Raw genomic sequence first — 71,188 nt, 5'->3', positions numbered from 1 at the left:
GCCTAGGATGGACATTACAAGGCCCCCTCGCTAAATCTCTTAACCGAACAGCAGCCACTAGGTGCCTCCACTCCAGAGTGACAGAAGAAGACACCACTCTCCTGCAGCATGTCGAGAGGTTATGGACACTAGAGACAATGCCCTTTAAGAACGAAAAGAAAGACATTCGTTCTAAAGAAGACATTTACGCCATAAACCTCCTCGAGCAGGGGACAAAGAGAGTCACAGCCAGCGGAGTGATGAGATACGCAACTCCACTCCTGAGGCGGGAGGGAATGCCCACCTTTCACGCAAAGAAAGACGCCACGGAGCGGTATCTATTGAACACAGAGCGGCGCCTAGCCAAAGACCCCGCTCAAGAGAGTGTGTACCGCGCTGAGATTGAGAAGCTAATCACAGCGGGACACGTGACAAAGATTGACATTAAAGAGGCCGATCAGACGACCGAATCATGGTACGTGCCGCACCACAAGGTCCACCACAACGGCAAGGATCGCATTGTGTTTAACTGCAGCTACCAGATCGGATCCCAAAATCTGAATAAAGAGCTCTTGCCCGGCCCCACACTCGGCCCCTCTCTACTAGGCGTGCTACTACGCTTCCGCCAGGACAAGGTGGCTATCAGCGGGGATATCAAAGGGATGTTCCTGCAGGTGAGACTAGTGGAGGAGGACAAGCCCCTGCTGCGGTTCCTATGGAGAGAGAGGATCGGAGATGAGCACCCCGCCATCTATCAATGGGAAGTCCTCCCTTTCGGAACTACATGCAGCCCGTGCTGTGCTACATTTGCACTACAGAAACACGTCGCAGAGGACCCAGCAGCAGATGAAGAGGTCCGACACAGTGTGAAGAACAGTTTCTACGTGGACAACTGTTTACAAAGCGTTTCGACTCAAGAAGAAGCCGAGGCTCTCCTACTCAAGCTACGCGCCTCTCTGATCAAAGGCGGCTTTGATCTCAGGCAGTGGGCCAGCAGCGACCCGCACGTATTGCGCAGCCTCTCCCCCGCGGACAAGGCTGCCAGCAGCGAGACCTGGATGGCGACAATCCCAGGAGAAGCCCAAGAAATGACACTAGGACTAGTCTGGCGCTTCAAAACAGACTCGCTCCACTATAGACACAAACCCCTGACCACGGAGCAGGGAAGGTCGACGGCGATACCGACCACCAGACGGAGTGTGTACAGAACACTCGCCAGACAATATGACCCGTTGGGATGTATTCTACCTTACACCACCAGGGCAAAGATGATTGTACGAGCACTATGGGACAAGGACCAGGGCTGGGACGACCCAATACCCGCACCCCTTGCCTCCACATGGAGAGAGTGGGAGATGGAACTCCGCTCACTCCCAGGCATCAATATACGCCGCAGCTACTTCCCACCCACAGTGAGGCCAGAGACATGCAAGATGGATCTACACGTCTTCAGCGACGCCTCCGAAGTAGCCTATGGATCAGTGGCCTACTTGCGTGCCCAAGAGAAGGGAGGAGAGATACACACCGCCTTCATCCTGGCTCGCTCAAGAATAGCCCCACGAAAGCAACAATCTATCCCGCGTCTAGAGCTCTGCGCAGCCCTAGCAGGAGCGCATCTAGCCACGTTAATCCAACGTGAACTCACCATTCCGGTGCACAGAACAATCTTGTGGTCAGATTCCACGACAGTACTCACATGGATCAAGTCTGATTCATGCAGATACAAGGTCTTCGTGGGAGTCAGAGTCACAGAGATTCAAGAGTTAACAGAAGCAGCGAGCTGGCGGTATGTGGACACCAAACACAACCCAGCTGACGTCATCACCCGGGGAATGTCCCTAGATGACCTCACCCGTCACAACATCTACAGTGACGGACCAGAGTTCCTCAAGCTCCCGGAAGGAGAGTGGCCTATGCCCACCCCACGGGAGGCGAGTAAAGAGGAGGCTGAGAACAAGAAACCTATGTTCTGTGGACTGAGCACAGTCACCTCCACAGACCCCAACATAGATGATTGCCTCACCCTACAGAGTGCGCAACTAAAGACATTTCTGTGGCACCACGCAGAGATTCAGCCCACTGCCGACATTTCAGCAGCTGACTACGAAGAAGCAGAACTTCTTCTACTACAACGAGCCCAGAGAGACTCGTTCCCCGACGAGCTAGACTGTCTACAGGGAGGAAAGCCCGTCCCATCAGACAGCAGATTGCTCCACCTGGCACCCGAGAGCGACGCCCATAATCTCATCAGAGTGGGTGGTCGTCTGCGGAGGGCCCCCAATCTACCGGATGACGTTAAGTACCCGATAGTCTTGAACAGCCGACACAAGGTCACAGAGCTGATCATAAAGAAATACGACGAGGATGTACACCACGCAGGAGCAGAGAGAGTCTTCGCGGAGATCAGACGTCGCTATTGGATACTTCAAGGAAGAGAAGCAGTGCGACGCTTCCAGCGAACCTGTCTAGACTGCCGAAAGTGGCGCGCGCAGCCCAGCATACCCCGGATGGCTGACCTACCTCCCTGTCGCCTCCGACTCGGCGACAAGCCATTCCACTCCACAGGCATGGACTGTTTTGGCCCGTTGTATATAAAGAAAGGAAGAGGAACCGAGAAGCGGTGGGGTATTGTATTCAAATGCATGACCACCAGAGCGATACATATCGAACTCCTTCCAACCATGAGCACAGACTCATTCCTTATGGCCTTCCGAAGATTCACATCACGGAAAGGAAAACCGTCTACATTGTTGTCTGATCACGGGACAAACTTCAAAGGCGGAGAAAGAGAGCTGAGAGAGAGCTTCCAAGCTATGGGCCCAGAACTTAAGACCCACCTCGCTCCATCCCAGATTGACTTCCAGTTTAATCCCCCGAACGCACCCCACTTCGGTGGAACCTGGGAACGAGAAGTATGTTCTATAAAGACAGCCCTGTACGCCGTGCTTGGGGCCCAGACTGTAGCGGAAGAAGTCCTAATGACAGTCCTCACGGAGATCGAGGGAGTATTGAACTCCAAGCCCCTCGGCTACGTCTCCAGTGATATAGCAGATGTCGACCCAGTCACCCCCAACACACTCTTGATGGGGCGGCTGGACCCCGCGCTACCCCAGACAATGTACAGGCCTGAAGAAGCGAACGGCCGAAGAATGTGGAGGTACAGTCAAGTACTAGCTGACAAGTTTTGGAACAGCTTTCTACTCCACTACCTACCGTCTCCACAGACCCGCCAGAAGTGGGTAAAAGAGAGAGACAATTTGACAGAAGGAACAGTCGTCATGATTATCGACCAGTCACTACCCAGAGCTATGTGGCCGGCTGGCCGCGTAAGCAAAGTGATCACCGGTGCCGATGGCAAGGTCCGAGCAGCTGAGGTGCTCGTCCAAGGGCGAACTTACACACGACCCGTGGCGAGGCTAATAGAACTGCCCAGACTCCCAGACACTATCGATGACGACCATGACCCCACGACTTTGTGAGTTGACTGACCCTTACAGCGGACCTTGAGTGGTAGACAGTGCGGTTAATCTGTCTCTGCTTAGCTAATTAGGTGGGACTAATTAGGGGGCGGCTGTTGTGAAGGATCAGATTAAACCGAATATATATATTTATTTATGGATATATATTTAATAGTATTTGTATATCGTTTGATATCCCTTGTATATTCCTTGTACATATACACTGAATATCCCTTTAGTCTACTAACAGCCCATAATAGTTTCATTCTCTCATTGGACAAGAACTTGGCGCCAGCAGCCAAGCCCCTTGGTTCAAGTTTAATCGTGCCGACGAACATGTCGTTACTAGCCCGGTTCCGCGTAGGAATACGTCTGGCGAAATACGAATGGTACTATTTGTTCACAGCGCATATATATATGGCGCAAGTAAAGTAGAACTTTCTTTTTAGTCCCTTAGCCCTTAGTTCTTTACCCTCCAACCTAGTGGCAAGACGTTAAGCCTCACCCACGATACACGTGTGGTGCAGTATGGTCAACTTGGCCTCAGAATGGCATTGAGACATCGTGTGGATTAATAGTTGAATTGTCATAGTTTGGCACTATACCGTCGAGTGGGACGTATTTCTATTAAGTTAATAATAGTCTATTATGTATGGTGCATCGTTCGGTTAGAGTTATACAGTGAGTAGTACCCCCATCGTTTCCTCGCGTTATCTAGAGTCTTAACCAGGCTGGGCAGACCACGTGTGGTGCTTTCATCCGAGGAGTTCTGGGCTAGGACGAGTGGACCTGCACATTGGATTACCTTACCCGGACGACGGCGAGCCCTACACGGCTTGGATTATCTACTTGCTTTGGGTGCTTTGATTTATGCCATGGATAACAGCCAACACTGGTGAGTGTTGGAACTACCCCCCAAGAGGAGTCCAGGTGAGACGGCGCTCTACCCCGAGTGAGGTCGCCTCACGTCTCTTCGTTGTGGACCGGCAGCTACCGTCTACAAGAGGGCCCAACTGTATTCATCTGTGGACCAAGGTTCTGTGGGCACCGTGTTCAGCACTCTGAATTCTCCCAAGAAATCGTTGGCCAGATGGGATATCGCCGGCGGCTCTCCTAACCCCCCCCCCCCTACTGACTTACAACCAGCAGGACCCCCCTTTAGTATATCCAGCTATAATCATTAAGTACCATCGCTATAGTTCCCTAAAGAACCAGGTTGTATACTTGCTTCCTGCGTAACCAGAGATTGGACATTCAATGTTGATTTGCCTACGAATACTCATTTGCCTTACAAGTGCATTCAAATCATAAATGTCATTAAGTGAACGTTGTATATACCCTTTGCTATATATTAAATATTCGACTTATACATTTGTGTGGACTTGGTTTCATGGTGGGAAAGTGTTCATCATATCTATATCATGTACTGTGTGGCCAGTAGTTAAAGTACATAAAGCGGTAGTGGTTTAATGATACCATACTTATCAATACAGTCAGGGAATTGTACCCCTCAGTTACACTTTGCAACTTCAAAGAAAGCTTGCTGTATTACCTACCTCACAGGCTCACACACAGCAGTAGGATGCAGGGTTACAGCTCAGACTGCATTAAGCCCTCTGGCATCTGAACATTCAAGAGGGGATGTGTCTAAAACTGAACATTTAAATGGATGGAATATTGTAGTGACGGGGCTGCTCAGAGTTGTAACTAACACTTTTGTGTGACATTATTTAACCGTCTGGGTCAAGTTTAGACCATTGGAAGGGCACCAATGGGCACGTCCTCTCATTTTTGCCACTCAAAATGCCATTTTAGCGTGATGTTTTCAGCAGTGGGGGCACATAGTCAAGTTTAACCATTGGAAGGGCACCAATGGGCACATCCTCTCGCTTTTGCTACTCAAAAGGGCACTTTAGGTTTAGCGCGATGTTTTCAACTGTGGGGGCACATGGTCAAGTTTAGACCATTGGAAGGGCACCAATCGGCACGTCCTCTAGTTTTCGCCACTCAAAAGGGCACTTTAGCGCAATGTTTTTAACTGTGGGTGGGGGCACATGGTCACGTTTAACCATTAGAGGGGCACCAATAGGGCACATCCTCTAATTATTTCCACTCAAAAGGGCACTTTTGCATGACATTATTTAACCGTGGGGCACAAAAGCACTCAAAAGGGCACTTTTGCGTGATGTTTTTCAACTGTGGGGGCACATGGTCAAGTTTAGACCATTGGAAGAGCACCAATAGGGCACACCCTCAAATTTTTCGCCACTCAAAAGGGCACTTTAGCCCAAATTTTCAATCGCGGGGGCACCAGGGGGGGCCGCCAGTGTTCACAATATAAGATTTTCACGATACTCAGGCCAATCTGGTTGTCCAAGCAACTCTCCAACAACACCAAGCTATGGATCTTCGTTCTTCAATACCAATGTGAAGACTGTCCTGCTCTATGGCTCTGAAACGTGGAAGACTACCGAGGGCCTCACAAGCAAGATCCAGGTGTTTGTCAACAAATGTCTGCGCTACATCCTCAAGCTGTGGTGGCCCATCAAAACCACAAATGAAGAGCTGTGGAGGATAACCAACCAGGACAGCATAGCTACCACCATCAAAAGGAGAAGGTGGAACTGGATAGGGAATCCCCTTAGGAAGGACTAAAAAAACATCACTAGACAGGCCTTGGACTACAACGCGCAGTGGAAGAGGAAAGCCGGTAGGCCGAGAAACACCTGGAGATGTTCCACACTCCAAGACTTAAAGAACATCGGAGTGAGCTGGCAAGAAGCAAAGGCCCTGGCCCAGAAGAGAGTGAGATGGAGAGCTCTGGTGTTTACCCCCCAATGTGGTAAAGAGGATTAAGTCAAGTAAGTCAAGTGTTCACAATTTTAACCAAGGTTTTTGAGAACGTAAAGAAACCTGGTGTCATGGTTTTTGCTTTATTTCACCTTTCTGTGAGGGACAGCTGTCTATTTCGTCTCCTGTGAGGGATAGCTGTCAATCATTGGTCTCTGTGGTTAATAGACCTATCTCAAACCCTGCCCTCTTTTCTTGATCCTCCAAAGTTTGTCCGAGGCAAGCGACAGTTGTGATTGGAGGATCAAGAAAAGAGGGCAGGGTTTGAGATAGGTCCATTGCCTCATGGGTCGGCAGGTTTGTGGGCTTGATTGCACCTGATTCAGTGCAGCTGTGCCTATGGTAATGCTGAGTCTATTTAAGTTTGAATCTCGCAGTGTTAGCTGATTTTTCATTTCCTAGTGTTGGCTATCCTTCTGGCACATAAACTCCCGTAGTGGAGGTTTATTGTTTCATGTTTTCAATATAAACTCTGTTATTAGGAGGTGCCTTTGTGGCTTATTTCTTTTTCTACTATACCTCTTTTATTGAGTATTGAGTGTTGTCCTGTTTTTTGGACTTGATTTATTGTCTTAAATACTCACGTTGAGGCTTCCACCTGTAAAGGTTGTTTTTCTGTTGTTTATTTCCCCCCTTCTCCTTAATGTCTGCGTAAGCAGTTTTGTGGTTATTTGTTACACAGATAACTTAAAGAGTCCCTATTATTTGCTCGTGACCCACACACACACGCAGCCCTCACATAATGAAAAAGCCATGACTGGGTCAGCAGATAATACAGGTCTCGAACAGGCACTTGCTGCACAGCATCAAGGATTACTTTCACATGAGGAAGCTATTGTACAATTGCATCAGCAAAAAGCCCTCATGGTGCAACAGCATGGGGAGATGTATGAAGGATTGCGCAAGATGGATAGTTCCATGCGTGATTTGGCTGACAGCATGGCCAATGCACAATTATCTCTCCCTCCCCAGAGCCCACCTAATGTCCCTCAAGCACTACACACAGGACCCCGGTCATTACCTTGTGAGGCTAAAGTCCAGCTCCCCTCACGCTTTAATGGGGAGTTAGGTCAATGCTGTGGTTTTCTGGCACAATGCCAAATAGAGCCCAGCCTTCTCGTTTTCAGTCTGAGGATTCACGTGTTGTCCTAATCCTATTCCTGTTGGAGGGACCTGCCCTCGATTGGGCTGTTCCACTCATACGGGCTCAGGCTCCAGTGTTAAATGACTCACAGAGACTCATGAATGAGATGGAGATCGTTTTTGATCATGAACTCTAAGATAAAGAGGTCACAATGAAGCTGACGCACATGCGCCAGGGCACCAGTAGTGTAGCTGAGTTTTCCATTGCTTTCAGAACACTGGCTGGGGCTACAGGCTGGCCTGAGGGACCACTCATCACTTTGTTCACCAACGCGTTATCTAATCAGGTTAAAGATGCTTTGGCGGTTGTGGGATCTCCAGACAATTTTGACACACTGGTCACTACCGCCATACACGCTGATAACCGGATCAGAGACCGTGAGCGTGAGAGGCGGGGCCAACATTCTCGTGCTCCGCTGGATGAAGTGTTGTCCTTTCCTCCGCAACCTTCAGTGGTCAGTTCGTCTGAACCTATGCAGGTGGACAGCACTTCTGTGCGTGACTCCAGGCAGACTGGTTCTCATGTGGACTGGTGCCGGTACTGCAGGAGAGAAGGTCACACGAGGGTGGAGTGTCCGAAACTGAAGGGAAGCGGTCAGTCTCACTAGTGGGCCGAGAGACACTAGTGAGACATCACATCACTCCCTTTCGAACCTTTCTGCCTGTGGTTTTAGGCTGGAATAGGCAGTCTGTTAAGGTTAACGCCTTTTTAGACTCAGGGGCAGTGGACAGTTTCATCGATTCCAGATGGGCTGAGGATTCTAAAATACCTGTACATTTCCTCCATAAGCCCTGTAGTGTCACAGCGCTTGATGGACGGCCATTGGGTACAGGCAGTATCACCAAAATAACCAATTATTTATCTATGCGGGTTGCTTATGGGAACCATTCTGAGTGCATTCGATTCTTTTTGGTTGATTCCCCCACGTATCCCATTTTGCTGGGCCATTCTTGGCTTAGTAAACACAAGCCACAGATAAATTGGGGTGAGGAGAGGGACACTGTCATGCAGTGGGGCTCCCAATGTTGTCACCATTGTATCCAAATTCCTCCGTTACCCACGAATTATGAGCAGTTTAGTGAGAACGGTTGTGATCCTGTTGAAACAGTGGGCGGTCTTGGTTTCCAGAACCCACCCTCTCAACCATTGCACTCCCAGCCATCTATCGATCAGGATGGGAGTTTGGAATGGGATCCACAGTTTGATTGGGACTCCCTTGGTGAGGAGGTTCCGGCGGAGGACAGTTTAGACAGTTTAGACTCTCTGTGTGAGGACTTCTTCTCGCTTACTTGTACAGCTGACCCCCTCATGGAGAGCACTAACATCATGAGCGTGGAGTCACATCCGTTACCAGAGGGAGTTCCCACTATCTATGCTGACCTCGGTGAGGTGTTTAGCAAACAAAGGGTCACCATCCTGCCACCGCACCGACCTTATGATTGCGCCATCGAATTGCAGCCAGGCTCTATTCCTCCTCGTGGTTCCTTGTACTCGTTGTCGGTTCCCAAAAGCGCAGCTATGAACACTTACACCAAGGAGGCCCTGGCTACCGGTTTTATTAGACCTTCCACTTCACCTGCTGGATTCTTCTTTGTGGGGAAAAAGGATGGATGACTGAGACCCTGCATCGACTACAGAGGTCTGAACAGCATTACAGTAAAAAATCGGTACCCCCTTCCCCTGATGAACTCGGCGTTCGAACGCCTCCAGGGGGCATCCATTTTTACCAAACTCGATCTCCGTAATGCCTACAATCTGGTGCGCATACGACAAGGGGATGAGTGGAAGACCGCATTCAACACTCATAATGGTCACTACGAATACCTGGTGATGCCATTTGGTCTTACTAATGCCCCTTCAGTTTTTCAGGCATTAATTAATGACATGCTCAGGGAGAGGTTTGTTTTCGTCTACTTAGATGACATTCTGATATTCTCCAAGTCCCTTTCTGACCATGTCAAACATGTCAGGCAGGTCTTGAAGTGCCTTTTGGATGCACGGTTGTTTGTGAAGGCTGAGAAGTGTGCCTTCCACGTCCGCTCTGTGTCCTTTCTGGGATTCATTGTATCTGAGGGGAGGATTCAAATGGATCCCAAGAAGGTGTCAGCAGTGACAGACTGGCCTACACCCGTCTCGGTCAAGCAGGTGCAACGATTCCTGGGATTTGCAAACTTCTACCGCCGTTTTATTCATAATTTTAGTTCAGTGGTAGCACCTATCACCGCACTCACCAGGAAGACAGCACCTTCCCATTTCCAGTGGACTCCCAAGGCTGAGGCGGCGTTCGTTGAGCTTAGGAGAAGGTTCAGTTCTGAGCCTATCCTCATTACTCCGAGTCCTAACCCATCCCTGCCATTTATCGTGGAGGTGAATGCTTCTGAGCTTGGAGTCGGAGCTATACTGTCCCAATGTTCATCGTCCAATGGTAAGGTACACCCATGTGCGTACTATTCACGTGGGCTCTCGCTGGCTGAAAGAAACTATGACGTTGGGGACAGAGAGCTGTTGGCGGTCAAGTTGGCATTGGAGGAGTGGCGCCATTGGCTAGAGGGAGCTGAACACCCTTTCACGGTCTGGACAGACCATACAAATTTGGAATATATCCAGGGTGCTCAGAGGAGAAACTTGCGACAGGCTTGCTGATCACTGTTTTTCTCTCAGTTTAATTTCCTCCTGACGTACCGTCCCGGGTCTAAAAATATCAAGCCGGATGCTCTTTCCCGGTTATATGATGGGTCAGAAGAGGACCATCCTCCTGAGTCCATTGTTCAGGCAGGACAGATCCTAGCTCCTGTGACATGGAGCATTGAATCTGCTGTGCGGAGGGCACAACTTTTGGAACCAGATCCGGGTGGGGTGCCCCCGGGCCGGTTATTTGTGCCAAACAGCATTCGTTCCCAAGTGTTGAAGTGGGGCCACTCCTCTCGGCTGACAGGACATCCCGGAGTGCATAGAACTTGTGACTTCTTGGCCAAGGTTCTGGTGGCCTGGTATGATGAAGGACGTTCTGGAATTTGTGGCAGCCTGCCCTGTTTGTGCACAGAACAAAGTGTCTCAACAGTCACCACCAGGGCTGCTTCATCCTTTTCCCATCCCTAGTCGTCCGTGGAGCCACATCGCCATGGATTTTGTGACTGGTCTGCCTCCTTCTGATGGTCACAGTGTCATCATGGTAGTGGTAGGTTCTCCAAAGCAGCTCACTTCATTCCGCTGGTCAAGCTGCCATCTGCTAAGGAGACCGTCCAACTGGTAGTTGACCATGTCTTCCGAATTCATGGCATCTGCCAGGATGTGGTGTCGGACCGTGGACCCGTTTACTGCATGGTTTTGGAAGACATTCTGTGCTATCCTGGGTGCGACAGTTAGCCTGTCATCAGGGTTCCACCGGAGAGCAATGGGCAAATGCAACCAGCGCACCAACCAGTCTATGGAGAGTACGCTTCGCTGCTTGGCCTCCTCCAATCCGACCACTTGGAGTCACCAACTGGCATGGGCAGAATATGCACATAATTCATTGTGCAATGCATCCACTGGTATCTCCCCATTTGAGGTTCAGCCTCCACTGTTTCCTGAACAGGAGAGGGATGTGGGGGTGCCATCTGCCGAGGTGTTTATCCGTCGGTCTCGGGCAACATGGAAGAGGGTGCGTTCGGCCAGGGACGTGCACAGGACTTTAGAGGGACAGGTGCTCAAAGCTGAAAAGGGCACTATACCTGTGTGTGTAATGATCGAGCATGTGAAGCACGCAAGCCCGATTTTTGGGGGCCCTTTTTTGGCGGGGGGGGGCCCCCTTTTTATGCTTTTTGGGGGTTTTTGGTGATCAAATATTGAATATTGAACTATAATAATCAGTGCAGGAGCTCACTTATCCATTAAATGACGCTTTTATCACTGACTTAAAAGGCCCATACATCTCCATAAATGTTTAGGGGGGAGGGAATAAGTGCACGTGCACGTGCCTGCGTTCGGCTCTTGTGCATGCTGCGGCCCGTCACAAGTGGTTGGCGGATGTACACCGTCGCCCTGCGCCTTCTTACCGTTGTTTTTTTGTTGTTTATTTTACCCCTTCTCCTTAATGTCTGCGTAAGCAGTTTTGTGGTTATTCGTTACACGGATAACTTAAAGAGTCCCTATTATCTGCTCATGACCCACAAACACACGCAGCCCTCACACCTGGACTTATAATGATGAGTATATTTTAAAGTTATAGTCTGTGTCGACTGATGACGACATAATACAGTATATATATATATTCAACAATATACAAGAAATAAAAAACAGGGTAGTATATAATGGAACTAAATGAACGACAGGATAATCAATCAAAACAAACAAAATCAAGTAACTTCAAACTAAAGGGTTTTATGACCATCTAATGGGGACGACTCAGGTTTTAAACTGTGAGTCGTATGTTGTATTTGACCTGCATTGCTTTTACCCTTTTTCTTATTCTCTACATTGCTTTTATTCTATCTATCTATGTTATGCTCATTTTATGTCTATGTTACTAAGTGAAGCACTTTGGGCTGCAATTCTTGTATGAAAGGTGCTATACAAATAAAGTGTATTATTATTTGTATTATTAATTCCAAAACAACTGATGTTGCTGCTGGTGACATAAAACACATCACTTCCTGTGTGCCGGATGATTTCCCCAGGAATGTCCTACCAGATACCAATGTTTAGAACAGCAAATGTAAAAGCATTCATGGATCACTATTGCATTATATCAATTGGCTATAGAGTGACAAAAATACATTTATTTATATGAAAATGTTAGAGATGATTACTTTTGGTATTGTTAGCTGGCCCTCCTGTGAGCATGATGTGAGGGGCGCAATAAATACATGTATCATTCATATCATATCATTATGTAAACACATTTGTGGGAACATTTAGAGAGAAATAAGCTCCTCGTATAGAAAAATATGTTATTTCAACTTGTGAAAAATGGGAGCAAAAAGTGTTGCTCGTGTTTTTATTCAGTGTGTGTTTGACACGAAATTATATCACTGCTTTTTAAAATGCAGTGATGAGTCGGTCAGCCAGCAGAGACAACTGCACAGGGCCGACAAACGACTGGCAGCCAATAAGAAGCTTCTATAAGTGAGCCTCCTCTCGAGACTAAAATTGCAAACATATGCCGTTACTGTAAGAGGAAAGGGGGAGCAAAGTAGGCGCCTGCAGCTGCAATTCAAATGCTGTCGTGGTTTAACAATTTCAACAGTTCCGTTCACATTGTAACTTGTGTCCTAGTGAGCTAATGTTTATCTAAGGACTTGGGACTTTTCCCCCCTCAATTGTTAATTGTGATAAAAAAAATATATATATATATTTCTTTTTACAATTAAGGCCTAGGCTACATACAGATCTATCGAAAACATGATCAACATCTTTTTGCATGTTTGTCAATCAAGACTAAGCATTGTGTAGGCTAATATCTATGTATGAGCATCAATACTGGATACTCCTCTTCTTGCCTCCTCCTCCTCCTCCTCCTCCTCCACTACCACCTCCCCCTCATCACACACCGGTGGGCGTGGACTTGTGAATTTCACTTAAATTCTGGACTTCTTTGAACACACAACTCAAACAGTGTTACTGTAAGTCAACAGGAACAAGATGGTGAGTACAAATACATTCTTAAATGGTTTTCTATTACATGGGAAATAAATGACCACATATATTATACTGTTATGTGTCTAAATTATTATTCCATCATTTATACGCAATTCTTGTTTTGACATTGATTTATAATGTAACACTGATATTGTGTACAATGACATGGCTATGTGCTACATTTTCCTCTAGACAACATACACTGATAAAGGTGAAAAGGTAGGCTATCTGATTATCAAGTTATATGGGGCAAGAAAAACTGAAATGGGTATATCAGTGAGTCCAAATCTTATAGTTACCAAACTGTTCTCTTTTCTTCACATCTTTGTAGCATGAGCAGGGCAAGTTCATCTGCTTCGATCACATAACATTCTGGGTTGGAAATGCCAAACAGGTAGGATCACTGTTCTCCTTGTTCATGTCTTTTTAGCACAAGCAGGGCAGGTTAATTTGCTTTGTCACATAACATTGAAACAGTTGTGAATTATTTTTTTATATAATAATAACCTTACTGTCATGCACTTGTCTGAATATACTAACCTACATTGTAGCACTCAACACTTTGATGAACATTGTTACTCAGCTGATAGAGTTGTACCCGTCCTGCCGACTTGTTGTACAAAACGTTTGGATAAAAGTGTCAGCTAAATGACAATGTAAACAGGTAGCATCATTTACAACTACCCGTACTTTGCCATTCTAACTTTCTAATTTGAACAAACTTTTGGGTACATCTGTGTTTCTTTCCTGAACTTCCTCAGAGATAGAGGAGCTGGCACTTTACTCTGAGGATGGCTATTGGTTGTCTAAAGGGGTGGGGGAAATGAGCATGAAACCTCAGACCACATCATTCTCCTTGTAATATGAATCTGAGTTCAGTACTAAGTCGACTCCAGCCTTACAACTGATCGCCAAGAGGTGGCACTGTCAGACAGTTGAAGCTAATGTTATGCAATGTTGTCCACTTTCATAGCAAATGTATTGCACTTCATTATGCAGTTGGAGGGAGCAGTTGTTTGTGATTAACTACCTAAATGACCCAATGTAGTTAAGTACTGATTTATAAGATGTTGGATGAGTGCAAAACTGTTTTTCTTTATTGTTTCAACAGGCTGCATCGTATTATTGTACTAAACTGGGATTTGAACCTTTGGCATACAAGGGTTTAGAGACGGGTAACCGTGATGTCGTGTCCCATGTGGTGAAACAAGGAAAGGTAATGAACCAACAGTGCCTTGATCACTGCTGTATGCATCATTCCTATGAGCAGAAGAGAGCTGAAATTAATGCTCATAACTATAGGGTCCACCAGGAAAGCCAAACAGGAGATGTGTTGGTGCATTTAAAGGTGCACTGTGTAGTTTTGTAAGAGTCAGAGAAGTGAATGATTTCTAAGGTATATTTTCACAACCGAATAAACAAACTGTTCTCCGGGGACAATTAGAGCTCCTGGAACACTGTTTGAGGCTAGAAAGCTTCCTGAGTTTACTATTTGACTGCTGTCGTCTGCTATGGACAGAAATTATTTTGTTATCAGCACCCGAATACTCATATGATTGTGCATAAATAATAGTGAGTTACATACCTGGCAATGAGTGCCATTAATTAATGATTACATCAAACACAACTTAACTAAGGCAATTAATGGTGGTGTAAATTGCAACATGTTAATCTGCTTGCCATTGTCATTCACAGATCATTTATGTGTTCTCATCGGCCCTCAACCCTGGAAATAAAGGTATGGCACAGTGGAAACTGATAATGCACATATATACATTATCAAATCATACATATACATGATTTGTCAGCAGGAAAACGAAGAATGAATTGCTTACAAGGTTACAGATGCTTTGGGAACCAAGCTTCCTCATCTTCTATGTATGTAATTAATTGTACCCTCATAACCTATACTCTGTAAAAATATGTGAGTAAAATGAAGTATGTACACAGAAATGGGAGAACATTTGGTCAAGCATGGGGATGGAGCCAAAGACATCGCTTTCACGGTGGAGAATTGTGACTTTCTGGTGGAGGTAACAATGCCAAATACTATATATATATTTTTAAGGTTATCCTTAAATGCTGACAGTGTTGGGGAAACGACTATAAAACTGTAATTTACCAAACTACTTGCTACTTCACAATGAAAATAAGTTAAACTAAATCACTTTCAATTGGCCAGCAGTGATGTGAGTGGGGACATTGAATCCTAGTGTTGTGTTCATTACAGCTCAATGAAATGATAGGTAGCAGTCCCTATAAGACAAGGTATTGTTATTTCTTAATAATTTCATGGTGCTGTAACACGTGAAAAAAGTAGTAGAACGTGCTCACCTCACTTGACTTGACTGTAACCTCTGATACTATATATAAAAAATAGGGAAACAAGTCCAGGCACGCACTCCAGGTTTTTCAAATGTATTGGCAGCTCTTTTTCAGGCTGCCAATAAAGCTGTAATTAACACAACACAAGGATTCAATGTCCCCAATGACATTACTGATGGCCATATTCAAACTCATTTACTCTCAATAACTGTCAAACTAAACGAATGTGTGCAAAACTGTTTAGACCCTTTGGATGTGTGTGAGCAAAATAAATCAGCATTGTTTTTTGGTGAAGTGCCCCTTTAACTACTGAAGAAGCTACAGAGATTTGAATGTAGTTAAACTAGTAATTGAACTACATGTAGTAAACTACTCCCCAACACTGCATGCTGACAATGGATGCCTTGGCTTATACCCTTTAATACACTGACATTTCCCTATTCTACAGAAAGCTTGTGAGCGAGGTGCTACCATCGTGAAGGAGCCCCACATACTGGAGGACAAATATGGCAGAGTAAAGCTGGCTGTGCTTCAAACGGTAAGTTTGAAGCACGCAAGCATTTCACTCACAATTTTAATGTAGCTCATAAGTTTTAACACAGGAATGTAGCAGGATGTCTGTGTATAAATGTAAGGACGGTAAACACACTTTTTTTTTCTACTTCAGTATGGGGACACCACACACACATTTGTGGAGAGGACGGCATACAATGGACTGTTTCTCCCAGGATTCCATCCTCCTCTGCACCGGGACCCTCTATTGTCCAAATTGTGAGTATGAAGAATTTACCCTAGTGGTGTTGTTGGTACTCTTGAAGAGAGGATTAGGAATTTATATTAGAAGCCTTGCACCGAAGACCCATAAAACCTTTCGGACAGCCCATGTATTTAGTGGTAAAGTCAATAAAAATCACTTGGAGTGTGAATGTGATTTATACCCCAAGAAGTTACTCAACCGCTATTGTGTTTAACCCTTTCACTACCACACTACCAAAGGGTTAACCCTTTCACTACCACACTACAGAAGGTTAACCCATTCACTACCACACTACAGACGGTTAACTATGAATGAACACGACACTCTAACTTACCATCTTTAGAAAATAAGGTTTGAAAACATTGTTCTCCATTGTAGAGTTATATTGTTCTATGCCTGGAAAACGGTGTAGTGGTTAAAGGGCAAGTTCACAATTTTGGATCCCTAGCCCTATTTCCAACCTACCAATGATCTTGTTGATAGGTAGAGTACTTTCTCAGCACCATGCTGGTCTTCATCTACGAACCCATAGCTCCAGCAAGTTAGCCACAAAGCTAACGCAGTCAAAGGGCCACCAGACCACACATCAGTCTGTACAAGTCCTGAGAGAAACGCTGAAGCCTACTTTGGGTGCTGTAGGTTCCAGTGTTTATTTCACTGATATTCTGTCTTCTCACATCCACTTCTCTTTGCAGGCCAAGTGGCAAACTGAACTTCATTGACCATGTTGTCGGAAACCAACCAGATGATGAGATGGGGTCTGTTGTGGATTGGTAATATGCATTTCTGTATAAACACGTCATGTGTGGGTATACCATTGGCATCCCTTATGCAATGTTCTTATAGGGGCAGGTCACCCAGAATAAAAAAAACAACATAATTTTGCCCTTACCCATACCACTATCTATCCATCCAGATAGTTTTGGTGTGATTTGCCTTGAAAATATCTGCCGTAGAGATGTCTGCCATCACTCCAATACAACGAAGCTGAACGGCACTTTGTTTGTGCTGCTCAAAGTGCCAAAAGAATACATCTGAAAAACTCAAAAGTAATGTCTCTTTCCAGAAATGCTGGATTCGCGTGTTCGAATCCAGCTCCCAGCGTTGTCACCAGCTTGGCTGGCCGTTCACACTAATACAATTGGCAGTATTAGAGGGTGGGAAAGCTGGCGGGTGGGTCCTGGGCGTTGTGGACAGCGACCCCTACAGTTCGGTCGGGGCGCCTGCTCAGCGAGGGTAGGATCTGGAGAGAGGTAGTGCGGCCTCCCACACGTTACACTCTCTCCCAGTGAGAATCTGCGCGGCCAGGCTGGCCTGCCGGCTGGCTGCACATGCGTCGGAGGAAAGCATGTGACAGTCTCCGGTCTCTCGGACCAACAGTAGGGGAAAGTGCGCAACAACCAGGAAGGGTGGGATGGGAGAAAAATCGGAAAAAAGAAGGAGGGGAAAAAATATAATAAAATAAAATAAAATAAATATATTCCACAGACCTTCAAGTTTCATGAAGGAACTATTTTCTACCGAACTACACCCCTATTCCTTATTACAGGGGTGTCGTTTGGTTGAAAATAGTTCCTACATGAAACTGCTGGGTATGTGGAATATCTTGAGTAACTGGGCCATGATTTCTGGAAAGAGACATTGCCTTTGAGTTTTTCAGATGTATTTTTTGGCACTTTGAGCAGCACAAACCAAGTGCTGTTCAGCTATGTAGTATTGGAGTGATGGCAGACATTTCTACAGCAGATATCTCCAAAACTAGGCAAATCACACCAAACGATCTGGATGGATATAAGTGTTATGGGGGGGGGGGGGGGGGGGGTATAAAATGTGTTTTTATTTTGGGTGAACTGCCCCTTTAAACTCTAGAGTTAAATGATGTACAATTGTAGCATGGACAATAACAACATGGTTCACATCTCTCCATTTTGGGGTTGGATGTGGGAGGTTGTTGAGTATTATGTCTTTTGGCATCAGTTAGGCACCACCATGACTTTGCATTTTCTCTGGAAGGGTCTGCGAGGCCCTCCACATCTGGATTATCTTTGTGCCTCACAGAACAGCAAGGACCAAAGGGAGGGGAGAGGGATTGAAGCAAGATCATTGGACGATCCTGGGAAGAGGGGTGTTGCAGAGAATGCGGTCTTTGACCCAAGTCAAAATAAAATTGTTTAGATTATTAGTGTGAGGGCTGCGGGTGTTTGGGTCACGAGCAGATAATAGGGACTTTTTAAGTTATTTGTGTAACGAATAACCACTAAACTGCTAAGCAGATGAAAAGTAAACAACAAAAAACAACCTTTACAGGTGGTAGCATCAACATGAGTATTTTAAGAAAATAAATCAAGTCCAAAGAACAGGACAACACTCAATAAAGAGGTATTATAGAAATAACTGAAATAAGCCACAAAGGCACCTCCTAATAACAGAGTTCATTGATTGATTGATTGAAAAGTTTATTAACAGATTGCAGAATGGGTACAGTACAGTACAGTACAGCTCAATATACAATTGTTAAGGGGATGCAGACCAGAGAAAGATTTTTGTCTTGTTTACATCAGGGTCCCCCATTTTTTATTCATCATATGACACACACGACATACAGATACAGTACTGCTACATCTATACATTTATGACATACCAGATTTGCAAATACAGTACTGTTTGTGATACAAAAAGTGTCCAGAAAAAAAGTGTATATACATTTGACGTAGAAACTGTACATTGGAGGAGGTTGGGTAGGTGGGGTGGGGGGGGGCTGTACATTGGAGGTGGGGGGGGGGGGGGGGGGGGGGGGCACTGTACACTGTACATTGGAATACTGACAAAGCCATACTTGGTCATTTACTGTACAACTGGGTTAGGACATTTGTAGGGGCCAGTTTCGAATTGCAGTCTCCCGTAGGTGCTCTTTGAGAGTGGTTTTGAAAGTGGGTAGTGATTCACATTCCTTTACAGCTTTGGGTAGGGCGTTCCACATTGATGTGGCATAATTGCGAAACGTGTTTAGTCCCTTGTTTGAGCCGAATCTGGGTTTAACATGATTTGTGGAGCTCCCTCTGGTGTTGTGGTCGTGGTATTCACTGACCTTTGGGAAGTATTTTGACATGTACATGGGTACCTTGGTCATGTAGTGTATCTTGTAGACCAGGCCCATTGCAAGTTGCTGTACTCTGTCGTCTACTCTAAGCCATCCTAGGTTATCAAAGTGGGCAGGGGTGAGGTGGGTTCTAGGAGTAAGGTCAAGTAGTAGTCTGACTAGTTTGTTTTGAGATGTTTGTAATTTGGTTTTTAGTGCCTTTGAGGTGCTTTGGTACCATGAGGTGCAAGCATAGTCGTAGTACCCATACAAATAACCTAGATAACAATAAACCTCCACTAAGGGAGTTTATGTGTAGTAGTGGTGTAAGAATCTCGTTGTTGGTGGTGTGGACCCAGGCGCAATACAGGAATGAGAGAGAGGCAGGACACAAGCGGGGTGTAGTTGAGAAGAGGCTTTACTTCGCTCTTTACAGTACAACTACAAAACAAAGACGAGTACCACAGCCTAAGCTGGCAGATAATGATTATATCACAAAGGGTTTAAAGGTGAAGAGCACGGAAGGGTGCTGCTTGAAATCACAACCACAATGGTATAATGATAATAATAATGTTCTGACAACAACGGACGACACAAGATACGTTTACAAACCGACAGGGAAGTACCAGGACAGCACAGAATATATAGGAGGACTAATCACACTGATTACTAAACAGGAACAGCTGGGGAAGAGAGGAACATGAATATGGATACACACAGGAACATGAATACACAGAGGGGACAAGACTAGACACTAACAATAACAGGGATAATAGGGACACACATAATAATAGGCAGCCGGCCCTATTCCCCGTACCTGGTTCAACTAAGTCGATCAAGAGTCCCATTATCCAGCTTCAGTTAACCCGATGTTTGAAGCCGGGATTTTCATGTTCCTCGAAGGTGGATTCAGTCTCGTTAACTCAAACCAGACTTGAGCCCCAGGATAAGTGCGCGCGGCCGCTTCAGTTGAAAAGCCATCACGTATCGATAGCAGAGATCCTGATTTTCTAACGGCATTGATTGATTAATTGATTTAGAACTTTATTAACAGATTGCATTACGGCTCAATCGCCTCGCCGACAAGTTAAATGCGTTATCTATAGGCTAATTTTAAGTCCCTCATTACCCCAATCAATCAGATTATATTTCTTTAAATTTGCCTGCTGGCAGTAGGTTTATGGAATGGATAATCAAATGAGATCTTGCTAGCGAAAATAATTAGTTAAACTGTTATACGGAATAAGGACACGGCTCTCTTACCCATTGATTGATGTATGGTGGATCTTTTACTTATCTACACTGTGGTGTAACAGTGTCTGCTTTTGACTTTCACACAGGCGGCCCGGGTTCGAATCCCACTTCTCCTAGTCTTTTCCTTCTTTTTGCAATGTAGGAATAATTCAATTTGGTGCACGTTGAGAGCTATATAAAGAATGACATCCTCAATGCATGTAGATTTATAATATTTTAACTTAAAACTAGGCTACTTTTGCGTATAATCATTAATATTATATTCCAAAAGAATTATATTGGAAAAGCGGGGTTTCGAACACCGGTCACCCGGTTGCCAAGATTCAGCACTAGCCGCTGCGCCACTGTGCCACATGGGATATACTCATTGTTTATGCATTAATGGACGAGAGACCCGTGTTTAGAATATTTTTCTTACCAAAAAGTGAAGTTTTATCTCTTTATTCTCAAATGCATTAATGTGACGTCAACGGCTCATTCAATTTCTCAAATCCGTCAAACAGCGCATCTCATCAGACATTTTAATCCCAGTTACAATATCACACAAAAACCACAATCCCCGCATAGACACTTCAATTTTATGCTTGAATGAAACACAATCCGGCGCTCCGTTAAGCAAATCTACAGCGGAGATTAATATATGAAACTAATCAGAGCCAAACGGCCGATAGGTTTCATTCATTAAAAATATCCCCGCGGGATTCACATTTGCAATGAGCCGTTATTAAAATAACCACATGCAGCGTGTATCGCGACTCCGAGCGCCGTATATGACGTGCATTATTTTATTTATGACAAAGTAAATCTATAGGCTCAATATGATTTATTATCAGAGTTTAGTTCTATTATTATACATTTCAAAAGCCCCCTCTAGGAAAACGAAGCACAGAAACGTAACTAGACTGTGAGAATCATTTCAGGAAACGAGCTGTCACTTCTTTGCGGGGGCGTGCCCATGGTTCATCCGGCTAACTTGAACTTAACCCTGCTCTCGACCAGGCTCAAACTTTTTGATCTGTTGTCATGGTGATTTAGACAATCCAGCTTCGGGGAATGGGAAGGTCCGGCTTAAGTCAGACTTGACCGAAAGTTATCCGGCTAACTCAGTTATCCAGGTACGGGGAACGGGGGGTCTTGAGCCAGGCAGGGATTAAACATGTAAACATAACAACACGGGGAACAAGAACATGGGCAATGCATTAGTGATAACTAATAATAGGCAGCCAGGTCTTGAGCCAGGTAGGGATTCAACATTGTGACAGAATGAGAATACATGAGGACAACAACAGATTTGACAATATATGTACGTAACGGTCCATATGAAGGGTGGCAATGGTGAGGGCCCGTAGCACCGCAAACAGACCGCCCGGGGGCGCCAGAGGACTGTCCAGAAAGTTCAGATCATGACAAGTGGACTAATGACAGTTCAAAAGGAGACAAAAGAAAACTGTCATAAAAAGAAACACACTACAATAAAAGGCTCAGCTACTATAAAATAAAGTACTAAAATAAGCCAGTAGCCTAAAACCAGAATGGCTACAGAAAAAGGCTAAATGCTGAATATGGCAGAGATCAGCACTACACTTTAATATAAGATAAGATAAGATAAGATATTCCTTTATTGATCCCCTTGGGGAAATTCAGGCATCATAGCAGCATGGGGGGGGGGGGGGGGTACAGGTAGTAAAACAACACAGTATACAGGTAGTAAAAAACAACACAGGCAGTGTAAACAATTTGATCAATATGGTCAATATAATTTACTATCTGACTAGCTGAGGAATATTCACATTATTCACAGTGTCACATAAGGTGCAGTATGCATGAGGTAGTGTTATAATTTACTATCTACTGAGTATACATTATTCACAGTATCACGGTATCCACTGAAATATACATTATTCACAGTATCACAGTATCACAGTATCCACATAGGGTGCAGTAAGCCTAAGGTAGTGTAGGTTGTCCTCCTTGGGTTCCTATAAGTCCCAGGTCAATGTCTGGTAGCAGTCGCTGTCGCTGCCCCCTGTTGTGGAGCCTGGAGGCTGCTAGTCGCTGCCCACTGTTGTGGAGCCTGATGGCCGCTGGTATGAAGGACTGTCCGAGGCGGTTAGTTGAGTGTCGGGGGGGGATGAGTCTGTGGCTGAACGAGCTTCTCATCTTGACTAGCTCGTCGTAGAGGGGGTGGTAGGGGTAGGGGGTAGATAGAAAAGCCTGGCCGGAAGGGTAGCCAACACGAAAGGAAATGAGACAGCAGCTAACTCTGCGAGACTCAAACTTAAATAGACTCAGCTACCATAGGCACAGCTCCACTGAATCAGGCAATAGCATAAAACTGCAGTGCCGCAGCCCCATACATAGGAGGGGCCTGTACTGTGCGTTGGGCTACTGCGCATGCGAGAAACAAAGTAAAGTTATTCTAATCTAGTCTAAGAGACAAGTTTAGGCATATATGTCATGATGTCATGTATGTTGTGTATGTCATAAATGTCACTATGAATTGAAAATGGGGGACCCCGATGTAAACAAGACAAACGTCTTTCTCTGGTCTGCATCCCCTTAACACTTTGGGTGCCGGGAGCCGTCTTTAGACGTCTTTGCTGGCCATGCTAAAGTTGCCGGGGGACGCTGTACGTCGTCTTTATATCAATATTTCAAAAATCTGCGATCGGATTCATAATGTCCCTCCGCTGGCCTGAGATCCACCAGCAGGACCCACTGAGCTCTCTGGCGGTTCAGGAGCGCCATCTGGTGGCCGATCGGCGCAAGCGCTTAACAGGAAGCGCACTAGAGGTTTTGCTAGACGTCCGTATTGCTTCCGGCCACTCGGTACATGTCCCGTGACTCTAGCTCGTCACTCTACATAGCGATCGATTGCCAATAACTCGATAAACAACATGATTTGGACGTATATACCATTATACAAGCTGGAGATGGACCGGGTAATAATATATCCCATAATGATACAATTTCTACTCGACGATGATCGCCCAACGGCGCGCGGAGACTGGGGTGAGTTTCAGCGTGTAACGTTACCGTCTTCGATAATAACTGATATTATCAACATTTGACCCACATTAGATGATTGGTATAACGCTGCCCACGGAATTATAAACGCCCCCTCGCCCATCCGGTCAACATCAGATGACGTGTAGTAACTTCTAGAAGTACGTCTAGTTGGAATTTTTTATATCGCGCTGATTGCCATCAAACTGTATTTCATCATCAATATAATGCATTTGGGGCTATATATCACGTTCTGGAGAAAGCTGCAGAAAGAGATGAAAACATACTTATACATTAGACCATACTTTACTATGAATATGTGAATGAAGAAGTTTAACGTTGCTACACAATGAACAATACATATAGGACTTTGAATGGGCCCTAATAATGGCAATGTAGCAATAGAATTTAAAAAGTTATAGCCCTGCAAAGAAGGGGACTTTCTCCATAGACAAATAACGCTGGCAATCTATGGTATATCATTAATTTAACCTTAGGCAACCAAAGTGTTAACAATTGTGTGTATTGAGCCGTACTGTACCCATTCTGCAATCTGTTAAATAAAGTTTTCATTCATCCCTCATCCAGAAGAGGTTAAGCTTAGAGTAACAGTCAGGGCTGGTAATCCAATTGATATTCAGTTAACAAATTCTAGTCTATAGACAATTGGTTGCATTGAATGCTTTATTTGGTTACTCCTAATCCAATTGATATTCAGTTTAAGACAAAAATATTTTGGACATTAGGTCCTATTTTCCGTATGTTACTTTATGTTTCTAGTGTCCTATATTATATGTGACTTTGTTTCTCGCATGCGCAGTAGTGCACCGCACAGTACAGGCCCTCAACGCACAGTACAGGTCCCTCCTATGTATGGGGCTGCGGCACTGCAGATATACCCTGCCTACTCGAATCAGGTGCAATCAAGTCCACACACCTGCCCTACCATGAGGCAATTAACCACAGAGGCCAGTGATTGACAGCTGTCCCTCACAGAAAAACGAAATAGACAGCTGTCCCTCACAGAAAGACGAAATAAAGCCAAAACCATGACAGCTACGGCCAATTTGCGTTGCTTTTAATTCAGCACTACAACATGCTATTTTAAACAAATTTGTCCCTACATTATTTTTAACTGAACTCCATTGTGGCTTTTGACATATGGATCAGGTATCAGAAGAACCTCCTTTTTCATCGCTTCTGGTCGGTGGATGACAAGCAGCTGCAGACAGAGTTCAGTGCACTGCGCTCCATTGTGGTGGCAAATTATGAAGAGACTGTGAAGATGCCAATTAATGAGCCTGCCATTGGGAAGCGCAAGTCTCAAATCCAGGCATGTTGTTTTCACTTTCAGTTAACCAGACTAAGCAATACTACTTGCAATATCACAAAGTAACAGTAGGACATTTTGACAACAATGGGCAGGATTTATTAATGAACTAATGAATTAACTGGTGTCAAATAATTCAGGCCCAATGACACATTCTATATATATATATATATATATATATATATATATATATATATATATATATATATATATATATATATATATATATATATATATATATATATATATAGGGGATTACTGAATGGATAAAGTATAAATGAAAGGTGTCCTGGACACGTGAATACTTTCGACAACAAATGTTTGTTTCCGCGTGCGAGTTTTGCGCTCTGATTGGCCAGGTCATGTGACATGTGCGCCAATCGTGGGACAGCAAGTTCTGCGCATATTTACGGGTCTAACAGCCTGCAAACTACCTGGCGTTCTATCGCCATGCTCTAAGACAAACTCTAACCTTAACCAACTTTGAAAGAGTGCCTAAGCTTAACCGTCAAAAGAAGGGCAGGCGTTTTATCGCCATGCTCTAAGACAAACTCTAACCTTAACCAACTTCGAAAGAGCGCCTATAAGCTTAACCAGTGTAGACACTTGCGGTCCCACGATTGGGTGTACATGTCACATGACCAGAAATTACCTGGCCAATCAGAGACGCGGAAACAAACATTTGCTGTCTAAAGTATTCAGGCGTCCTGGACCCGTATTTATCAAACCTCCAAGAATAGGAGTACTGATCTAGGATCAGACTGCTCAGGTCACATGCCCATATACACCTCACTATTGGTCTCAGATCAGCACACTTTGAGTAGGCCCTGGCCTCACTTTTATTTCTCAACAGGAGTATGTGGAGTACTATGGCGGTCCAGGAGTTCAGCATATTGCCATGAACACATCAGATATCATCCCTGCAGTAAGTAGAATATGCTCCTTCTTTGCCTCTACTGTGCATACAATCTTGCTGTAGCAACAATTCTCAAATGAAATGAAACTATTAATCCCTATAGGGAAATGATTCCTCTACATTTGACCCATCCTAAAAACATAAGAGCAGGGGGCAGCCACAGACTGACACTGGGAACCAGGTGTACCTGGCATTCTTGTCTATTTGGTGTGGGAGGAAACCCATGCAAACTCCACACAGAAGCCCCCCCTTGACAGGTTCCAACCCAGGACCTTCTAGTTATCAGGCAACAGTGCTAAACACTGTGCCACCATGTATTCTCCTTCTTCTAGATTCGTAACCTAAAGGAGCGTGGGATGGAGTTTATGACTGTGCCGGACACGTACTACCAGCAACTGAGAGAGAATCTGAAACACTCACCTGTCAAGGTCTCCGAAGACCTGGATGTCCTTCAGGTCAGTCCTATAACTATATGCACACCTGCCTTGTAAAAGTGATTTTTTTTTATATGAACATGGTATTCTTATACTCGCTCAAAAACGAACTAATATACTGTGAGGTTGTGCCTAATGTGTTGCCTTGGAAGATGGTTCTGATTTGTTAAGTTTTTAAGACCATAATGAATATACTGTATATTGTACACAAAACAAACATGGAGTCGTTCATTCAGATCAATAAACCTTGACAGGCAGGACTCTGTACAACAGAGAAATATTATATCATGTCTTATTTTCTCATTACCAGGAGCTGAGGATCTTGGTGGACTACGATGATAACGGCTATCTACTCCAGATCTTCACCAAGCCTGTTCAGGACCGTCCTACCGTGTTCCTTGAAGTCATTCAGAGACATAACCACCAGGTAGGGTACAAGATAACATTTATGACTAGGAAATATCAAATCTACTGATATTATTATTGGTACCATAATATAAATATTATGCAAATTTACTTTTGTGTAGCTAAAGTCATCCTTCATAATGGGTAATAAATCATAGCCAATGGCAACAACTGAACACAAGCTCTAACACGTCTTTCCCCAGGGCTTTGGAGCAGGAAACTTCAAGTCTCTTTTTGAAGCCATTGAAACAGACCAAAACGCTCGGGGGAACCTGACTATCCTCAAACCGAATGGGGTGTCGAAGAACATGTAAACTCCATGCATCTGTTTTTTTTTTCAATATCCCCGAATCGCTGTTACTATGAGTTGTGCCTATACTTGTTTTTATTCTCTGAAGACTTTAGAATCGACATGGATTTACATGCGACAATTGCCACCAACATATTGTCCAAAGCGGAGTCTGTAATACACACTATAAGAACAGTTTATTAATGCCAGACTAAACTAACAACTAAATGATGATTTACTATGATTGTTACATTGCATTATTACTTATTTACTTCAGTTAAGCATTTATTTTAAGTGCATGTGTTAAAAAAATATTTACATACATTACTTTGTATGTATGAAATAAATCAATGTTGTTTTGTTGACAGTTGTTAGTTCTCAAAGGAGACATATTCATCAACTAGTGATAAATGATAAACCAATTACTTGTATTTATCAGGGTGAATAAGAAAACAAAATATCATTGCAAAAAGCTTGATACAAGCGTATTAAACATTATTTTTAGCTCTCATAAATGAAAACATTTTACTTAATGTACTCATATGTACGGTAAACAGCTTCTCCCGGTCAATAAAGACGTATACCGTACTGCAAATATGAAAAACGGAAGCTCATGGTATTTGATCTCATCCCTGGTAAAGTGTTGGGTAGGTCCAATCTGTATTTGGAGCACAACACCAATCCTCTTTCTCAGTTCTGAAACTCAGTTAAAAAAAATCATATTGTGGAACTATGCATAATGTGAGCTACTGCATGACCTGTAGCAAGTTATTGACCACTCTTGGAGCAGTATTAAAAGTTGTTCTTGCCACATTTAACATCCCTGTGTTGTTGTATTTCTTCCATGAGACTGACAGACTTGGTTCCTGGCTGGGCATTAACCCTTTCATGTGTACGTTTTTGGAATTGTTTTCTTAGAATTCTAAAACTATAGCTTCCAACGGCACAGTATCATTAGAATGTTCAGTTCTCAAGATTAGAATCCTGCATGTGAGATCGTAGACCTGAAATTGTTAAGACACGCTCTGTGAAGAAAGCATCACAACAGTGATTAACCCTTTCACTACCACACTACAGAAGGTTAACCTTTCACTACCACACTACAGACGGTTAACGGTCTGTAGTGTGGTAGTGAAAGGGTTAACCTTCTGTAGTGTGGTAGTGAAAGGGTTAACCTTCTGTATTGTCGCAGTGAAAGGGTTAATTCAGGGAGCCCCGGCAGCCGTCTGATCCACACAAACACGGGATCTTCTCCTCTTCAATAGGGAACTTGTAGTCGTATGTGATCTCCTCGTTGACGCTGATGGGCTGGCGGGAGTAGATCACTATCTTCTTCTGGGATTCCACGGTGATGATCTTTGCATAGCAATTAGGCTGAAAGACAAAACAGATAAAGGTATATAACGCATGTTCCGAATAGACGTTTTATTTAATTTAGCTATTGCTATGCCTGTGTTTTAGACCCGTTTCCCCAAATCATCTTCTTCATGAAATATCATGTTCTATTTTGGTAATGATGGAATATTGTAATAATGTGAACATGTCTTCAGACAATGATTTTGATGGCATTAGAGCTTGACTGATCTCTGTCTTGTCCGAGGGAAGGAACACTTGTGATTGGAGGATCAAGAAAAGAGGGCGTGGTTTGAGATGGGTCAATTGGCTACCTGTTCTTAACTTACATTGCAACTGTGGTTGATGAACCTGGCTAAGTTCCCACACTTCGTAGCATCAATAATAGTATCCTGATCAACCCGGAACAAATAGCTGCTCCCAATACCCTCATCTTCATATCGTTTCTCACGTGTGTCTGCAATGATCTGAGGAAGAAAAATAATAATACATATTAATGTAAATGGTACACATTAAACCATCACAAGTGAAGCCTATTTCTTTTATCTATTTTTTTGCATTTAGCATTTATTTTTTCTCCCATTCCCCAAGTTTTAGTCATTATGCCAAATCCCCCCTGGTCATTACGCTGCCCTACTGTTGGTCTAGGGAGGGTGTAGAGATGTTCCGATACCATTTTTCCCTTTCCGATCCGATTCCGATACCTAAGCTTTGGGTATCGGCCGATACCGATATGTATCCGATACCAGTGCAAAAAAATAAAAAATAAAAAAATTATATAAATTATATATATATATATATATTTTTTTTTTTACAGATACTGTTATACTGTTTTTTAGTAATAACTAGAACGTATGGTATTTATTCAACAACAGGTAATTGTATAGATTTGTATTAGTATCATTAATCAATGAGTATGGGCTGCAGCACTGCAGATATACCCTACTCCAATGATCCACACGGACATTAAACGGTGTTGCACTCGCTACTCAGTGGCTCTGCAGATATACCCTATTCAGTCTGTAAGCTAGTGGCAGATAGAACGTTCATGTTGTGATTTTTGATGCAAAATAAATATTCAACATTCTCTTTTGAAACTCCGCCTCAGACTCTTATCCTTTGGCACTTGCTGTACTTTGCTTGCAGGTCTGCAGCCATTATTTCTGGATTATGAATAGCACCAACTTTAGACACGGTAACGTTATCAAGCTAAGCTAACTGACCTAGCTCGTCTTCCCGCATTGACATTTGATAACGTTAGTAATAGTCAGCTAACGCTAGTCCGTAGCTACTTAACTTAAATACAATTCACCGTGGGTGCATTATTGTTGATAGACGGTCACGGACAGTGTTAGGTCCTGGAGAAAGGACAGGCGATCATCTGATTTGATGTAACGTTAAAGCGGATGTTGTTCCAACTAGCTATCTTTCCAGCTAATGCTATCATAACACCAGCCAAACACATCCCGATTCCCGTCCGAGCTCCCCGTCACACCGCACTGTCGGGGACAATGGAATTTAAGAAAGTGTATCTGCTGTTAAAATGACACAGCATCACACTTTAAAACATGTTCATTTTATAATCCTCACTCTCCGCAGGACTCGGCAGGAGATAAATTACATCATGGGATCGGAGGCTAGAATTTACGTGTACTCGCCGATACCGATACCAGCATTTTAGGCAGTATCGGCGGCATTTCCGATACTGGTATCGGTATCGGAACAACTCTAGTGTAGACTACCACTTGCCTCCTCCGATACATGTAGAATCGCCTGCTGCATGTCCCCCAAATCCCCTCCCTGCTCAACAAGCACTCAGATTGACCAGTAGGAGTCGCTATTTCAACAACCAGGACTCATACCCCACTGGCTTCCCACCCGCGAACACTGCCAATTGTGTTTGTAGGGAAGACTGACCAAGCCGGAGGTACCAATGAAACCAGGGCCCCGTTCCCCGTACCTGGCTAACTGAGTTAGCCGGATAATTTCCAGCATAGCCTGACTTAAGCCAGACCTTTCCATTCCCCGACGCTCGATTGTCTAAATCACCATGACAACAGATCAAAAAGTTTGAGCCTGGTCGGGAGGCGTGTTGCTTTTTAACAGCGGAGGAGTGCAAGAATGTGACAATGTGACCATGTGACCGTGGCAGCGCGAGAGAGCGGCAGTGCGGAAATAGGCTGTCTATTGCCATTCTCTAAGACAAACGCTAACCTTAACCAGCTCCTTAACAGCGCCTAAACTTAACCTTTCTAACCTTAACCAACTCCGAAACAATGCCTAACCTTAACCTTAACCTTAACCATGCCTAACCTTAACCTTAACCATAGAAAGAATATTGCCATTCTCTAAGACAAACTCTAACCTTAACCAGCTCCTTAACAGCGCCTAAACTTAACCTTTCTAACCTTAACCAACGCCGAAACAATGCCTAACCTTAACCTTAACCATGCCTAACCTTAACCGGCGAAAGAATACACGTTAAAAAATAAATAAAAATAAATTGATGGGATTCGAACTTGAAACCAACGGACCGCAGGACCGCAGGACTGCCGCGCTGCCAGGTGAGCTAAGCTTCGAATGAAAATCATGGCGGTTTACGGCTAAATAATGCCGCAAGCTCTGCCGCTCCGCTCTGCGGTTGCCGCGCCTGCCGCGGGGCGTGTCGCAGCCAATCAGGGAAAACGCAGAAGCATTCGGCGCACTCCTTCGCTGTTAATAAGCAATAGGCGGTCGGGAGCAGGGTTAAGTTCAGTTAGCTGGATGAACCATGGCCACGCCCCCGCAAAAAAATGCCAGCTCGCTTCCTGAAATATTTCTCACAGTCTAGATCCCATTATACCATTCTGAATTATGTTTTTGTGCTTCGTTTTCCTAGAGGGGGCTTTTGAAATGTATAATAATAGAACTAAATGCTGATAATAAATCATATTGAGCCTATAGATTTACTTTGTCCTAAATAAAATAATGCACGTCATATACGGCACTCGGAGTCGCGATACACACTGCATGTGGTTATTTTAATAACGGCGCATTGCAAATGTGAATCCCGCTGGGATATTTTTAATGAATGAAACCTATCGGCCGTTTGGCTCTGATTAGTTTCATATATTCTCCGCTGTAGATTTGCTTAACGGAGCGCCCGGATTGTGTTTCATTCAAGCATAAAAATGCGTGGATTGTGGTTTTTGTGTGATATTGTAACTGGGATTAAAATGTCTGATGAGATGCGCTGTTTGACGGATTTGAGAAATTGAATGAGCCGTTGACGTCACATTAATGCATTTGAGAATAAAGAGATAAAACTTCATTCAAAAGAAAAATATTCGAAACACGGGTTTCTTGTCCATTGATGGATACACAATGAATATATCCCGTCTGGCACAGTGGTGCAACGGCTAGTGCTTAATCCTGTCAACCGGGCGACCCGAGTTCGAAACCCCGCGTTTCCAATATAATTTTTTGGAATATAATATTAATGATTATACGCAAAAGTAGCCTAGTTTTAAGTTAAAATATTATAAATCTACATGCATTGAGGATGTCATTCTTTATATAGCTCTCAACATGCACCAAAGTATTTACATTGCAAAAAGAAGAAAAAGACTAGAAGGAGGGGGATTCGAACGCGGGTCGTCTGCGTGAAAGGCAAAAGGACAAACCGTCACACCACAGTGCAGATAAGTAAAACATCCACCATACATCAATCAATGGATAAGAGAGCCGTATCCTTATTCTGAAACAGTTGAACTAATTATTTTCGCTAGCAAGATCTCATTTGATTATTCAATCCATAAACCTACTGCCAGCAGGAACGTTTAAAGAAATATAATCTGATTGATTGGGGTAATGAGGGATTTAAAATTAGCCTATAGATTATGCATTTAACTTGTCGGCGAGGCTATTGAGCCGCCTGCAATCTGTTAATAAAGTTTTAAAACAATCAATCAATCAATGCCGTTAGAAGATCAGGATTTCTGCTATCGACACCTGCTGTCTTTTCAACTGAAGCGGCCGCACGCAATTATCCAGAGTCTCAAGTCTGGTTCGAGTTAACGAGACTGAATCAGCGTTCGAGGAACAGGAAAATCCCGGCTTCAAACATCGGGTTAATTGAATCTGGATAATGGGACTCTTGATCGACTTAGTTGAACCAGGTACGGGGAATAGGGCCCAGGATTTTAACCCTGGGTCTCTGTGTTGGTAGGTGAGTGCTTATACCTCTACACTACCCAGCTGCACCACAAGTGGAAACTATTTCTGATTGTCACACAGCATACTGTGTTTTTGTCTGACCTGTCTGATGGTCTGGCCCACATACTCAATCACCATCTCTTCTGCTGCTATGGGCTCCATGGCAAACAGGCCCCAGTCATGGATATGGCTACGACAGAAACAAATCCTCTTCTTGCGGTACTGAAACATAAGGATATCACTTCTCAAAATAGAGCTACTAAAGGCTTGTTGTTATTGTTATAGTTTTAGTTGTTGTTGTAGAAGTAGTAGTAGTAGTAGAAGAGAAGTATTCCATTCATTATCAGTATGGGTGTACTAGTGCCAATTTACCTTGAGCTGGTTGAACTTGACCAGGTCACTATCACAGCTGAAAGAGGACAGCAGGCGGCGCTGTTCAGACCTGAAGTCAGACCCAGCACGTGAAGAGGCCTGTGTCTGGGGTGGGATGCACTTTCCCTGCCAAAAAACACACAGCCTTCATCCGATTCTGTCCATATCAAGCATTCTATGTGGAAAATAATAATAATAATTAAGAAGATTTATAATAATAATAATAATAATAATAATAATAATAATAATAATAATAATAATAATAATAATAATAATAATAATAATAATAATAATAATAATAATAATAATAATAAAATAATAATAATAATAATAATAATAATAATAATAATAATAATAATAATAATAATAATAATAATACAGTAATAAAAGCTGGGAATATTGCCAGATGCCACTTTGATACCTGTGTGTTCGTAAATGGAAGGTCTGTGGCCAGTCGTGTGTTGTTGAGGTATTTGATTTTGTCGTTCTTGCCGATTCTGTAGAACCCCTCGCTGCGGGAAGATCCAGTCTTGTGGTTCCGCTGCCAATTGTTCTGTTCCTCATTCTTCTCTGTCAAGACTCTGGCGAGTAATGAAGGATTAAGGAATTCACATAATCACAACACACAACCTGACTTTGATTAGAACGGAATGTCAACTGTGTTCTAAAAGGATAGACTGTGATTTATTTTCTTAGGCAGTTCCAGTGGTTTATTGTTATGCAGATAGGCTGGGGAGGGGGTTGATTGTGGTTAGGATAAAATGTTCTCTGCTGTGCAACTTTATTGTTAGGGTTCTAGGAATTCTTCACAACACCAGAATGCCTTGATAAGCATAGGCATAGATTTAGGGGAGGGGGTGCAGAGGACATGTCTCCCTCAATATTGAGAAGAGAATTGAGAAGAATTTGTCAGCCTCAAGAAATAGCTAATATGAAATACAACCCCCTCCCCAAAAGAGGAAAAAAAAGGATCCTGATGTTGAAACCAAACCTATGCCCTTGCTGATAAGTAAGTAACAAAATAGTTGCAGTAGTTGCCTCTCTTGATCTGGTAAATGCAATGGTCCATATTTGGGGATTGTAATTTGAATTGTTACATCAAGGTGGTGTTGGGGCAAGTGAGGCACGACGGTGTCAAATAATAATTTTGGCTCGTGATTCATTGTAAGACTGACTGGTTGTAAAGTTTGCACTTTGCAGCACCCCTGTAACACTGTCTGGGGATAACCCTGGTTTGTTTAAAGGATATCAGGGTGAGGAGTCCACAGGGTGTCACTGAGCCAACTAAAACCATTGTCTTCCTGTAGCAGCCTCTTGTACATAACCTCCAGTAGCCTAGCGTCTTCTTCATCAAGGCCCTCCTTCCAAAAACTATGGAGAATCCTCATCTCCTCCCTGTGTGAGCGACAGCTGATGGTACAGGGAGATGAGGGTGAAAGAGTGGCTGTCAGCAGTGATCTCTGTCGCTGCCATCGACGTATCCTCCTCCTCCTCCTCCTCTGCCACCTCCACTGTTCTCTCCTCATGGTAGATTTATCCTTCTCTCTCTGACTCCCCTCATCCAGCAGCCCTGGCATGTTTTCAAGGCCCTGTAGGGGCCTCATTCTGGCATCTGGACTGATCCACACACGGCTCTGAGCAGGAGCCTCTGTGGAGGACTCTGAGAGGCTGCAGGGAGAGGACGCCGCAGTGGAAGAACTTCTGAGAAACTCATCACAACATAAAGGCAAGACAGTAGATCTTCCCCATGAGGTGGTCACCACTGGCATCCTCCTGTTATGAACCAGAGTTCTCAGGGGTAGGATGATATCCCTTCCTGGAGTCTGTGGTGTCTTTATGTAGATACTGTTGCACAGGGATGGAAGAGGGAAGGGGCTGCAGATAGGGGGACTCAATACTACGCTTCCTTCTGAAGGGGTTGTCGATCTGCCTGGGGTTGCTGGAACTCTCAAAGAGTTGTGGAGAGTCCATATACTTCTCTCCTCTCTACCAGGGGTTTTGGGCATGTCCTGATAGGCTGGGTATGAGGCATGGGGCCCGGGGGGACCCTGCTGGTGAGCAGGCTCACCATCTGTTGGAAGGAGCGACAGGAGGCGGTCCACAGAGTCTTCGCTCTCCAGTATAACTGCTACTCCCCGGCCTGGTGTATGTGGTCGTTCCACCTCCTCCACAGCAGGGGGCGTTGGTCCGTTCCTTATCAGCAGGTCGGGGTCACTGTCCACCAGGGAGCCTGTAGGTGTGAGGGGCCGGAGATTTTCCATATCCTCCGGGGACTCTGCCCTCCATTCTGGGCTCTCCATCTCCACATCAAAGATAGGCTCCACCACTTTAGAGATAAATTACAAAACATATACATGTAGCCTACTGTATATATTAAACAAAGAAATCAATGCAGCATGCAACAATTTTAAAGATGTTACTGAGTTATGTGTAATATAGATATAAATTCAATGATTAGGATCCAATCTTTGGTTTTCATATGACAGATAGAGATACGGATATGCATTTCTAGATGGTGTCCTGGGGTGGCCTGCCACTGTCCTGGAGTGTCCTGCCACTGCCATGGGGTGTTCCTCTACTGTCCTGTGGTGTTGGTTCACTACTGTCCTGGGGTGTTCCTCCACTGTCCTAGGGTGACCTGCCACTGTTCTATGGTGTCCTGCCACTGTCCTAGGGTGTCCTGCCACTGTTCTAGGGTGTCCTGCCATGGTCCTAGGGTGTCCTGCCACTGTTCTAGGGTGTCCTGCCACTGTCCTAGGGTGTCCTGCCACTGTTCTAGGGTGTCCTGCCACTGTCCTAGGGTGTCCTGCCACTGTTCTAGGGTGTCCTGCCACTGTCCTAGGGTGTCCTGCCACTGTCCTAGGGTGTCCTGCCACTGTCCAGGGGTGTTGGTTCACTTCTGTCCTAGGGTGTCCTGCCACTGTCCTAGGGTGTCCTGCCACTGTCCAGGGGTGTTGGTTCACTTCTGTCCTAGGGTGACCAGTGGACAGGGCCACTGTCCTGCACTGACCAAACTGCCCAGACAATGAAAGGACAATACAGGATAGCGGTACGTAGAGCATTTTAATTGACTGATTTCTTTATACGACCCGTTACTTAGTAATATCTTTGACATTGTTGCCATGTTGTGCTTTTGTTCCTGTTCAGTGTACATTCTTGGTAACATTGTGTTGTTGATATAACACATTGTTTGTTGCGTCATATCTTTCACATCTTTCACATGCGTGCAGTGCATTGGACATAATAACCTGGAACTGGAAGTCCTATGGATGGTAGCGAATGGAGGTGGTCTTTGTTTTCACTGGGTTGGAACTCCATCACTGGGTCCAGTACACTGGGGCTATCTTGACAGGCTGGGTACAGGTCCTGCTCTGGGTCCCACCCAAGGCCCTCCTCTGACCACTCCTGCAGGGCCAGCTCCAGCTGTGCGCCTGGGGTGAGGGGGGCTGCGGGACTGGCTGACTCTTCATCTGATGATATCACTATGTACTTGTCACTTCTGTGCTCATCTTCCTCGTCTTCCTCCGTGCCTTCATCCTCTCCTGAGCTGAGCTCACAGTAGGACGAGTCTTCAGTCCCCTCTGATGAGTAAGAAGAGTCTGAGGAATATTCACTTTCCTCTGAGGAGCTGGACTCCATGACTAAAAGATTATCTTTAGTTGAAAAAAAAGAGAAAGTAATACACATGTATTTGTTAATGACATTTCTAAGTTACTTACATGAGTTACATTTAGTCAGATTTCAGTTATCTGGAACCACTTTAACATACCATTATCTGAAACATGCATTCCTTCAGTAGTTCTGGAGACGATGACATCACCATCCTCTATGTTCTTCTGTTTCTGTGCCTCATCTTCCTCCTTATCATCATCACCATTATCTCTGTCACACTGAAGAAGGTACTACCAGTTACCGGATACACTATGCCCTCTTCTATATTTAAAACTTTTATTTAACATATTTGCAATTCTGCTGTTACTTTTCATAAAGAATCCTGTTTACCTGTTTAGGGACATACTCCACTGCCACAGTTTTCCCTTGTCCGTCTATTACAATTTCACCATCTAAATTCAGTGTGTTTTCGACTTCCTGGCCCTCGTCCCCATCGCTGTCGAGCTCAAAGGGCCTTGCATGTCTGCGCTTCTGAGCTGGACAACTATCTCCATCTGTTGTAGACTCCTCGGATGTGTATCTCGCTATGTTACTCCCCTGCCCCAATTCTAAAGATAAATAAAGGAGAAAAGAGGGACACGTTTCCCATTTCACGTACAATGCATGAAAAAGTGTAGCTACTAAAATTGTGCCTCAACAACATGGAACAGAAACACTGACCTGAATTTTCACAATGGCTGTTATTTTCACGAGCAAGAGATGAGACATTCTCCTGGCCTTCTAATTCTTTGGTACCATGGGCTCCTTTCCTTACCTGCATAAGAAGGTTGGCCAATATTATGTTACATTGCGGTACTCAAAGGTAAAGAGTCTAAGTCGAATGGTTTAGCTGCTACCTTGAAGGAAGGCAGGTGAGTGATTATCCTCTGGCCGGTGATCTGACTGAGTGGGTCTGTTAGTTTGGTATTTTCTTTCACTCGTGCCTCCCCCACTTTCACAGGAGTTACAGCAACCTTAAAAATAACACACAAAAATAACCACAATAACAATAATGCCGAACATACATACAGGGCTGACAAAAGATGAGTTGTTTATTTAAAGACTTCAGTTTATTAATTTAGCAAAGACCAATTCATTTACTCAAGTAAATATTCACATGTAATTCTTGTGTACATAACAGCCAGGGGCCTATTAATGAAATAAACTTGTTGAGCTCACCTTTGCTTTCTGCTCCTGGGAGTCCCACCACTCGTCGAAGGCCTTGAAGGCGACCCCCTCCACCATTCTACGTGTAATGTCCTTCTTGATGATTGACTTGAGCTCCTCTATGAGGAATCCCAAAACCCTTTCCACTGTGACCTTATAAGGGTCTTCCTTCACAGACATGTACCCTGGTGGTGGCACAAAGGGGTTGAATCTGGGTAGAGGGAGCCTGGGCCAAACCAGCCCATTGTAGGGTGCACTGCCATGTTTTGGGGCATTCGCCTTATCTAAAGGCTCAGAGGACCATATGGGCAAATGGTAGAGGTACGCAGGGTGCAAGGCAGAGGGCATGGCTATCGAAGGTGGAAGGGGTCCAAGCACAGCGGGAGGGGGAGGAATGGGCGGAGGAGGCATGGGGATGCCAGTGAGGTGGACTGGAGGCGCTATCCAGCCTGGAGGTGGAATGGGAATGGTGCCATTCGACAGGCGAACTGGGAAAGGTGGCAGAGAAGGAGGGATGGAAGGTGGAGGATTGGAGGAGAGTGGAACCGGGAAAAGGAAAGGAGGGATGGGCAGGTTGGAGTTAGCAGGCAGGACCAGAGGGCGAGGTTTGAAGGGACGGCCTTGGGCGCCGCTGTTGAGAGAGGCAAAAGGGGGCAGAGGTATCTGAGGCAGAGGTATCTCTTGGCCGGGTATCAAAGCTCCACACAGGCTGTTATTAGAGCTCTCCATATCCACATTTGATACAAGTTGCTGAGAATGAGATAGGAGGAAATCCAAGGTTATGATTTGATTAAAACACAGTATGATGCACATAATAACAAGTCCACACAGTAGTTTTGCACAAATAAAAACAACCATGTAATTTCCATCAAAAGAATCATTGAGCAGGAGGTGAAAACCTCCACTAAATGAATATTAATAATCATATGCAGTAAATGTATATGTTTTTAAATAAATCAATTTATATCATCCAACAACCAACCAGTTTTAACATTATGGCCATTATTAAAGGATAGAGAAGGAATAGAGAGAAGATGATTGTCATCATCCACTGCTGTATGATCATTTGTATTACCTTTGGGATTGATAATGAATTGAGTCTCGTATCATCTTTGTCAGGGGGAGCCCTGTTTGCATGGGCCATCTTCATGCTCGCATTCCTCCCTTGTATGAGAAGAAATGAAGAAAGAGTCTGTGAGTTTCTCAAAAGTGAAGCAATGGCCAGGGCTGCCTTATCCTCTTCTGGGAGAGGTGTAGTACTGACGGCCTGCGCTGCCTCATCCTCTTCTGGGAGAGGTGTAGTACTGACATCCACCAGTTCACTGTGGGAGGGATGGCGCCTGACTGTCGCAGATCCACCAAGAGGTGGAGTACAATCAAGCAGGTCATCTGAGGCAGGAGATTTAGAGGAGTGAGGAGAAGCGGGGCGGCCCTGATGGTGCACAGAAGCCATTAAACCCTTTCTGTCAAAGAGGGGGGCGTCGAGGCAGTGGGTCTTTCTCAGGAGCATTTCAATACGGGAGTCCAAGCTGTGACTCTCTGATACTGGACAGGGACTTCCAGGAGATGTATCAAGAGGAGGGGGGGGTGATTCTGTTATACGTCCATGGGAGTCAGGCGAGGATGCTACCGCCTGCCTCTCAGCTGACACGTTTCTGTTCATGGCACAGGCAGCAGCAGCAGAGCTGCAGCTCAGAGGTGAAGCCTCAGAGGTAGTAGTGAGCACCTCCCTGGACTCCTGTTCCAGAGAAGGGAGGTGAAATGAAGGCTCTGCGGAATTACTTTGTGCATTCTGACACCACAAGGCAGGCTTGTGGTTGTGACTTGTCTGCGTTTGGGTAGGGAGAGGGAGTGTAGGTTGTGGTTTAAGGTGCTTTTCAATCCAGAAGTCTGAACTTCTGTGCTCTCTCCCATAAGGCCTTGTTGGTTTTCGATAGCAGACCTCACGCCTTAGCGATCTGTGAACACTATAGGAGGAGGGCTCCCCCTGGAGGACAGGAGTGGCATGCAGGCTGGAGTAGCAGGAGTCCTGAGAGAGGGGGGTCCCGGACAGGCAAGGGGTACAAGGGGTTCCCTGAGAACGTGGTGTCAGTCCAAAGCTGCACGGCGTGTCCTGCCAAATACTGGAATAGGCTGTGTCCAGGGAGAGAGGTGTAGCTACACTGAAGGGACTGGAGATGTTCTCTTGTCTGTGTATAGGTCTGCTGCTCTGTAAAAAAAACAAATAGCACCATGTGAGAGAGAAGTCTGGTCAAAGCGATCTCTTTTGTGCTTAGATGATATTACTTTAATATGAAAGGAGATATGACCCATTTAAAAATCTTAAGTTGGTCTTTAAATCATTATCACAAGATAAGAAAAAGATGTAACAAAGTTTACTATGTTTGAGGGGAAACTGCATTGTCAGTAGCGCTACATGGTGTCAAGTAGAATAGAAATGTAATAATAAGGTCACAACAACAACAACAATAAGGTGGCTTCAATGTAAAAATAACAGTATGCCCGAGCAGCTTAAGGAAAGACTACAGCAATTTACCGGCAAATTGTCTATTAGGCTTTGAAGAGTTTCCTCATCACTACCCACTGGCAACGTCCAAGGGGTATAGAGCCCACTTAGAAGGAGATGAAGGTACCGCATTCTGTTCTCACCTGAGGAAAGTTTCTGGTTGTGATTATTCAAAGTATAAAGACAGGTTCATAACAGCTAATGAAAATAGTTCATTCATAGTTCATTAAATCTAATGGTAAAGTAAAACATTTGTAAACTATAAACTGCTGTTGGTGATCACAGTAGCCTGAAGTCAACAACCACCAACAATTGCATTTTCAAAATAGCGTTATTTTGTTTTAATGACTCAAAAATGCAATCTTTTCATACAACTTACATCATTTTGTACTATAATACTATGAATTTGAAGCATGAAGATTTATATGAGCCATGAAGTCTTACCTTTTGGATCAATTTCCACATGAATGACATTCCCCATGACGGAAGTCTCGTGGAGGTGTTGTACAGACTTCTTTGCAGCCTTTACAGTATCAAAGATCACTCTTGCAATTCCCAAATGCTTTTTGTTCTTTGGATTGTAAAATATTTCCACTTCTAAAATGTCTCCATACTTTTTGCACATATCAATCAAGAACCCCTCTTTTATATTGTCATTTAACCTGGCAAATGTCACTTCTTTGGGAGGAATAGGACCAACGTAACATTCATCAATCTGAAACCAAACACAAATATACCTGTTTCAGTTCAAATTGAATGTGATTTTTTTTTTAATATATGTATTGTGATCTTATACCACAATCATGGTCCTGACCTTATATTTAGGAACCACAAGGTTTGTCTCTTCATATTTGCTCCAAAGGCGACAGATTCTGGGATCTCGGACTCTATCCACCGGAAAGACACCTAAGTCCTGAACCTGATCATAAGAAAGCATAGTCATTTCCTTTGGAAAATATTCGGGACCTCTTACACAACATTCATAAAGTTGTATCCAGTCAAATGCATTGTATAACCAACAATTAAATTGTAGAAATGCTCACGGGCATGTTAAAATGCAGTCCATCATAACGATACACTTTGTAAAAGCCGTTTGTTAACACTGGGTCTATAATCAACTTGCAACTCCTCCAATGTTGAGACGGTATCTCTCGCTGAGTAACTGGTTGTTTGCTTTCCATTACATTCACCAAACCTGAAAACGACAACAAACAATGACAAACATTTTTGATAATAATCTATTATTCTCGAATTCAACATGTCAGCCAGAAGTATACTCTCTACAACAGGCATAATGATGCTGATTTCTACAGTAGGTCCCCCATTGCAACACGCCCCGCAGGTGATGGAGAGCATAGTCCTCACGCATCAGTATCCCGCTCAACAGACGATAGGCAATTGATGTTGATTGGGGGGAAACATCATAACTAACAGTAAAACGAATGTTTTCGCAAAGAGAATTTCGTCCTTACCTATACTAGCGTTTCATCCTTCGACGGACCTACATCGTGCACGGTGCACCTGTTGTCGTCCGTGCTTTTCGATGTTTACAGGTTGCTTGGGTGTGTTAAAGAATCCTTCCGCAATTGAGGGTGAGAATGAGAATGAGAACATCAAAGCCCCTGGCATAATATAGATCCTTTGATTGCGAAATTCACAACTGTTTAGGCTATAGGTTATTGGAGAGTGTTTCGAAAATATTGCATTAGGTCTAATAGGCTTTAAAAATACATTAAAAAAAACGACTACATTATTTCTCAATCTAAATGTGCTGCCAAATTCAAAGCCAACGCCTTTTAATCTGGGATCTAAATGATAAAATAAATAAACATAAGCCCACCACAGACATTTACAGGAATTTTACATTGCAGAATGATGATTTTGAAAGAAAGTCGAATTTATTATCAAAGAAATGGACATACATTAGCCAGAGGGAGCTCCTGCACAAATCATGTTAAACCCAGATTCGGCTCAAACAAGGGACTAAACACGTTTCGCAATTATGCCACATCAATGTGGAACGCCAGGCTACCCAAAGCTGTAAAGGAATGTGAATCACTACCCACTTTCAAAAACACTCTCAAAGAACACCTACGGCCCCGGGAGACTGCAATTCGAAACTGGCCCCTGTAAATGTCCTAACCCAGTTGTACAGTAAATGACCAAGTATGGCTTTGTCAGTATTCCAATGTACAGTGTACAGTGTCCCCCACCCACCCCCTACCCAACATTGATTAACAACTTATTTATACCAATGAAATATAATGTTATGGTATGGTATGGTGTGGTGTGGTATGGTATGGTATGGTGTGGTATGGTATGGTATATGGTATGGCATTTAAGTGTAAAAATCGCAATTTAGCAATATAATGAAATTATAATGTTAAAGATACAAATCTAAAAATCGAATATTTTTGTTTTAAAGTTATTTTTTTTATTTTTTAATAATCAAATTGTATGCATTTTAGATTCGATTTCAAATAGTAGGGGTGTAACGGTACACAAAAACCACAGTACGGTACATACCTCGGTTTTGAAGTCAAGGTTCGGTACGGTTTTCGGTACAGTGGGGGAAAGTTTGGCTTTCCATGTTCCACTCAGGGGTGATGTAGTGTGCAGTAACTAATTGTACTTGTAGGGCTGTCAACGAATATTCTATAGTGAAATTAATAATCGACTTGTATTTTTTTTTTTATAATAATAATTATATTAGATTGTGAAAGAAACAGCCCCCGGTGGGCGGTCGTTAGTGGTTAACATACCGTTGTATTCGTTCGGTACACTACACAGCCATTCGGTACGGTACGGTACACACTGAAACTTGTTCGGTTCGGTACGGATAGTGTACCTTTACACCCTATAGGGAGTAAAGGTTTTCACACCCGAGGCTGTCTTACCCGGACCTGACCTGCATAAAAAAAACATAAAAAAAAAAGAAACAGAGACCATATACCCTATACAGACCCAAGGAAAATGGGATCCTACCCTAAATGGACCAGAGGAAAATTGGGTCTGGAACTCAAACAGACGTGCTTGATTTGCACATATTAAAACACACCAGGCAGCATTTAAAATCAAAGGAAACTTACAGGAGAGATCCAAAAAGCCCTCAAGGGGTTTGACAAGTGGAAATCACCCATGACAAAATTATCACGTCATACACAACAACACATCCAAGTCCATTAAAAGTTATACACATGGTCTTAAGTGCAAAACAGCACCTTGGAATACACATGCTATGGTACAGAAACACACAGCGCACACCAACGTGCATGCATGCACACACTCACTTTATTGCAATCTCCCATCCTCCCTATAGATATATACACATAATATTTGCAGAAATATGCTAGCAATAATACAGTGTGGGAAAAAATACTGGAGCAGCTGTGGTGGCAGGCAGGCAATTTGGCCCCACAGAAGTTAGGATTTTGGACCCGGACCCGCCTCAGGTATTGGTCTCAGAGACTCTCAGGTTTTTGGACAAGAGTGGATCCATGAAGAACTAGAGTAGTAGAGAATGACATGCAATGTTCTCGATTATACTGAAGGTGGTGGGGTAGGGCAGGCTGTGAGGACGAAGGGGTGGAACTATCAACAGGTATTCAGTTTCCTACTCTGTATTTCAAATACCTTGTCGCATTTGATTGCTTCTCTCACACCAAGGTGTATAGAACAGAGGTGACATATATCTCAGTTCTCTCATATGTATAGACTGAGCTGTTTACCTTCTGCAACTCTATATGGATTATGTAGATTCTACTTATATTTAGGCTATCTGGTTTGTCTCACTGACACGTCAGTCCTCTGTTTTTTCAGAGACATGTCCCAGAAAGGACCAGGGAGAAGGCAGGGTTTTACCAGCAGGCAGCCAGAGGACTTAAAGGTTGTTATTGTGGGAGATGGTGGATGTGGAAAAACCTCGCTGCTCATGGTTTACAATAAAGGAGACTTTCCAGAGGTAAGACAGATTGTAATTTGTAACATCATTCATTTTGCCTCTGTTTACAGTATACAGTGTTTCTGTTTGTGTTAAAACGGCTTCAGATTGGCATGGATATATGATGTATGTTTTATGTAAAAGACAACGGCATTATAGAATCTTTTTTTTTGCTTTTTCTAAAAGACAAAAGTGAACAAGGTTCATCATTAAAATATTCTAATATCTGCACCAAAGGACAGAGGCTAAAACAGCATTACATTATTTCTGCCTATACCTTTCAGAAGTATGTCCCATCTGCGTTTGAAAAGTGTGTTGCCAGTGTGAGGTATAGAGGGCAACAGATTAACCTACATCTCTACGATACTGCAGGTATTTGTTTCACTTTGGGAAACACCTGGCTGAACAGGTCTCCCAGCATTGTTCCGGGTGTGTCATGTCATTAATTACTCAAGCATTGGACGTTGTGGACAGCGACTCCTACAGGTTGGTTTGGTGACGTCGGTGCGGTGGAAGCAGGAAGTAGCGGGGGCAGCGTGAGCCTCCCACGCATTACTGCCTGCTCACCGCGTCTATACTTTCCGTAGCCGCATTTCTGGCAGACGCTCTCTGATTGGCCACTGTTGCCCAATCGCGTGCAAACAGCCTGCAAACTACCTGGCGTTCTATCGCCATGCTCTAAGACAAACTCTAACCTTAACCAACTTCGAAAGAGTGCCTAAGCTTAACCGTCGAAAGAACTTGCCGTCACGCTCTAAGACAAACTCTAACCTTAACCAACTTCGAAAGAGTGCCTAAGCTTAACCAGTGTAGAAACAGGCGTTGGCCAATCAGAGAGCGTCTTGCCAGAAATGCAGCTACGGAAAGTATAGACGCCTCCTCACCACTGAGAGTTCGAGCTGCTGCGGTGAAAAGATGCAACAGGCTGCCTCCTCGTGTACCGGAGGGGACACGTGATGCAAGGCTTCTGTCCTCACTACAGCCGACCAGTGGGAGGCATAGTCTAGCAACGTTCAAGACAGGGGAGGGAAGAATTGGATACTACAAAATTGGGATGGGAGAAAAAATAGAAAATGGGGAGAAAAAGTGGATACAAAAAAAAAACATCTGAGAACCAATGGTTACATTCTCTTCTTCACCCCCCCCCCACATACACACACAAAGTTCTCTTACCTTATTTTATCCAAATGTCAGAAGTAGCTGTCTATACAGCTGATGACAGCTTAAAGGAACACGCCAACATTTTGGGAAATTAGCTTATCGTCTTCTCCAGAGAGAGACAAATAGATACCAGTTTCCTCTCTGTGCGTTCAGTAGAAAGCTATCTGGCTGCATGTTAGCCTAGCTTAGCACGATGAATGGACGCGGACATGTACGGGTAGCCTTCGGGAGAGGTGTTAGTTGGACAATGCGTAGGCTTCCCATACATGTCCACTTCCATTCATTGTGCTAAGCTAGGCTAACGTGCAGCCAGAAAGCTTTCTACTGAACGCTGAGAGATGAAAATATCTTCTTGTTTCTCCCTGGAGAAGACAGTAGTTAATTACTCCAAATGTTGGCATGTTCCTTTAATGCTTTTTTAGAAGTGTGTCTGAACAACTTGTTACTTAGCATTCCAGATTTACACACTATGTAGGAGGCTGAACCAAATGATAATGTCAAAAGTTGAAATGTGGGGGAGTCATACCTTTAATGAATTTATTATGGAATTATGAATTTGTATTCTTGGATGAATTTAGCAAGTGTGGAACTTGACATTGAGGATGCATGTATTGTCAGTGGTGAGGTTTTGTGATTTCAAATGCAGGAATTTATGTCATTAATACCAGGTCAAGAGGCGTATGATCGTTTGCGGCCTCTCTCCTACCAGAATGTCAACTTGGTGATTATCTGCTATGATGTCATGTGCCCCTCAAGCTTTGACAATGTATTGATTAAGGTATTGTAATAATCCTTTGGCTAATATTTTGAGTGTTTGCTCCCGTCTTTACTGATAACCACAGATTTGGGTCAATTCACTTTCTATACAATTAATTCAACCTAAAACTGCAATAGGAACATCTTACTTACTTATTTTTCAGCTATTACTGTAATACACAGGAGGCAGTACAGAAAGCGGAAAATGGTCCATCAAGTGGAGATCTCCCCTGACGGATGTTTTGTTTATAGAACTCTTTGAAGAGCTGCTCAAGAGTGATTTCCAGCATCCTGGAACCAATCCACCTCTACACCCACTCTCAGCAACCTTGCTGTGTCACTGCTACCGAAAAGCTGAAATAATACTATACATATCATACATGTCAACAGATACCATAACAGTATTTCCAGCATAACTTCCAACAGACCCGCTACAAATTTAATTCACGATAGATTCGCTTCGACTTGCAAATTATTTCAGTTTGCATTAAGGATAAGCTAGGATAAAACAAATTCGAGAAAAAATTATTGAGACTGAATTGACCCCAACCCCCACTTATATAAAATTACAGTTCATTTTCAAAATAAATGTTGTCACCCTAAACATTATAATGTACAATGTGTTTATTATCTCTTAGTGGTACCCTGAGGTGCATCATTTCTGCCGTGGCGTGCCTATCATCCTAGTAGGGTGCAAGGCAGATCTACGGAAAGACAAGATCTTGGCCAGGAAACTCTGGTCCTCCGGCCAGAACGCCATCACATACATTCAGGTACCCTTACCAAGTAAATACACTGGATTTATAACAGAAACATGGCTGCCATTATGGGTAACTATGTTATGGAGTTGGGACATACTGTATGTTTTCTTGCACAATGAACTTTGACTTCAGTTCTGAGCTGGATAACTGAAAAGGGGAATAGACAATAAATCAGCACCAACTTTGTGGAACCATACAAATTTGTATATTATTGTATTGCTAACAGGTGAACCAGAATTAACCTTGCTTGGGTGTAACAGCTCAGAAACATTTTATGGCTCCCCAAGGTCAGAACCCTATTCGTTGCCTATATGAAGCAACCCCCGATTTTACATTTTGGAGGTGATATTACACCTTTTTATTTTGAAGGTTCTTCTCTCTCGGATTTCTAGCTTTAGCTTTAAGTGTGCGTTGGGATGTTCACAAATGTTGACTGAACTTTCCTGGTGAACAGGAATAACATGTGAATTCTTAAAATGGTTAATTTAAGAATTAACTTTAATTAACTTGAATTACATTGTTGTTACAAACCCCACACATTAACTCATTTTCCTGTGATGGCAGGGAGAAGACGCCAAAAAGAAAATCAATGCTGAGCTGTACTTGGAATGTTCAGCCAAATACAAAGAAAACGTGGAGGACATATTCAGAGAGGCTACAAAACGAGCCCTGGCAGCTACAACTTCCCAAAAAGTTGAGCAGAGTTCCTGTGCTCTATTGTGATGCCCTCAATGGTCGACTAGGAAAGGACACTTTAAATTAGAATAATAGGAACAGTGTATTGCACTAACTAGCATGTCCCATATGCTCTGTAAATAACTATGTACAGATACCGAGATGTCACTCCATGTTACCTGTTAACTGCACAATGTTGTTTTTTTCATTTTTTGATTCTATTATATGTTGTACCACTGTATTGCACATCGTTGCGGGCAAGACCACCCGCATTTCATTGTATACCTGTATGCCGTGACAATTAAAACTCTTGACTTGACTACTTTATCAGCATACAGTAGACATGTTCCGGGAGCGTTGAACTGACACCATACCATGATGAAATGCACTTTTTTAGCTGCCGTGTCCGGACACATTTCCTGTGCATGTTTCCTACAAACACCCAACACATTTTCAAAGAATTTGGCATTGAAGGATTTGAGAATGCATGCATGATCATGCATTTTCTGACTTTTAAATGTAATATTTCTACACATGGATATATTGAAAATGTTAAATACCAAAGATATATATTTTTTATTCACCAAAGAGGCAACACATTAATCATGTTGAATCTTGATAGGTCAAATAGTTGTTGCTGCAAGTGTAATAAACCACAGATATGCAAACAAAATGCAACAGCATCATACATTACAATATTTTGTATTACAATAATACATAACATAACAGTGCTTAAGTGGCATGTATTCACACAAGCAGTGACTTTTTTTTATATAATCTACACTAAAATAAATAAAGAGCACATAAGAGAATATTGTAACCATTTCCTTCCACTTTTCAAAGAACACATATTGGCAATCCTGCCAAAATGCATTTTCACCAAGAAAGTTTATAGCCCCAATATAGAATTTGGCCTTTGCATTACAAAACTTCGATTTCATTCAAAAACAATTATATTACATCCCTTCACCTGAAGGCAAGAATGAATGACACCTTGTTGAAAAGGTGCTCTTTGAACATTCAATGGCCAAGTCTATATAGATCAATAACTATCCCTTTTAATTTGCCTCTTTAGAAGTCTCCCAAGTTGCATCTTCTAATTTTACAGTACATACAGTAAACAACCAGTGCTTTGGAAAATGTAAATAACTACAGTATTAGGGATGCTCTAATACAAATACTGGTTATCAGATATTGTACCGCTATCAGGCTAAAACAGGGCATCTAATCGGAAAGTGTCCCCAATAATGAAATATGATGCATATTTGCAATTGCCATACAGAAGTATCTCAGACCTGGACATATCCCAATTGCCTTTGTCCAATGACATCAAACTTCTCTAAGGTCAGTAAGTTGGAGGAACAAGGACTCCGCATCAGTATCAGTAAAAGAAAAAAAAAGTAGCACAAATTTGCAATAGACCAGTTCCTTTTAGACAATTGGCAAGAACACACACACTTCTTGACCTCCATGCCAAAAGCCTCCTAGGGCAAAACCTGTGGCCGCTAAAAGGGTGGGGACACTTTTGTGGAGCAACCGAGCAACCAACCAACTGACCTACTGTATAGAGCTGCTGGTCGCAGCTAAAATGTGGTATCAGTGCATCCCTATATATTATTACAGTGAGGACAGTGAAGGAAAATGGGGAACTGTTTGAAATACAGTAGAGGAATTACAATGTATCAGAGGACGATACTAAGAAATATACACTGAATATTCTAGACTTGTACAGTGCATAAATATACTCAAGCTTGTAAACTAGAAAATGTACAAATAAAATTTAAATAAAAAAACTCTAAAAATGCATGCTTAGGAATATTTTCACTAATATATCATCGACTACACCTCTTAAAAACTGGTAACAAGATATATATTTTGCAAATATGTTCAGCAAGAACTGTTAAAAAAAACCTCTCCATGACCACACTGATCAAACAAGAGCAGACGGACAACTACAGGTGAGGACTTTGAGTTGCAGGCTCCCTCCCTCCTCCAGAGTGTTCTTTAACATGTTCTTTGAACAGCTTCTTTGGCAAAACAGAACATTACAGAACAGCTAAGAATATGACTTGTTTTTCTAGATTTGCACTCTATGCCTCAACATATATGGTAGTAAAAACCTAACTAATTAGAAAACCCTCAGAAATGTAGGTTGTTCTGAGAAGTAAAATGCCTGGGGGACAAACACGTTGAATACTGGTGATCTGCCAAGAACGTTTTACCCAAAACTGGGCAATTTAAATTCTAAATATGAAACAAGTTCACATATTCCAAATGAACGGCCGTCAAAGTCGTTTCAGATGTCTGACATTCAGATAGACATAATCACGTTTCAAAAAGGAAACAGCTCATGCTGTCATTTTGTCATCAAAGCTGGTGCAGACAAAGCTTGCAGACCATCTACACTACAGCATTTATAACATATCTTACAGGACACAGATCCTTATGTCATCACCGCTCTAGTGAGACTGCAGTCCCCCAGCCAGGATTGTAGGCTGTGTGCAATTATTCATTATCATAGATATTTGGCTAAATGTTTTAATAACCATAAATCAACTATATCCAATTGTCTAATGGCAAATAGCTGACCCAATGGTGTTAGAAAATAGTGACTCAGTACAGCCTGTTTGTTTGTTTGAAATCTAAACTCAGCATGTGATGCTGTTGAATTATGTGTCTACACCATATGAACGATTGTAGGAGTTATTTAGGCTGCCTTTTGCAGTACAGCAAATTGTGACCATTCAAATGTTTATGATATTGCAAGTTTGCAACGCATAAAGTGACTGTCCAGATTAAGCCTTAAAGTTAAGAACATTTTAAGAAAGAATAATCAATTTCTTGGTTCTTCAAGAATACAATGTTCTTACATGACTTACTTTAACACCCATGCTGATTTACCTCGACTAAATAAGGAAAGCAAATAGGCCCAAAGTAGGGAAGAGAACTCACATGTAGTCTCCGAATGTGGATCGAGACAAATCCTGTAGCCAATAATACCAATTCAACCTTTCATTTTATAATGAAACTAACACCTTTAGGCACAGTCCATGTCCTGTTTGAAAGAACTTTATCATAACAGAACATTTTTGCAGAGAGTCTGCTGCTCTTGCTCAGTCTAATCATGCAAAATGGACGGAGAACTGATCATTGTCAGTCCTGTGATCGAGCTGGGTCTGGAGGCGAATGACCTGATCCAGCTCCAGAATCTGCCGTTCCGTTTTGTGACTGACAAGAGTGCGGTAGAAGTGAATAGCAAACATAATGAAGACAATTGCAAATGGCACCATGATGCAAGTGGAGGCGATGGCTGCTGCCTCACCAGAACTGATGGTGCCATTTTGATGGTTTTTTGGTCTTAGAGGCAAGAACTTGACCCAGCATAAGAGCACAACTTCAGTCAGGAAGAGGAGGGTGCCAATGACAGTAGAAAAAGCCCACGCCAGCTCTATGTGGTGGTGCATGCGCTCGTGGGGAGATTCATTGACAGAATTGAGATTGTGAACGTTACTGACAGCCTCGAGATTGGGCAGAATGCAGGTGCTGATCATGAGGGCAAAGAGGTGTACTGCCACCAGGATTGTGGTACAGGCACTGAAGGCTATCAGCAGCCCAGGGGGGTATACTTCATCTTTCTCCAGTTGGACCTCAACCATGGCCACCTGAGTAATAAACAAATATAAGTTGGTTCAAATCTACAACACATCATTTTCATATGGAAGGCTTCATTCCAAAATGTTATATACATTTAGAAAATAAATAAATATTTCAATATTCAATAAGTCAATATTTCACAATCATAGAAGATTGAACAAACATGGCAGATTGCTATTTAGTCATCAATGGAGTTTTATGCTACTTTACTTCTAGTATCCTAAGAGTAGATCTGGCTTTTTCCGAATGGTTTATTTTGGAATTAATCTCATCAAATATTCAAATGTGACCTCCTGCATTGCCGACCTCCTAATAAACTAGACTACTTGTGTGATACAATAGAATGTAAGATAAATGTACGACCACTGTAGCCTAAGCATATGCCCTTTTACAACACGCTTATAGTAAAGGCATTAGAAACACGATTGGTGGCCAATTAAATGTAATGCTAAAGAGTAAAGACTATTCATTGATAGCCTTCCAGGTAGAAGTCACAGCTCTGTTACGCATGATCAGTGAGATCAGCTGCGTCACAAATTGATATCCGGTTTTTATATCGAGACATTTATGATCCAGCCTTCAGATATTTTTTTATGTTACGAGATGTACCGTGTATTCAGTGTTGGAATCAAGATTAACAAATGTAAAACATACTTACCATTGCGAAACCCGATAATAGAGCTGAAGTGCGACTGGTAGCCTTTAATTTGGCTCTGCTCAAGTAGAGTTTTCTCCATGACAGGGCTTGTAAGGCGTGCTCGTTCAAACTCATTGCGAGAGTTGTTTTATTATCCTTTTGTAGTTTTCAGACAGTCTAGTTCCAAGTAAGTTACAATAGTCGATGAAGAACCCCGCACTTCGGATAGTTTATATAATGCGGTGCGGTGTGGCATTGGATAACAATAGCCCTATATAAAAAACGAACTAACTTAAAACTTTTTGCAACAGCTGAGCTGTCTGTCAGCCTATCAGGAAACACACAATACCCACAATCCAATGCTCTACCCAGCCGCGGTAGCATCCGCCGCCTGGTGTCAACACTTGCTTAGTCAGTATTCGGCACCATGTTTCTCGCCAAAATAGACTGGCTACTCGTTTGAATCGTCCCAACACCCCGACTCAGGGAATTACCTGTAGTCTAAAACAAACTCCTGAAGTTCAAGTTGAAAATTCACAGATTAATTAGACAACAAGCATATTTGTTTTTGTATTTAGTGTTTTAAAGTTCAAGTTCCGTTTTATTTGTCACAGTCACACATTCACATAACGTACTACATGTAGGCCTACAGTACATTACAGTGAATGCCCTTGGTTCTGTAGTATGAGCCCTCTGAGAATGTACTTCATACAGTACAAAAGTTAAAATAATAAAGTCCAAACACTAATATACAATAGTGTTACAAAGGATCAGATTAAACCGAATATATATATTTATTTATTGATATATATTGCATAGTATTTGTATATCGTTTGATATCCCTTGTATATTCCTCGTACATATACACGGAATATCCCTTTAGCCCAGACCATAATATTTCATTCTCCTATTGGACAGCGGTCCACAGGCGCCAGAGCCATGCCTCCGGAGTCAGGTTCAAAGTCACCGTCAAGACATGTCTGAACATGCCCGGCCTTGCCCAGGGCTACGAGACAGAAATGAGGCTGGCACTAGTTTGTTCACCGTGCATATAAATATGGCGCAGGTGAATACAGAAGCACTTAGTCAGAAGTCCAGAGTTACCCAATAAGTTGAAGCCTCACCCACGATACAACGTGCGGTGAAGTATGGCCTGTTTGGCCCCAGAATAGAGCATTGAGACCGCGTGCGAATTAATAACTGAATTGTCAGAGTTTGGCGCTATACCGTCGAGTGCGACATATTTCTATTAAGTCAGTAATAGTCTATTTGTGTATAGTGTATCGTGCGGCTAAAGTTCTACAGTGACCAGCATCACCAACGCTTCCTCGTATTAGCTAGAGTTCTTATCCAGGCTGGGCTGCTTTCATGGCGCTTTCACCCGAGGAGACCTAGACGAGAACCGTGTGGACATGTACACTGGATTAATCTACCCGACGACTGCATAGCCCTTTGCGGCTGGATTATATTTGCTTTGGTCCTGTGATTTATGGAGCGGAGAATCGCCGACGCTTACACGTGTTGGATTTACCCCGCGAGGAGCCAAGTCGAGTCGGCGCCTCAGAGAGCCTGAGGCCGGCTAGCTTTCTTCACTGTGGAGCTACAGTCTACGGAGAACAGCTGTATTCGTCTGTGGATCAAGAGGCTATTGCACCGTCTCCTGTACTTGGAGTCTCCTTAGTCATCGTTGACCAGACTCTCTACTACCGACAGATCCTCTACCCCTGCTGGCTTACAACCAGGGGGACCCTTCCAGTATCTCCCGCTATATATTACTAGTGTACCATAGATATAATTCCCTAAGATTCAGGTTGTATAATTACCTCCTGCGTAACCAGAGAATGGACATTCATTGTTGATTTGCCTACGCACATTCCTTTGCCTTACAAGTGCATTCAAAGTATAATAGAGAAGTATTATGTACCTTTTGCTGCAATAAATACTTAAAGACAACTTTGTATAGAACCGGTTCATTGTGGGAAGTGTTCATTATATTTAGATATCATGTACTGTATGGCCAGTAATTAAAGTACATAAAGTGGTTTAATGATACCATACTTATCAATACAGTCAGGGAATTGTACCCCTCAGTTACAAATAGGCTATACAAACTAAAGTACAAAATGCAAACAATGGGGTACAAAATGCAAAAATTAGGTGTAGTGCAAATCTTTTTGTAATAAATAGATTAAAATATATAGTGTTGGTAGGATGGTATATATGGTAGGCTCTCTCTCTCTTTCTCCCTTACTCTCCTTTGCAACTCGTCTTGCAGTGTTGAGGCCTCAATGCCTAAATGATGATCAAAAGCACAATATGCCTTCATTGTTTACAGCTAGAGAGTGCAGACCATATGAGTTGATTAATGCAATCACTACAGTATAGGCTGAGCTGAATAGAGAAGTTGGCACCCTAGCAACAGGGACATCATACATACCACTGGCTTATTGGGTGATTCTCTCTCTGGCGTATGTCCTTAGACCTTGGCTTCAGCTCCGTTGAGGCAAGCCAGTCCAACGTGTCATCATCCAGGTCGATTAGACCACGATCACCATTCGGTGGCCGGTGTTTGGGGCAGCTACTTATTATGTGTTCCACAGTTTGTAATGGGTCCCTGCATTCGCAGTGGGCACTGTTCACGAGAACCCATTTCTGCATTGCTGCTTCAAAGCGTCCTACAACTGTCTTCAGGCGGTTGAGGGTTGTCCATTGCTTTCAGGGCAGGTGCTGGCCAAGAACATCTGTGGGATCTTCAACATAGTAGTGAAGCCTGGATGGTTCTGCAGACTTCCACTGGTCCCTCCATCTTGCCAATTTCTGTAATTGGTCCAGTATTGAGGGAGATCGCTTCAGTCGGGCTGCAATGTAACAATATGGGGCAAACATGAACATCAAAGTATGTCAAAGTACACAAAAAATGCATTTTTTTGTCACTGACAGGCTCAGATTGTTATATTATGTGTCTGCCCAACATTATGTAAAGGATCCCTATAGAGATAAACCTTTGTGTTTACGCTCCTTCCAGTCTCTGTTTATCTATTCCACAATTGTAAATATATATAGATATTTTATAATCAGTCATGACTCAGTTGATATTTTGTACATACCACTGCTTCCCAGGATGGTTTGCTAAGTAGAATGGCCAGATCATCTGCATAGCCATACTTCCTTGATTTTGTTGCGGATAGGTCGTGAATGTAGATGTTGAACAGCATAGCCGCATAGGTGCCAGTACTGAGCCCTGAGGGACTCTGTTCTTGAGATTTCTGACCCTGCTGCTTTGGCAGTTGCTAGTGACCTACCGGTTTGAAAGCCAGCTTGTTCTTTGGGCAGCTGGGGGTCAATGACTGGGTTAAGACGCGCCAGGATGAGACGTTCAAGAAGCTTGTATGGGACACACAGCAGTGAGATGGGCCGGTATCTCTTGGGGTCGTCGCTCAGCTTTTTTGGCTTTGGCAGGGGGATGAACTTTGCACAACGCCAGATCGTTGGCAGCATTGAGTGATGGAGACACGCAGAAAGGAGGGAGTGCAGCCAGTCGGTTGCCTTCTTGCCTTGATGTTTGATGTACTCAGGGTGGATGCTGCGTGAACATGCACCATTGTTTTATATCTTTTAGATAACACAAAGCGTTCTCCCAACAAAACAACCTAATCTTCCTCACCAACTCGATGATTTCAGATAAAATACTTCTGTTTGAGCCACACTGTAGTGAAAGAAGTAGATTAGTAGTATCTGCAGACACTTATTATAACAGTCTGAGCCTGTCAGTGGCAAAACAAAGCCCTGTGTGATTGTATTGCATTTCTGTGGTTGCCAGCTGAAGTGATCCCCTCAATACTGGACCAATTACAAAGATTTGTATCCCTATTATTCATTTAGACCTCACGTGATGTAAAAAATAGACTCCTGGTTTGAAAATACTGAAATTCCCCTTGAAGGGCTGGTGTTTGTATGGGGGTGGCACATTTTTTAATACCAGTCCGCCCCTGCAATAATGATAAATATCAAAAGTGAAACAGAAAGAATGCAGTAGCACACTAGGTACAGTTAATACATGTTAAAACTGTAGCAATTTGTGCACAATCCATGATAGTGATTTTGTGCTTGCTGTAAATTATATATATTGAAAGGCACAGGAATATACACGATAACTTTGGTACAATCACCTGAGTATGAACAAAGGGTTAGCATCAAGACTAAAAGGGAGGCGTGCTTAGCATCATGTTTCACACATTTTAGGTACTTTTCCAGAGTGGAGTCCCTCTCAATGGCACCTCCCATTTTCATGTTGACCATGTGCTGAGTAATCTTTTGTTGTTCAACATTAGGTCCTATAAAGTCACACCTCGTCAGAACACAAACAGAAGACAGTTGCAAAGACTTTCAAGATGGTAAAGGGACATTTACACAGAATTTCTGGTAAGTCTTCTTTTTTTGTCAACTTTATTCCTGACTCATCTCTAAATACTATCTTCCACAATGTCATTCTGTAAATCGAGCTGTGCTGCTGCACTAATATTGCAAAACTAAGATGATGGTGAACTTTACTAAATGAAAAGCTTAATGGTGTGTATTTTGAGTGAAATGTATTGACAGACAAAAAAAAATAGATATACATTATAAAACAGCACAATTGTAAGGTATTAATACACAGTTAAGTTGTTTTCCATAATTTACAATAACTTACAGTGGGTGTGGGAAGCCAGATTTACTAATACCAGTATGACTACATGCCATCTTGACATTACTTTCATTTTCTGGATACTAATGATGTGTCATGGAAAAGTCCCTCTTCTGGCCAAATACTTGCAAAATCTAAATGTATCAATGGATGATTTCTTTAAGCCCTCCCCCTACTAGAGGATTCATGGCTATGGCAGGGATGTGCAAGCCCAGGCTTATACCATTATATTACTGTACAGGATATTGACGTCAGTGTTACTGATAACTAGCTAACTATTTCCAAATACCGATACTGGTTAGTAACCTGAAATTGAGGAAACCAATGGAAACTGACTGGCAGTCATACACAATAACTTTATACATCATGTTTTAGTTTTATTGTTGCCAGTCAAATGTATAACTTGCAATAGCTGTTGTCAGAGATAATTGTGCTGCTTACTGTGTCAGGTAAAACACTTTGACTATTTTTACTGTAATCTGACAATTATCCACATCATTAACTGCTTTCGATATTTAATAGGTGGACTAGTCAGTTAGCTCGCTGGCCAGAGGAGAGGCCTGACTGCATACCTATTAACGGTTATTCCAAATGAATGATTCTTGCACTAGATAGTGCAATAGATATTTTGACAACATAAAGCGTTGTAAGCATATGCAGTGTTGGCTAGTATTTAGGTCACCCTATATCAACAAAGCCCTTCCCATTGGCAAGTGTGTCAAGTATCTGGTCAAATAGATTAAAATCAAATTGATTTTAATTCATAATCCATAATAATTATAAAATAATAATAAAAAGTATAATTATAATAATAATCTGAAATAATATACAGTATTTTATTCAGTTGAAATAAATTATTTCAAGTGCAGCAGTAAGTAGCCATGGCAATATGCCATATGATTATATAACCAATTGCTGGCTTGTTGTTATTCTCTGTGACTATAGTAGAGTACATACATTTTGTACTGATGTGCAGTTGTTAGAATGTTAAGATCGTATCTCATTAAGTTTGTTCATCTCATATTCATCTGTTCAGTTTCCATTCAGCCCTCACATGTAACCCTCATCTCATACAGCAAGATCTGCATTACATTAATTAAAGGGGAACAACGAACATTTGTTGACATTTTTTATTGTTTAGGGGGTAATATAACATGTTAGAAAAAAGCCCATACTCATGCCTGCGCATTCACCGAGAACACGCTTCAAACCCTTTTGGGGTTTGCAGGCTTTTCTCAAACATGTTGTAGTATCTATCTAAGTAATATAATTTCCCCCTATATTCCATGATCAGCAGGGTCACACTGTTGTGGGTCCTCCTGCCTGGGCCCTTTGACGTTCCATATGGAGGCTGTGGGGGACAGCGTCAGCCTGAGCCACGGGGCCAGGTGTGCGGTGAGGGTTGGGGACACCTTTCAGAACGGCCTGGTGTTCAGCAGCCGCCCTGTGAAAGTGCAGGAGAGAGTATGTCTCAGAGTGGAGAGCGAGTCACTCAGATGGCACGGAGCCATGCGTGTGGGTTTCACCAATGTGCCGCCCCTAGCCAGAACTGTGCCCCTGCCCGCTTTGGCCATCCCCAACCTCACAGACACACCCGGGCACTGGGCCGTCGCCTTGCCGGAGGACTGCTGTCTCCCGGGTTCAGAGGTGAAGATCTGGGTTTCAAGAAATGGCCAGATGTACTTCGGCAGAAACGATGGCAGCAAGTACATACTCAAAACAAATAGAGTGGATATCAGCAAGCCCCTGTGGGCCGTCATAGACATCTATGGACAGACCTGCTCCATTTCCCTGCTGGGTGAGTTTTAAGTACAGTATGCCTGGATATCAGTGAAATATGTCCTTCTTTTCCTTGATTTTTGATTGGATAATTATAACAGATGTTAATTGTGATTAAACTTGTACCATGGTAAACAAACAAACAAAAAAACTCCCATTCTTTGTTATAGGTTCGGAGAAGAAGGGAACACTAACCAATCAGAAGTCCTGTTCTGCTCCCCCACCTAACACTACCAGCCACTGCAATTTGAAATATCCTCTTGCGGTGAGCTGTCCCTCAAACAGCCTCTCTGAAAACAACGGTCTGCTTACGAGACTCACATCAGGTAAGCAAGGCTCAGTTATTCCAAATGACCACAGTTGTTATAAACCAGAGGTTGACCTAAAACCAAGACTAACAAGACTACAGACCACTACACATGTCTGATGTGTACTCAGCTATACATTGACAGAAACCCTTAGTTAACAGCTGTTAGTTCAAGGTCATTTGTACAGTAGCTGCAGGACCTATAGATGCATGCAGGCTTAGTGGGAGCAAACTAATGGACATTAACCCATTATCTTCAAAGCCCTGCCGAGTGAGAGGCCCACAACAAGTTAACACAGGTCATGTAATGTGAACTCTGTCCCCCTGTTCCAGTTACAGACTCAGAGGCGGTGGAGGAGTGTGTGGTGTGTACGGTGGAGGAGGCCTGCATCACTCTGGAGTGTGGACACAAGTGCCTATGCCTCCAGTGCGCCCCCATTTGTTGAGCTTATAGGACTAGATATTACAATCCCTTAGATAATCAGCACTTTTTTTGAATGGGGTAGTGGTAAAAGCTTCACTGGGGTCTTCAGGTGGGCACCCTCCTTCATTGGTGTTTCGTTGACAGGCCCACGACACCTCCGAAGGGCTCAACGGCACCACCTGGCGTCCCAGGTGTGCCCCCCTCTGCTTTTACCACTCGATGCTCTTCTTTCAGCTCCAAAGAAGGTTGCAAGTGACTTGGTTCCAAGTTCTCTGATGTGCTTGAATTACTTTCAGCCGGGGTACTGATGCTCGGTGGACTGTGGGTTAAATCCTGCCGCCGAGCTTCACTCGCCTGACTTGACCTTTCTCTCAGAAGATAATGGTCAATGCGAGATCCCGGCCTCACTTTCTTCAAGCACTTCATCCGGCCTTGATGTATTCGTAGGCCTCTGATGGATGTTACCTTGGACCAGCCACAGCTACATACTCTGTGCTCCTGTCCTTCAGTTGATGTGCCGATTATCTGGTTCGTCGTCGTTCCAGGGTCTGTTACCGGGTGGTCAGCCGATGAGTCATCTTCCGCCCCCACTCTCGCAGACTCTAGGGGTGTTTTTCTCTTTAGACTTTTCGTAGCAATGAGGGGTGGCTTTTGTGCACTTAATTAAGCGACGGAGCCTGCCATCATGGATAGCTAGTCCATGACAGCCCCGTTGGGGTCTTTCCTTCCTGTCAGCTGTCTTTCCAAGCCGTCACATGGTCTTTCCCTTGTTGTCAGCTGCACTTTCACAGCAGTCACTGGATTTCTCCAGTTTATCAGTTGAGCTTATAGGACTAGATATTACAATCCCTTAGATAATCAGCACTTTTTTTGAATGGGGTAGTGGTAAAAGCTTCACTGGGGTCTTCAGGTGGGCACCCTCCTTCATTGGTGTTTCGTTGACAGGCCCACGACACCTCCGAAGGGCTCAACGGCACCACCTGGCGTCCCAGGTGTGCCCCCCTCTGCTTTTACCACTCGATGCTCTTCTTTCAGCTCCAAAGAAGGTTGCAAGTGACTTGGTTCCAAGTTCTCTGATGTGCTTGAATTACTTTCAGCCGGGGTACTGATGCTCGGTGGACTGTGGGTTAAATCCTGCCGCCGAGCTTCACTCGCCTGACTTGACCTTTCTCTCAGAAGATAATGGTCAATGCGAGATCCCGGCCTCACTTTCTTCAAGCACTTCATCCGGCCTTGATGTATTCGTAGGCCTCTGATGGATGTTACCTTGGACCAGCCACAGCTACATACTCTGTGCTCCTGTCCTTCAGTTGATGTGCCGATTATCTGGTTCGTCGTCGTTCCAGGGTCTGTTACCGGGTGGTCAGCCGATGAGTCATCTTCCGCCCCCGCTCTCGCAGACTCTAGGGGTGTTTTTCTCTTTAGACTTTTCGTAGCAATGAGGGGTGGCTTTTGTGCACTTAATTAAGCGACGGAGCCTGCCATCATGGATAGCTAGTCCATGACAGCCCCGTTGGGGTCTTTCCTTCCTGTCAGCTGTCTTTCCAAGCCGTCACATGGTCTTTCCCTTGTTGTCAGCTGCACTTTCACAGCAGTCACTGGATTTCTCCAGTTTATCAGTTGAGCTTATAGGACTAGATATTACAATCCCTTAGATAATCAGCACTTTTTTTGAATGGGGTAGTGGTAAAAGCTTCACAGAATCATCCGGGACTTTGGCGTCTGCCCGCTTTGTCGTTACAAGATCTGAGATTCTCAGGGGAGGGCTGCGGCTCCACAACACAGGCCAACACTGGACACACTATAGCTACTCAGTGGCTCTGGATAAGGTAGATGTAATGTCAGAGCTCAGGGAAGGAAGACGTGGATATGAGAAATTAGGGATATCCAGTATTTCTATTCTATAGCTTTTTATGAACTTACAACATTTCTATGCAATTCATATCATATGGCTAATGCATCAAAAAATGTGAATATAGGAAATTACAATGAATGTATAAAAAAAATGCTTGTTGTGAAAAGACATACACATGCTACATGCACTTGCACAAATGTGAATGAGACCAGGGACCTATAGACCCTTTCTCTGTTTTTAGTGTGCACAGATGTCTCCAGGGATGGTCTGGATGAAACCATGCAACGTCCAATGACCTGTCTTTGCGTTCGTTTTCTTAATCTATGAGAATAATCGATGAAAAAAAGGGTCTATTGTATAGCATTGTAAAATGGTTGCTATTGTGAAGATAATATATCATCTATACATGTGTCTCAGAGTCAGATATATCAAGTACTATTTAATGTGATCAAGGTTGTGCATGGGGTAACTCCGGAATGGATTGGATGACGACATTAAACTGAACAAAAATGAATGAATTTCTAGAAATGTACAGTAGCCTATTGATTGCAAAATAACTATTATTTATTAACAGTAATTATTATATATAAGCTTGATCGATGACCAAGTGATTTTATTTGAAGATGATTCTGTTGGAAGAAAATGTAACACTGTGTTTGGAATTATTTTTAAGGGTATATGGCAATAAGGGGTAGGACCTGATAAGCATATTGCTTCTTCCTATTCCTATTCGGACCAAAGACTGTTTTGTTTATTATTTGTTTGTTTTGTTCATTATTCATTGTTTTTTTTACATGTTATTTCTTGTTCAAAATAAACTTTATTCATTAAATGTTTTTACAACCTACTTGTACTTTGTATTTAGTATTTCTTATTTAAGCTATATTCATTATACAGATATATTTATGGGTTGACCTAGTTTTTTATGTACAGGTATCTGTTTTTATGATAAAACTCATGAACCTATCATTCAAATCTCTATATATGGATTTTCAAAGCTTAAAGGGTTGGTCCTAAACTATTAATTAAACACCCTGTTCTGTTTAATAAAACATAGTTTCAGTCACATTGTCTGTAGTTAATATCATTGCTTCCAGAGAAAAGTTTTTTCATGAATATTTGTGGTGGTATAGGTGATGCTGATTTAGACGGTTTCAGATTACTGATTTAAAATTATGTAAATTAGACATTAAACTGCAATCAGACAGGGTGGGGGCCCATAAAGCTAATTTCCCCCCTTTTGTATAATTCTACGCTCATCTGGAGTGATATCTAGTATCCACCCAGATCATGGGTGTGACTGTGATTCGTCTAGTTATCTGTCACATAGTAATGTGAGCTGTAATCACGTAATCAGTGAGCTGGATGCAATCCTACCTGGAGGGGAGAGAGCAGATGGTGGAGGTAAACGGTACCCTATCCCCCCCCTCACAGTAAACTGTGGTGTTCCACAAGGAAGCATACTAGGTCCGCTACTGTTCCTAATTTATGCAAATGACATGTCGTCAGCTTGTGACTGCAACTTGTTCCTGTTTGCGGACGACTCAGCCCTGCTGGTCTCTGACAAGAACAAATTACAGGTTGAAAAAACCCTCAGCTCAGAACTAAGCAAAATCTGCATATGGCTCGCTGATAACAAACTATCATTACACATGGGCAAAACAGAGTCCATTCTCTTCGGTTCAAATAACAAACTCAGCAAGACCGACGGCTTCTCAGTTACAGTGGGTGACAATATTGTCACAAGGAAAGAAGATATTACCTACCTGGGTTCCATCCTAGAGGCAAATCTTTCCTGTGACAAAATGGCATCCAATGTAATAAAAAAAGTCAACCAACGAACTCGTTTCTTGTACCGGATCTCCTCACTGGTAAACAAGAATACCCTGAAGACTCTAGCAGGAGCACTCATTCAAGGGTACTACGACTATGCTTGCACCTCATGGTACCAAAGCACCTCAAAGGCGCTAAAAACAAAATTACAAACATCTCAAAACAAACTGGTCAGACTACTGCTTGACCTTACTCCTAGAACCCACCTCACCCCTGCCCACTTTGACAACCTAGGATGGCTTAGAGTAGACGACAGAGTACAGCAACTTGCAATGGGCCTGGTCTACAAGATACACTACACGACCAAGGTACCCATGTACATGACTAAATACTTCCCAAAGGTCAGTGAATACCACGATCACAACACCAGAGGGAGCTCCACAAATCATGTTAAACCCAGATTCGGCTCAAACAAGGGACTAAACACGTTTCGCAATTATGCCACATCAATGTGGAACGCCCTACCCAAAGCTGTAAAGGAATGTGAATCACTACCCACTTTCAAAAACACTCTCAAAAAACACCTAAGGGAGACTGCAACTCGAAACTGGCCCCTGTAAATGTCCGAACACAACCCCCGCCAACACCCCCCCCCCCCCCCACTCCTACCCCCCCCCCCCCCCCCCCCCCCCCCCCCCCCCCAACCACCTCCAATGTACAGTCCCACCCCCACCTACCCAATCCAATGTACAGTTTCTACGCCTAATGTATATACTCTTTTCTTTCTGGACTCTTTTTGTATCACAAATACAGTACTGTAATTGCAAATCTGGTATGTCATAAATGTATAGATGTAGCAGTACTGTCTATCTGTATGTCATGTATGTCATATATGTTACGATGAATTGGAAATGGGGGACCCTGGTGGAAACAAGACGCAAGTCTTTCTCTGGTCTGCATCCCCTTAACAATTGTATGTATTGAGCTGTACTGCACTGTACCCATTCTGCAATCTGTTAATAAAGTTTTCATTCATTCATTCATTCATACACTGGCGCACAACAAAGAAAAAAATTAAAAGAAAAGATAATCCCAATTTGGCCACTAAGAGGCAGTGTTGTATCAGTGATTAAGAGGCAGCGTTGTATCAGTGATTAAGAGGCAGCGTTGTATCAGTGATTATGACACATGATGAATGAATGAATGAATGAATGAATGAATGAATGAATGAATGAATGAATGAATGAATGAATGAATGAATGAATGAATAAATGAATGAATGAATGAATGAATGAATGAATGAATGAATGAATGAATGAATGAATGAAAACTTTATTTAACAGATTGCAGAATGGGTACAATACAGTACGGCTCAATACATACAATTGTTAAGGGGATGCAGATATAGTATGGTATATATGGTAGTGTTCTAAGTGTTTAAAGTGTCTTAAGTGAATGTTAAAGGTGAGTGTGTGGATGTGTGCAATGAATGTAGATGGATGGGTTAGTGTTGCATATTGTAACATTTGTGGTTTCCAAGGTTATAAGACGACTCCCGAGGCAGGTTGGTAGTTTTCAGTGCAAGTCTTTATTCACAGTTCTCCATTACAGCCCAGGTTGCAGTATCAGACTCATTGCTACCATTTCCATTGCCCCAAGAGAGTGCACGCTGGGTGTGCCACCCGCGTGAACACTTTGGGCAACCAACATGTACTTCCGCGTTTCTCTGATTGGCCAGCGTTGGCCAGCGCTCTCCCGTTTACCCCCTCATGAGCCACGTGAAACACTGCAGACCACTGATTGGTCAGAAGAGAGACGCGTCACTCGTTGGAGGCTCTCCACCAAAACAGAAAGCCGCCATCTTTAATGTCTCGTATTTGCAGCAGGAACAAGTGCAATAAACAAAAAAGGATACAGTCACTGTGTATTCTGCCTCATTTATTGATGAAACATCAATAAATCACCAACGCTTCCTCGTATTAGCTAGAGTTCTTATCCAGGCTGGGCTGCTTTCATGGCGCTTTCACCCGAGGAGACCTAGACGAGAACCGTGTGGACATGTACACTGGATTAATCTACCCGACGACTGCATAGCCCTTTGCGGCTGGATTATATTTGCTTTGGTCCTGTGATTTATGGAGCGGAGAATCGCCGACGCTTACACGTGTTGGATTTACCCCGCGAGGAGCCAAGTCGAGTCGGCGCCTCAGAGAGCCTGAGGCCGGCTAGCTTTCTTCACTGTGGAGCTACAGTCTACGGAGAACAGCTGTATTCGTCTGTGGATCAAGAGGCTATTGCACCGTCTCCTGTACTTGGAGTCTCCTTAGTCATCGTTGACCAGACTCTCTACTACCGACAGATCCTCTACCCCTGCTGGCTTACAACCAGGGGGACCCTTCCAGTATCTCCCGCTATATATTACTAGTGTACCATAGATATAATTCCCTAAGATTCAGGTTGTATAATTACCTCCTGCGTAACCAGAGAATGGACATTCATTGTTGATTTGCCTACGCACATTCCTTTGCCTTACAAGTGCATTCAAAGTATAATAGAGAAGTATTATGTACCTTTTGCTGCAATAAATACTTAAAGACAACTTTGTATAGAACCGGTTCATTGTGGGAAGTGTTCATTATATTTAGATATCATGTACTGTATGGCCAGTAATTAAAGTACATAAAGCGGTAGTGGTTTAATGATACCATACTTATCAATACAGTCAGGGAATTGTACCCCTCAGTTACAAATAGGCTATACAAACTAAAGTACAAAATGCAAACAATGGGGTACAAAATGCAAAAATTAGGTGCAGTGCAAATCTTTTTGTAATAAATAGATTAAAATATATAGTGTTGGTAGTATGGTATATATGGTAGTATAGTATGGTATATATGGTAGTGTTCTAAGTGTTTAAAGTGTCTTAAGTGAATGTTAAAGGTGAGTGTGTGGATGTGTGCAATGAATGTAGATGGATGGGTTAGTGTTGCATATTGTAACATTTGTGGTTTCCAAGGTTATAAGACGACTCCCGAGGCAGGTTGGTAGTTTTCAGTGCAAGTCTTTATTCACAGTTCTCCATTACAGCCCAGGTTGCAGTATCAGACTCATTGCTACCATTTCCATTGCCCCAAGAGAGTGCACGCTGGGTGCGCCACCCGCATGAACACTTTGGGCAACCAACATGTACTTCCGCGTTTCTCTGATTGGCCAGCGTTGGCCAGCGCTCTCCCGTTTACCCCCTCATGAGCCACGTGAAACACTGCAGACCACTGATTGGTCAGAAGAGAGACGCGTCACTCGTTGGAGGCTCTCCACCAAAACAGAAAGCCGCCATCTTTAATGTCTCGTATTTGCAGCAGGAACAAGTGCAATAAACAAAAAAGGATACAGTCACTGTGTATTCTGCCTCATTTATTGATGAAACAAAACCGACATCAACACAATTTGCCACCGAGCGGAGAGTTTAGTCTCACAAAAAGATTTCTGACTTGTTTGATTGATTGAAAACTTTATTAACAGATTGCAGAATGGGTACAGTACAGTACAGCTCAATACATACAATTGTTAAGGGGATGCAGACCAGAGAAAGACTTTCGTCTTGTTTACATCAGGGTCCCCCATTTTCAATTCATCGTACAAGCTTGTTAAGCTTGTTGTTGTTAGGTTAGGTGCTAATGTTGTGCTAGCGTTTTAGCATGGCTATCGTACATAGCGTGATCAATATAACTCGCTATTGATTGTTTGTACTAGTAACTAATGGTTAATGCTAGTAGAATAGACACAACGTGAGGTAATCACCATCCATTTTAAACCGGTTATTACCTATAACGTTAGCAGATAGACGCAAGACTGGTGCCGTTACAGCTTGTTAGCTTAATGCTAACGTTAACGTTAGAAGATACACGAGAGCCTAGGTAACGTTAAAGCAATGAGAGGTAGCGTTAGCAGAATAGACACAACGAGAGTCTCGTTAATGTTATTATTGATTGAATGAAAACTGTGTTTTACTCTGGCTTGCGCCTAGCTCGCGGACATAAGTTAGCTATGCTGGAGCTCTCAGCTGTACACCAGCGGCCCCAGCTTGTTAGCTTAATGCTAACGTTAACGTTAGCAGATAGACACAAGAGCCTAGGTAACGTTAAAGCAATGAGAGGTAGCGTTAGCAGAATAGACACAACAAGAGTTAATGTTATTATTGATTGAATGAAAACTGTGTTTTACTCTGGCTTGCGCCTAGCTCGCGTACATAGCTATGCTGGAGCTCTCAGCTGTACACCAGCGGCCCCAGCTTGTTAGCTTAATGCTAACGTTAACGTTAGCAGATAGACACGAGAGCCTAGGTAACGTTAAAGCAATGAAAGGTAGCGTTAGCAGAATAGACACAACGAGAGTCTCGTTAATGTTATTATTGATTGAATGAAAACTGTGTTTTACTCTGGCTTGCGCCTAGCTCGCGTACATAGCTATGCTGGAGCTCTCAGCTGTACACAGGGAGACAAGTACGAAATGCGCGAAATGCGCATGCGCGCGTTACCGGCGTAGGGGGAAAACGAGCGTAGAGGGCTGGCCGATCGCTGGCCAATCAGAGAAACGCGGAGGTACATGTTGGTTGCCGAAAGTGTTCATGCGCCCCACCCACCTATACCTCCCCAGGTCGCGTGTATGCCTTCGACGACGGAACTGCATTTCCGTGTTCGAGTTTTGCGCTCTGATTGGCCAGGTCGTGTGGGACAGCAAGTTCTGCGCCTATTTCCGGGTCTAACAGCCTGCAAACTACCTGGCGTTCTATCGCCATGCTCTAAGACAAGCTCTAACCTTAACCAACTTCGAAAGAGTGCCTAAGCTTAACCGTCGGAATCAGGGCAGGCGTTCTATCGCCATGCTCTAAGACAAACTCTAACCTTAACCTACTTCGAAAGAGCGCCTAAGCTTAACCATTGTAGAAACTTGCGGTCCCACGATTGGGCGTACATGTCACATGACCAGAAATGACCTGGGCAATCAGAGACGCGGAAATGCAGTTATGTTGTAGAAGGCATTCAGGCCCCCAGGTCAGCCCGTGCACTTTTTACTCTGTCAACCGGGGCTTTAGCCCCGGATGTTTTTCTCCTAGCCCCGGATCTAAAAAAAAAAAAAAAATCATTTTTTTTTATGGCAGCATCCCCATTGTCTGTGCTGAATGTTTGTTAGTGTTTGGTATTTTTCTTTGGTTTTTAGTATTTTTAAACATCGATTTTTAGCAAGTAGTAGTTTTCATTTGATCCTATATAATTTTTTCATTCACCGATTTGTGGACTTTTTTTTTGTGTCTTGAAAGGCGCATTATAAATCAAATGCATTATTATTATTATTATTATCATCCAGGAGGGAAAAGACACTTTGGATAGTAGGGACTGCATCTCTGCCTGTCCTGGCCAGGAAACACTTTGCAACTGTGATCTCCTCTGGCAGTAGTTGGATATTGTAATGTGTGGCGAAGGGTTGCAGAAATTCCACTGAGAGAAACTGGTCTGAGGCTGGATAACATGCCTGTATGCCTCTCATACGTTGTTCTCCAACTCATGAGAACCTGCTCTCAAGCTCTTGCAGCATTCTGTCGAGGACTGGATAGAACAGTCTCTGTCTCAGCTGATCTCCATGAGGTCTGAGCTTGTGCCACAAGATGACTCAACTACATACTCGTCCATCCTTTTCTGCTTCCTCCTTTGGCTGGTAGTATGTTCCTCAATCCCAAGGCCATTACATATGGCCTTTGTCCTGTCATACATGTCCACTGCCATCTCTGAGGTGCGATAACCTTTTAGTGTGTCCTGCACTGTGCTTTTAAATAGTACAGATAGGTATTGAAGATGTGCACTTTAACGCAGCAGCACCTGGAGCCATTCATACCCATGTCCAGTGTCCACTGACAAAGACATGCTCATGATACTGTGATAAGCTTTAATCGAACCCTGGTTCATTTCCTCGGATAGTCCAGTTGGTTTGGGGTGGTGTGAAAGCTCATTCACTCTTGCAAGTGAACCCTGCTGCGGTTCATTTGAGATGTGAATGCAAAGCGGACCAAAGGCAGGAAAAGACCCCAAAATCTAATATTTTTTTATGAGAAGACTGAAACATTATGTATATAATTTTTTCGATTGCTTATAAGCACGGTTTTGAAAACAGGGCCCGGTGTTTCAAAACACTACACACAATTAGCACAACCACACACACAATTATCAGAACACCTCAGAGCTCTTTCAGATTCAAAGTTTTGTACATTTTGTACATAGTCAGTACTGCTACATCTAGACATTTGTTACGTTCTGGACACCGACCTCGGTCGGTGACCACCCACATTCCTGGCATATGTCACTGGGCTTGTCACCTGTCATTTCCCTGTCAATTAGTGCTGTCACTTAGGGGTGGTTCCTGATTGGCTGTCACGGGGGTGTGTGTGGAATGTTGGTATTTGGTGTCTATGTAACATACCTCTCTTCTGCTTGTCCATTGTCAGGTCTTCACTAATTGCGTTCGGGGATAACGTGGACGGTTCTACTCTGGACCTCCAATAAGCTCCCATTTACCTTATTTTCCACTTGTGCTATTAGCACTTGTTCTCTCTTAGAATTTACTCTGTGTTCTTACTATTAAAGTCGAACCTGTTCAAGAGTAAACACTCTCTGTCTCTGTGATTGCCTTCACCCATTGGAATTCACCTACCTGCATTCTGACAGAAGACCTGACCATCAGAATTCCATGGAGGCCATCATGGAGATGCTCCGGACGCAGGGAGCAGCCCAGACACGGATGGAGGAACATCAGCAGCTGGTCAGCGCCGAGTTAATCCGACTCAATGGGGTCGTCGGATCATCCCAAGCGGTGGCGCAGTCGGCGTTGGCCACAGCCCGACAAGCCCAAGAAGGAGTGGCTGGTGTTCAGTCGGCGGCGGGAGAAGCAGCGCTCCACGCAGAGGAGAGTCGGGGGGTGTTCGGGGTCCAGGAGCGGTCCCGCGAACCACATCTGCAGGCGCCCGCTCGCTATGACGGATCACCGGATGGTTGTCGGGAATTCATCACCCAGTGTCTACTCGTTTTCCGGCTGCAACCACGATCATTTCCATCGGAGACAGCGCAGGTAGCGTATATTATCACACTGCTCACCGGTCAAGCTCTCTCCTGGGCTACGGCAGAATTAGAGGCAGGGGCGATAATCTGCGACAGTCTGGACGCCTTTACCCGGGAATTGAGAAGAGTATTCGATACTTCCCGGGTACTCTCGATCTTCGAGGCTGGTGGTCGTCTTCTCGACTGCCGGCAGGGCCTCCGCACGGTCGCAGCTTATGCTATCAATTTTCGGATCTTGGCTCGGGAGACAGCTTGGGCGGAGAACGTCTGCGTGGTTCTGTTCGTCAGGGGACTCTCAGCGCGGATGCGAGATGCGCTCTCCGCGCGTGAGATCCCCGAGCAGCTGGAAGTGCTGATCAACACCACCATCAAGATGGACAATCGGCACCGGGAGAGGGAGAAGGAGCATGTCAACAACACCCAGCCCCAGGTATGTTTTCCTTCTTCTCCTGGTGTTGATAATTCCATGCATTACACGAGTGGGTGATGAATCCATGCAGCTTGGAGCGCTGTCGCTCTCGGACGACGAGAGGCAGCGCTTCATCAAAGAGCGACGCTGCTTCCGGTGCGGCCGCAACGGTCACCGCTTCGGCAGCTGTCGGGTCCAGGCTGTATCGGCTCGGCGCCAATCGGGGATGGAAGGTGCGCCGTCGGGCTTCGAAAAGGCGCCAGCAGGTGGGCTCATTCCTGCCAAAACCACGGATTCTCGAACATTTTTTGAGGTGGCGATCAACTGTGGGGGTGAAGGGTGGGGAGTGGGAATGGGTTACTTTTTTTGTCATATTTTCCCCCTATTCTGTCATGGTGTTGGGTCATCCCTGGTTGTCGTCATGTGTTCGTGTCATTAATTGGAGCACGGGCGAACTCTCAACGGCGGCCGACGTCAAGTCGATCGTCAGCGGGAGTTTGCCCAAACCCTTGTCTCCCCCCCCCTCTTCTCTTTTGTCTCCTCCCTCTTTCTCCAGGATGGTGGGGAGCGTGGCAGATTCTGATCGACCCTCTAATCCCGATTTAATAGGGGTGCCTGAGATCTATTGGGACCTGGCGGACGTTTTTAGCAAGACGCGTGCTAAAGCACTTCCGCCTCATAGATCATACGACTGTCCCATTAATCTTCTACCCGGTACCTCCCCGCCTCGCGGGCGAATGTTCTCTCTCTCACGCCCCGAAACCTTGGCCATGAGTGGAAGACTGCATTTAACACACCCAATGGGCACTATGAGTATTTGGTCATGCCCTTTGGTTTGGCTAATGCTCCGGCAGTCTTCCAAGCCCTGGTTAACGACGTGCTGCGAGACTTGATTGGGGTGTCGGTGTTTGTCTACTTAGATGATATCCTGATTTTTTCTCGCGATATGGTGCAACACCAAATGCACGTTCGGGAGGTGCTAGACCGTCTCCTCAAGCATCAACTATTCGTTAAGGCTGAGAAGTGTGTGTTTCACACGGACACCGTGTCCTTCCTGGGCTTTGTGTTGACGAAGGGCGATCTGCGCATGGATCCAGCCAAGGTGAGTGCAGTTTTGGACTGGCCACGGCCTTCGTCGCTCAAGGGGTTACAACGGTTTTTGGGCTTTGCAAATTT

At 43.6% G+C, this 71,188-nt stretch overlaps 5 protein-coding genes across 8 annotated transcripts; 3 read left to right on the top strand and 2 right to left on the bottom strand.

Moving 5' to 3' along the window:
* The first annotated feature begins 12,987 nt into the window (after nt 1–12,987).
* Nucleotides 12,988–27,663, top strand: LOC311236795 (4-hydroxyphenylpyruvate dioxygenase-like). Its single transcript, XM_084324560.1, has 14 exons — nt 12,988–13,056; nt 13,243–13,269; nt 13,382–13,444; nt 14,162–14,266; nt 14,746–14,788; nt 15,001–15,083; nt 15,824–15,913; nt 16,043–16,146; nt 16,828–16,905; nt 24,642–24,804; nt 25,655–25,726; nt 26,050–26,172; nt 26,462–26,578; nt 26,760–27,663. The coding sequence occupies exons 1-14, from the start codon at nt 13,054–13,056 to the stop codon at nt 26,868–26,870; spliced, it is 1,182 nt and encodes a 393-aa protein (XP_084180686.1). The 5' UTR covers nt 12,988–13,053; the 3' UTR covers nt 26,871–27,663.
* Nucleotides 27,664–28,045: 382 nt separating this feature from the next.
* LOC311223011 (histone-lysine N-methyltransferase SETD1B-A-like) lies at nt 28,046–41,236 on the bottom strand (the record flags this gene model as incomplete). Its single annotated transcript, XM_084307698.1, has 17 exons — nt 41,132–41,236; nt 40,903–41,007; nt 40,533–40,803; nt 40,119–40,231; nt 39,525–39,791; nt 38,847–38,971; nt 37,595–38,213; nt 36,534–36,654; nt 36,013–36,417; nt 34,755–35,090; nt 34,375–34,432; nt 34,007–34,174; nt 33,186–33,345; nt 32,765–32,890; nt 32,495–32,614; nt 28,528–28,665; nt 28,046–28,219 (listed from the first exon to the last, which is right to left on the bottom strand). Exons 1-17 carry the CDS (start codon nt 41,135–41,137, stop codon nt 28,046–28,048), a joined length of 3,312 nt encoding a protein of 1,103 aa, XP_084163824.1. The 5' UTR covers nt 41,138–41,236.
* Nucleotides 41,237–43,719: 2,483 nt separating this feature from the next.
* On the top strand, nt 43,720–47,781 carry LOC311241834 (rho-related GTP-binding protein RhoF-like). Of its 2 annotated transcripts, XM_084330758.1 has the most exons (6): nt 43,720–43,769; nt 43,908–44,049; nt 44,313–44,400; nt 45,858–45,967; nt 46,584–46,718; nt 47,271–47,781. In XM_084330758.1, exons 2-6 carry the CDS (start codon nt 43,912–43,914, stop codon nt 47,427–47,429), a joined length of 630 nt encoding a protein of 209 aa, XP_084186884.1. In that variant the 5' UTR covers nt 43,720–43,769; nt 43,908–43,911; the 3' UTR covers nt 47,430–47,781. The 2 variants fall into 2 exon arrangements, with proteins under 2 accessions (XP_084186884.1, XP_084186883.1); XM_084330757.1 differs by having other exon boundaries at nt 43,752–44,049.
* Nucleotides 47,782–47,933: 152 nt separating this feature from the next.
* Nucleotides 47,934–52,001, bottom strand: LOC311241846 (calcium release-activated calcium channel protein 1-like). The gene is made up of 2 exons (XM_084330780.1): nt 51,694–52,001; nt 47,934–51,043 (listed from the first exon to the last, which is right to left on the bottom strand). The coding sequence occupies exons 1-2, from the start codon at nt 51,805–51,807 to the stop codon at nt 50,504–50,506; spliced, it is 654 nt and encodes a 217-aa protein (XP_084186906.1). The 5' UTR covers nt 51,808–52,001; the 3' UTR covers nt 47,934–50,503.
* A 4,025-nt stretch (nt 52,002–56,026) lies between these two features.
* On the top strand, nt 56,027–61,557 carry LOC311246100 (E3 ubiquitin-protein ligase NEURL3-like). 3 transcript variants are annotated; one of them, XM_084336177.1, is made up of 4 exons: nt 56,027–56,094; nt 57,651–58,154; nt 58,306–58,461; nt 60,963–61,557. In XM_084336177.1, the coding sequence occupies exons 1-4, from the start codon at nt 56,064–56,066 to the stop codon at nt 61,046–61,048; spliced, it is 777 nt and encodes a 258-aa protein (XP_084192303.1). In that variant the 5' UTR covers nt 56,027–56,063; the 3' UTR covers nt 61,049–61,557. The 3 variants fall into 3 exon arrangements, with proteins under 3 accessions (XP_084192303.1, XP_084192301.1, XP_084192302.1); XM_084336175.1 differs by lacking the exon at nt 60,963–61,557 and adding an exon at nt 58,776–58,951; XM_084336176.1 differs by lacking the exon at nt 60,963–61,557 and adding an exon at nt 58,776–58,951 and having other exon boundaries at nt 56,045–56,094; nt 57,654–58,154.
* Nucleotides 61,558–71,188: the final 9,631 nt, after the last annotated feature.

Source organism: Notolepis coatsorum (assembly GCF_963971535.1).
Source record: "Notolepis coatsorum genome assembly, chromosome: 1".
Classification (NCBI taxonomy): Eukaryota; Metazoa; Chordata; class Actinopteri; order Aulopiformes; family Paralepididae; genus Notolepis; species Notolepis coatsorum.
The sequence above is the reverse complement of the archived record's forward strand: the minus strand, read 5'-3'. Positions and strand labels throughout refer to the sequence as shown.

Excerpts from the sequence above, each read along its gene's own strand:
- LOC311241834 (XM_084330757.1), top strand. The coding sequence starts at position 43,795 with ATGTATAGACTGAGCTGTTTACCTTCTGCAACTCTATATGGATTATGT. Across the intron at positions 44,401-45,857 it reads ACATCTCTACGATACTGCAG|GTCAAGAGGCGTATGATCGT; the intron begins GTATTTGTTTCA and ends CATTAATACCAG. Across the intron at positions 46,719-47,270 it reads ACGCCATCACATACATTCAG|GGAGAAGACGCCAAAAAGAA; the intron begins GTACCCTTACCA and ends CTGTGATGGCAG.
- LOC311241846 (XM_084330780.1), bottom strand. The coding sequence starts at position 51,807 with ATGAGTTTGAACGAGCACGCCTTACAAGCCCTGTCATGGAGAAAACTC. Across the intron at positions 51,044-51,693 it reads TATTATCGGGTTTCGCAATG|GTGGCCATGGTTGAGGTCCA; the intron begins GTAAGTATGTTT and ends TTTATTACTCAG.
- LOC311246100 (XM_084336175.1), top strand. The coding sequence starts at position 56,064 with ATGGTAAAGGGACATTTACACAGAATTTCTG. Across the intron at positions 56,095-57,650 it reads ACATTTACACAGAATTTCTG|CAGGGTCACACTGTTGTGGG; the intron begins GTAAGTCTTCTT and ends TTCCATGATCAG. Across the intron at positions 58,155-58,305 it reads CTGCTCCATTTCCCTGCTGG|GTTCGGAGAAGAAGGGAACA; the intron begins GTGAGTTTTAAG and ends TCTTTGTTATAG.
- LOC311236795 (XM_084324560.1), top strand. Across the intron at positions 13,270-13,381 it reads ACACTGATAAAGGTGAAAAG|CATGAGCAGGGCAAGTTCAT; the intron begins GTAGGCTATCTG and ends ACATCTTTGTAG. Across the intron at positions 26,579-26,759 it reads TTCAGAGACATAACCACCAG|GGCTTTGGAGCAGGAAACTT; the intron begins GTAGGGTACAAG and ends GTCTTTCCCCAG.